This window comes from Kogia breviceps, chromosome 17 (assembly GCF_026419965.1).
Source record: "Kogia breviceps isolate mKogBre1 chromosome 17, mKogBre1 haplotype 1, whole genome shotgun sequence".
NCBI lineage: Eukaryota > Metazoa > Chordata > Mammalia > Artiodactyla > Physeteridae > Kogia > Kogia breviceps.
In genome coordinates this window covers 57,724,834-57,796,922 of record NC_081326.1, presented here as the reverse complement: position 1 = coordinate 57,796,922, position 72,089 = coordinate 57,724,834, and the positions used below count along the sequence as shown (strand labels likewise).

General features: G+C 40.2%; 1 pseudogene; it reads right to left on the bottom strand.

The window, feature by feature from the left end:
* Positions 1 to 41,720: 41,720 nt before the first annotated feature.
* On the bottom strand, positions 41,721 to 68,711 carry LOC131743799 (uncharacterized; annotated as a pseudogene).
* Between the last annotated feature and the right edge of the window lie 3,378 nt (positions 68,712 to 72,089).

Below are 72,089 nucleotides of genomic sequence, written 5' to 3'. Positions count from 1 at the left end.
ACCTATGGGGTTGTACACAGTCAGAGCTCAATAAGTGTCAATTTCAGTAATGATCCAGACACATAGTTCAAGAAGGTATTCTCAATATACGTGCCACAGTCATTTACAAAGCCTCCCTTCAACTGATAGGAGTACTTTTCTTGATATTAGCCGTGACGAATCAGTCACTATTCTATTTTTATAAATCTTAAAAATATAAAACCAATGTGACAAAAAAATCACATAGTGAATAAAAATATCATGTAGTGTGGTTTACCTGTCTCATATATCTAGGACTCATTGTCTATGTAATGTTGACCACACAGCCTAAGTAAGACAAAGAAAATCAGGAAAGTTCTATGAAAAGCAAGTAAATTGATTACACATGCTTGCAGACTCTATGCCCAATGACTCTAGGGTGAAAAACAATAACTTTAGAAGGTACAGATTGGCTTCCTGGTCAACAGTGATGCCCCGAGGGCCATGGAAAAATTGTTCCTCTCTTGCTTCACCCATTCTAACGGGCTGCCATTCTCATTTGTCCAAGGTGTGGACACGAGACCCATGTTGGGTGTCTTAGTTCGGGCTGCTATAACAAAGTGGCATAGATTGGCTGGTTTATAAACAGCAGAAATTTACTTCTCACGGTTCTTGAGAGTGGGAGTCCAAGATCTGTGTACCAGTGTGGCTGGTTCTAGAGCCCTCTACTAGACTACAGAATGGCTGACTTCTCCTATCTTCCCATGGCAAAAAAAAAAAAGGATGAGCGATCTCTCTGGGTACTTTCATAAGGGCACTAATCTCACTTATGAGGGCTCTACCCTCATGACCTAATTACCTCCCAAAGGCCCCACCTTCTAATACCATCACACTGGGGGTTAGAATTTCAACATATGAATTTGGGAGAGACATATACATTCAGTCCATTGCATTGGTCAAGTAAAGACCTCACCTGGGAGTTTCTGAATTGAAACTGCAGATGAAGATTACCCATATCTGTTACAGCCACGACCAGCTTCATGCAGCTGGTGGCTTAGAGAATAAATCCAGCAGGCAGAGAGATGCCTTGATGAGAGATAGTAAAGCAGAGGGATGGAGTCAGAACAGTATTTGAGGCCCTGATCTGAGTTCTTTCAGCCTTACTCCAACCCCATCTTCTCTGTAGTGTAGCATGTGCAGTCACTGCTCTCTCTTTTTTTTTTTTGCTTATGTTACTGTGAATTGGTTTCATGTGAATGTCATGGAGTTCTGACTTGGTAGAGTGGAATTAAGTTTAGAGTTGAGACCCTGTAAAACTTATTCTTCTATTAATATAGCTGTATTAGTATACGTTTCTGGAGTCTAAACAGTGTCACTGTTGGCTCACAGCAAAGTAGGGGTTAACTAAACTGCTGTCTAGTTCTATCTCTACCTTTCTGCAAAGGGCATTTAATTCAGTTGACTAGATGCAAGATTTTAATCTTTATCTTTCTTAAATTCCATCTTGGTGATTTTAAGAGCCCCGTATTCTAACTAACGTAAAGTTCAAACATTGATTTTTGTCAACTATCATATCATCTTTCCCTTCTGAGTTTGTGTCATCTGCAAGTTTGATAAATGTGTGTTTTACATCTTCAAACATGTATATCAGTAATACAAGTTTAAATGTTTAAAAAGTTGAGTGTTTTTGACCTTGCAGTTTCCCTTCTAGGTATGTATCTTCTCACATATGCATAAGGAGACTTGTTGAAGGCTGTCCCATGCAGCATTGTTATAGAGAAAAGTGGGAATAACCACAATATCCAGTAATCGATAAATAAATGTGGTATATTCAAGGAACTATATTACTACAAAAGAAATAAAAAAGTTAAAAGAAGTGAAGTAGAACGCTAAGTATAAACATTGACTGTTCTTAAAACATTGATGACAAAGGCAGTGTGCAGAGTGGTATGTACAATGCAGTATGATATTAAACAAAATGTTATATGACAGAATGTTAAAAATGGTGAATTCTGGCAGTAGGAACATGGGTAATTATGATTGCTATAGATTGAATATTTGTGTCCCCCCAAAGTTTGTATGTTAAATCCTAACCCCCAATGGGATGGTATTTGGAGGTGGGGCCTTTGGGAGGTGTTAGGTCATGAGGACAGAGCCCTCAGGAATGGGACTGGTACCCTTATAAAAGAGACCCCAGAGTTCTCCCTTGCCTCTTTCAACCATGAGAGATTATAGCAAGAAGACAGCCCTTTATGACTCAGGAAGTGGGCTCTCATTAGACACAGAATGTGCTAGCACCTTGATCTCAGATTTCCAGTCTCCAGCATTATAAAAATAAATGTTTGTTCTTTAAGTCACCTAGACTATGGTATTTTGTTGTAGCAGCCCGACTGGACAAAGACAATTTATACTTATATTATACTTGTGATTTTCTGTATTTAAAAATTTCTAAAGTATAGTCTTTGGCACTCCAGTAGCAGCATCCATCAATGTGATTGACCTACTTAATAAACATACCAAGAAAGTAAATGAACGTGGTTTGACATGACAAGTTCAGTGGAGACTGGCTAGTCTGATTCCCAATTTTCTTCTTGGGCATAGAGGGAGATTACATTTACCAATGTCCCCTGAAGTTGGGTCTGGGCCACATGACTGTATTCTGGTCAATGGGATATAGATCTGGCCATCAAACTCCCTGCATGATCCTCTGTGCTCTCTCCTCCCTTCCATAGTGACAGTGAGGCCAAAGGTTGAAAGGGATTACGAATCAGAAGACAGCCATCCAGGGCGGCTGCCCCTCCTGCATCGGCGTATGATGTAAAGGACTGATAAACTTGAGTTGTGTTAAGTCACTGAGAAACAGGGGTTATAATTCAGTGGTTAGTGCTGTTTATCCTTTAGATGCACTAGCTAGTCTTCAAAGATTTATTTGAGAGAGTAATATTAAAACGGTAAAGGAAAATAAAACAGATAACTTTCTACTAACCTAAGTCAGTTTTTAATATTTTTCCCTTTTCACTTTCCATTATAATCTGTAGACACAGTTAAAGAGAGTTGTAATTAACTTGTTGCAAAATAACTTGGAATAATTATTCCTTGGGGACAACATTTTTGAAGAAATCTTTTTTCATTCTTTTGAGAGTTATTTTAATATACATTCTCAAGGTACAGAAATATTTAGTTTTTTCAAAATAATTGTATCAATTTGCAATACCAGCAGCAGTTTTCCTGCGGTATTACAAGTGTTAGCTTTTAGCAATTTTGTTTTTTAAATGAAAGTGGTTGTACCTTTCTGTATATCTCCTTTGGGAACTTCAGACAGTACAGAAAAGTTTGAAGAAAAAAGTAAAAGTCATCCATATGGCCACTATCCAGTACTCTTTGATGACACTTTGATGTAGAATCCCCAGTTATATATGTGTGAACACACACACACAAATGTTAGTTATAAATCTCCATATAACCTACCTTAGCAATATATTATGGACGTTTTTTATGTCAACAAATACAGATCTACATTATCATTTTAAATATGAATTGTACTGTTCAGAAGCCAGTAGCCATTGTGGCTATTTAAATTAAAATTCTTTAAAACTGAATCAAATTAAATAACATGAAATATTCAGTTTTCTGTGACAATGCCACGTGTCAAACACTCAATAACCTCATGCGGCTAGTGACTACTATATTGTACAATACAAATGGAGAACATTTCTATTAATACTGAAAGATCTGCACAGCACAATTATAGATTTATAACGGTTTACATAGGTTTATTGAGCAAATCCTTTATTTTTGATATTGTTATCCCTAGTGTATTCTTTTTTTATGTAAATGTTTCACAGCACATCTTATACTTTAAGTGCAGTGTTTGGTTCTTATAATTTGATGATGTTTATTTTTTATTATTTTGTTCTTCCAGTTTTATTGAGATATAATTGACTGCACCACTGTATAAGTTTAAGGTGGACAGCATAATTATTTGACTTACATACATCATGAAATGATTGTCACAATAAATTTAGTGAACATCCATCATCTCATATAGGTACAAAATTAAAGACATAGAAAAGAATTTTTGTGTGTGTGACGAGAACTGTTAGGATTTACCGTCTTAGCAATATTCATATATAACACACGGCAGTGTTAGTTATCTTTATCATATTGTACATGGCATCCCTAGGATTTATTTCTCTTATAACGGAAAGTGTGTACCTTTTGACCACCTTGATCCAATTTCTTTTCCCCCCAGCCCTCCTGTCTCTGGTAACCACAAATCTGATCTCTTTTTCTATGAATTTATTTTTGAAGTATAATTGATCTACAATACTATGTTAGTTCTTATTACACAACACAGTGATTTGGTATTTCTATACATTTCAAAATGACACTGCAATAAATCTAGGTACACTATGTCACCATATATTATAGTTATTGACTACATTCACCACACTATACATTTCATACTCATGACTCATCTATTTTGCAGCTGGAAGTTCTTTGTATCTATGAGTCTGTTTCTGTTATGTTTGTTCATTTGTTTTGTTTTTTAGATTCCACATATAAGTGAAATCATGCAGTATTTGCTTTTCTCTGTCTGACTTAGCATAATACCCTCTAGGTCCATCCATGTTGTTGCAAATGGCAAGATTTCATTCTTTTTTATGGCTAATAATCTATTGTATAATCTACCACATCTTCTTTATCCTTTCATTATTGATGAGCACTTGAGTTGCTTCTATATCTTGGCTATTGTAATAATGCTGCAGTGAATATATGGATGCATATATCTTTTCAAACTAGTGTTTTTGCTTCCTTTGGATTAATACCCAAGAGTGGAATTGCTGGATCATATGGTAGTTCTGTTTTTAATTTTTTGAGGCATCTCAATGCTGTCTTCCATAGTGGTTATACCAATTTACATTCCCACCAACAGTGCACAAGGGTTCCCTTTTTCCCACATCCTTACCAACACTTATTATCTGTTGTCTTTTGGATAACAGCCATTCTGACACGTGTGAGGTGATATCTCATTGTGGTTTTGATTTGCATTTCCCTGATGATCAGTGATGTAGAGCATCTTTTCAGGTGTCTGTTGGCCATCTGTATGTCTTCTTTGGAAAAATGTCTATTTGCATAGGTTTATTGAACAAATCCTCTATTTTTGATATTAAGTTATCCCTAAATATCCTTTTCTCTATTCTAAACAATATTGCCAGGAACATTTTTATAGCAATCTTTGGGCAGATCTGCGATTACTTTCTGAACTCTGAGATGGCGCCTAACGCCGACAGTGAAGGCACGTGCCAGTTTCATCTCTGACCCAGCCCTTACTACATTTATTTCCTGATTTTCTTTCTTTGACTTTGCTACCTCACTGTAAATCACATCTGGATTCTGTCTTAGTCCGTTTGGACTGCTATACCAAAATACCAGAGACTGGATGGCTTAAACACGAACGTGTATTTCTCACAGTTTTGAAGACTGAGAAGTCTAAGATCAAGGTGCTAGCAGATTCTGTGTCTGATGACGGTCAGCTTCCTGGATCATAAATGGCTGTCTTCTTGCTGTAACCTCACATAGTCAAATGGGGGTAACAGACATTTCTGTGGTCTTTTTTATGAGTACTTATCCCATTCATGAGGGTTCCATCCTCATGACCTAGTCACCTTCCAAAGGCCCCACTTCCAGATACCATCACATTGGGAATTAGGATTTAACGTATCAAAACTGGGGGGGGGGGACACAAATATTCAGTCTAGAGCAGATGCTTCGTCATCTCTTCTTTTAACTGTTGTTTCACAGACCTATTTGACTTTTAATGTCGCTAGGTATAAAAAACAACTATTATCTACTTCCTGCTTTTTTCTGGAGATAAGTTTTCAAAAACATTCCCCTTATTTACTTTTTATTTCTGTATAAGTCAGTAGAGGCTAAGTTGTGCTACAGTAACAAAAACCTCAACTTCTTAGTGGCTTAGTACAAGGTTTTATTTTTCACTCATGCTATACAGCAGGTGGCTGGGGCTCTGCTTCAAGTTATTCTTACAAGGTGATGGGGGAACCACCATCTGGAAAATTCCTGATAGAAGGAGAAAGAAGTTGGCAGATTCACACACTAATTCTTAAGTTTGCCTCCCAGAAGTGGTACATATGACTTCCACTCACATTTCAATGATCAAAACAACTCACACCATCCTGCCTAATGCTAAAGGAGACGGGAAGTGCATGTGCCTGGGAGAACAACCAGAAACACTCAGTAAAAAGCATTAATGATGCATCCAGTATTATTTCTATTTTACTAGTTAAAAAATTTTTGCAAAGGCATAATAAAATAGGGATGACATAATAATACCTAACATTTACCATGTGTGAAACATTTTCATATTTTACATACTTATCTCACTTAATCATCACAATCTTCATTTTCTTCATGACGATTACCCTCATTTTATAAATGAGGCATAGAAAAAGCAAGTGTCTTGTCCAAGATTGCATGGTTAGAAAATGGTTGAGCTAGGATTCTGATTCTAGAACATGCGTGCTTAAATGCTTCCTACTTTGTGTTGTTTTTTAGATTCATAGTGGTGGTTTTCTCCTTACTCATCTTTGAATGGGGGAAGTTCTGTGCAGACCTGCTCTCCCTAAATAATGCACAGGTAAGCTGCCTTTTGTGGTTATTTGGGTGCTACCTGGTTTCTCCCCATAGAAACAAGCAGAAGGCTGGATGAGACAACATCGTACGAACAGGTAAGTCTTTATCAACCTAAAGAGGGAGAAAGGCCCCATGAGCCAAGCACATTGGAAACCTGGGTACTTTGCATAACTTTTCCCTGTTAAAACTACTGCAGAAGTGGTGGCTTCACAGAGCCGGGAGAGAACCTATTTCCTTGGGGAGGATTTTTCCAGTTATGTATTGAGCTCAGGCTTAGGGCAAAGGGACACTATTAGAAATAGTTAAGAGAAGAAAATCTTTGGCCTATAGGTTTTTTGCTTGATGTGGCTACAAATATATTCTCCCAAAGAGCTGCCTTTCTTTGTTATTTATAGTTGATTAATCCCGATCTCTCTCACAGTGTGCCTTTGCTTCTAGACCTTACTCCTTCAAATTGGGAGAATTTTCTCCCTCAAGCCTATAGTCTTCTGACTAGTGTCACTATGAAGTTGCCAAATACGAGATAACTGGCTAGGAGTGCCACGATGATTTCTCTTTCCTTAATTGCCAGTGGAGTTGTGGCCTGGCCCTATAGCTATAGAGAAATTGACTCCAAGTGTGGCCATCTTCCGTTTGCTCTTGACCTGCTCATGAGCATTATCATAATTTCCCTCCTTTCCTTCCTGCAACTGCCTTAGAGGAAAGGTAGTTATTGCTTTCCACAGTTGGTACTGAAGCTGGCAGGCATTCCTCACTTTGTGGTTCAGATGGTGTTGGCACCATTCCCTGGTTCACAGCGGGTGACTCTGTGTTCCTACCCCTGCCCCATCTCCCTCCTCCATGGTCATTTCAGTAATTTTCCTTGGGGAGGGGTGGAGACTGTTTATGTTGTCATCCTTCCTGTAAGTCTGTTTTCTATTTTTTCAAACTTTTTTTTTTTTAAACCTAGCAGATGTTACAAAGTTGCTTAAATTTGCATTTCTTGATTACAAGTTAGCTGGAACATTTTCCCAGACATTTGTTTTCTATTTGTATTTTCTCTTGTGTATATTTTGTTTGTTTGAGCCTTGATCATTTAGCTATTGGAGTCCTACGGGTAGTTTCTAAAAATATATGTATGCATTCTGAGATCATTATGGAATCGTTCCTTTCTGTCGTTTCTGATGGAAATATTTTCTTTTCAATTATGTTTCCTTTTCATTTTATGTACATTTTATAATGGCCTTTGGATCAAAACTCACCAGAATTTTCTTTCCTGATCCATTTACCTGTTTAGTGCCTGGCTCTTCTCCTTAGAATTCAGGCTCCTTGAGGGCATGGGACCTGGGTGGCCTGCTTACCACTGACTCCCTAGTACCTGGAATGGTGCCTGGCAGTATTAAATTAATAAATGTTTATTATATAAAAATATATTTGATTACTTCAAATCTTTTGAAGTAGCCATCTCTTCTTAATGGCATAAATCTTTATAAGCTGCTTTTTCCCAGATTATTTGATTAAATGAAAACATTTAGGTTTTTTAGTTTCCTGGAAGGTATCTATTTTTTTTCCTTCATACTATTGTCTTAACCCCATATATTATGGGTTTTTTTCTTCTTGTTTTAGAAGTATTATAGGGAGTATTTTAATATCATATATTAAACTACTGTGTTCCATGGATTAACTTTTCTAATTTTGAAATATTACCATATGGGTTCCATTATTACTGCTTAAAATAAGCTTTAAAACAAATCTCGTAAATTTCATCCTTTGTCATCCTTCTTTTAAGAATATTCTTTAATGACAGTACTCTTGTTCTTTCTATTTAATTTTAGAACCTTTGGGGGGTTATTACTGATGGCTTCTCATAATTACTACCATCTTTTCTAAATGCCGAGAAACTAGATATTTGTTAATTTGGTTGTGGGTTGGCATCAAACTTATATGTTATTTCCAGTATCCACCTTTCCCCACTTCTAAAACTCTAAATATTTCCCCATCTCTGACTTTTGAAGCCTCTTCCATTTTTCACAATTGACTGAATATTAATAACGGTAGCTTTGAGATTGTACCTATGAGATTCTTTAGCATCCTGTAATGTAGTTCTCCTTGTATTGTTGATTCAAATGTATTAAATGAATGAGGTGCATTTTAAATTGTCTTCATTGATATCTTAAGTTGTAATTTCCACCCCACATGCATTTCTGCCCTTGTACTCTAAAAACTTGAACCATAGTTAAATCAGAAAACTAACTCATTCCTCTTTTATATAATCTATGTAGCCATCTATTCCCTTTCTCCATTCATTCAGTCAAAAAAGTACTTATTTTCCAGGCTTTGGGGGTTATGACCAAAATGGACATTATCCTTGATCTTATGTGAAACATTGAAACTTTTCTTTCCTCAGTCCCAAAAATAACTAGAAGAAGGAATAAAAAGGGATAAAAGAGAGAAAAACCACTGGAGTTTTCTCATCTTCAGATTTCTAACCAGGACCGTAGAATTTTTAGAGACACATTTCAGTTGTTTCCCCCCCCCCCAATTTTGTCATTTATTCCACAGTTAATCATCACAAGTTAGTAGCAATTTGTGGGCTTGATGAGCTTTGCCAGCCCCTCTGCCACATCTTGGATATATGTTCCAAGACCACAAACCTACACTTGGTTGGTCAGGTCTGAGCACCATAGAAGGAAGGGAATTGCCAGCCACCTTGATTAGTCTCTTGCTTTTCTGAGGAACTAGCTGTGTTCTCCCCCAAAGGATGAACCTTTGAATTCTTCGTAGCAGTCGGTACAGGATGGTCTTCATCAGGAGTTTTGAAATTAATCTCCAAGAGAAAACTCTATTGTGTTTTCTCCACTTATCTTTCCTTCAGTCTCTCATTCTTCTACTTTCCTAATCCTTACCATTCATTTCTCTGTTCCTTACTGGTGGGGACTGCTTTATTGCTTTCTGTTTGCGTTCTTGCTACCATTCCATCTTAAGAATCTCTCACCCTCTCCTATAAGGGTAGTGTGGAAGGGTGTTCCCCAGCCCTTTCATTCCTTTTCTTCTCTAACAGATTATATAAATAGCAAATGCAGTTAAGTCTTCAACATGAACTCTGAAGGTTCCTAAAACAGTTTCTTTGGCATTCATAATTTTGCTGCTCAGATTAGTGAATTCTCCCCCTGCCCACTCCACTGTACCCCTCCCCACCACAACACACACACACACACACACACACACACACACACACACACACACATATGTTCCCAGGAGCTCTTTCTGTAAAACCTACAAACAGAATTTAGAAAAATCAAGTTGTTTATCATGGAGGTTATAAAGCTGAGAGAGACAAATACGGACTGGGCTTCTGGTATAAGTAGGAGTTGATAAAGGAAGTTAGAAAGAGGTTTAAGCTGTATAAAAATGATACCATCTAAGGGAGAGGCCAGATGAATTTGATACGCTTAAAAAGCCAAGGAGAGATTTATTTTGATCATCGCCCCAGGGATGACTAAGCCTAAAAAATATTTGTACCAACGAAGTCACTCTGGAATCGGAGGCAGACCCACAACCAGAATAATTACCACCGGCCTGATCAACATGTCTCCTTTCTGTAGTCAAACTGTGTTCATCAATTCGACACTTTTTCATTTAGCATCTATAATGTGCCAGACACTGTGCTGGGTTCTGAGGCTTGGGGAGACAAAAGAAACACCTGACCCCTCATATAGAAATCTTAAGGAGGCATCAAAATACTGAGGAGCAGATGATAATAAACTGGATAAGAAGGGCAATGATAAAAGAAGTGCAGGATGCTATACAAACCTACAAGGGAGGCGTCAAATCTACATTAGGTATGTTGGAGAAAGCCTTCTAGGAGGAAATGACTTCTGATCTAAAACCTGAAGGTGAAAAAGTCCTTAGCTAGTCAAAAGTGAGATGGCGATAAACACACAGTAAACCACCATTTGAGTGGTGGTCCTGGTTGAGGGAGCAGGGGACTATAGATATCATATACCATTCAGCTGTATGATATTTGGGCCTCTATTACATCATAAATAAGTTGAAACTGAGATCCACTTAAAATCTATTGTTTCTTTCCAGCTCCATTTTGGAATTATATTACCCTACAGACTAGAATACTCTGAGTCCAATGGCCAAGACTCTGTTCTCCCCGGACAGTGTTTGTCTGGGCACTGCCAACATTGGTCTTGATGACTTCCTTTTTTGTTTGTTTTCATAATTGGCCAACTTTCCCCCTTTCTGCATCCCCAATCCCAAGATTGACATACTCTCAAAGCTATTGTAGTACATTACAGTAGGTTACCTCAAAGTTCTAGAAGCTCTCCTGCCTCCATCAAGGGTCTCTACATATGTGTGTTCTGACCAAGAGTTCTTATTTTGCAATCTGACTCTCAGAAGATCTATTTTTCTGTTGCTGGGAGTCACCTTATTGTGGCTTTCCATCTTGTACTCCTAACTTATTGTTTACTGTCTTTTCAGTAGACAGAAGAGAGCACAAATTTAATTTGGAATCACAGAGATCTTCTACCCAAAGGACCACTGTCCAGTGATGGATGCTGTGCACCACTGAAAATATTCATTCATATTCAAATATTGTGATTATCTGTAAGAAATGGTACAAATGTGATTCCAGGAGTTGAGAGGAAATTGCTTCTGTTTTATTAAGATCCTTTAAACTTTAGACTCTTGCTTAAAAATAGAAGATAAGTCATCAGAAGATAAATATAAGAGCTCATATAGTTCAATAGCACGTAGTCTCTGAAATGAAGATAAAAATGTCAAGAACAAAAGATTATAAAGGCTATTGCTCTCATTGTATGGAACGGGGAAAACATATCTTTATGAGACTCCTGGCTCACTAATACTGCAGAAAAATTAGGTCATGCTGCACTTTCAAATCTCGTAGATGACCTTTCTGGCCTGTCAGAATTAGTGGAGAAAATTTTAATGATTCTCAGATCTATTGACGTTTTATGTGCTGAACTTTCTTGGAGAAATCAGGGGACAACATGCCATTATAAGTTTCAGTTCTACTTCTCTCTTACTGTCATAACTTTTGATCACACCTATTTTTTTCTTTGCCCTTCTTTTTTTTCTTTTTCTGAAATGAAATGCTTTAGAAAATGTCATCCTTGAGAGTTTTGGTTGATGTTTTCAGGGTTTGTCATTTTTGTTAGTCATCAGATGGCTCTGTGTCATTTATGTCAATATATGATAGTAACTGAGCAAGAAATTTCATTGACTGATAATGTGGATCATTCATACACGAGTGTTTAGACCTCTCTGCCATAACATTTTTTAGAAGTAAGCTTTCCCTAACTTCCTATTTGCAGCCCCTGAGAATTAACTTGTTCCTTTAGAGTTACATGACTTTTGACCTCTCTCCTGAGGGAAACAAAGAGTGTGGGTAACCACGAAATGGTCCTTTGGTTATGAACTCATCCAGAGTTGCCTGGCCAATGTTAGTGTAATAGATACACAGGGCCTCAAACACTGTGGGTGTATTGAGAGGTATCTGGGAAATGTAATGTACTTTAAATTACCAAGAAGTAATTTGCTCTGAATAAGACAACTCCAAAGAGAGCTCATTATGTTTCACCAAAATGCAATTGCAAATTGTAATTGGATTTCTTTTGAAGATGAACAGCAAACCCAGGGAAGTGGTACATTTATCATTTTTGTCAATCTCTTTCTAGAGCTTGAGCACTAGGGATGATGGCACACAGTGTCACCCCCTTACGAACAGAGAGTGTTCTCTAACTCAGGTGGGGTGGGCAGGCATGGCTGTTGCTCCTCCTGTACACAATAGCCGTTAATGTGTTTTGAGCAGAGGAGGAATTATTCAGTGGACATTTTCAGAAGCTTAATCTGAGAGCAGTGTTTAGAGAAAATTGGGGGTAAGAAAAGAAATTGAACATGGTAGAATATGAGACTGTTGTATTGTCCCAAACTTGGAATGTTGGGGGTCTGGACCTGGGAAGAGGTGGTGGGGTTGGAATGGAAGATGTGGGTATGAGGAATAATGTGACTGCACCCAGAGCACTTAATAACTAGTTGCATATTGGAGATAGTGTGTAATGGCAATAACCTTGATCTAAGCATCAGGAAGAATAAAGAGGTTTTCAGAGTAAGGTTGAGGCTTAGGTTTCTATTTTATGAAAGAAAGGAATTGAAGTACAATGATCTCCAATTCCTTTCCAGGCCTAACATTTTAAAATAGGAAGATTTTAAGGCATTACAACTTTGCCCCTCATCTCCATCAGGAGGCTTGACATCAGGAAGAGTAAAAGGTACAGTTGCTGTTTGGTGTATCTCTGAATTCTCACTGGCGCTTGCACCCCTAATAGATCCCTGGCTAAGCAAAATCCTCAGTTTTACAACCATATCACACTTTCTGATCCCTCTCCAGAGTCAAAGATCATCCGTCTTAGATGTACTCACGTTGGTGGATGGCATCTCATTAACTAATTTAGCAGTAAGAAATAAATAGCTTATAATGGTTAAAGCATTTTTTTTTTTGTTAGAGATGATAATATTTAATCTTTGTATAGTTGGCCCAGTTTTCAGAAATACATTTCATTTAGACTTCTAGGAAACACTGTGAGGCACATCGACGTTGGGGGTGTCAGTATGTCTGTGTTACAGATGAGGGAACTGAGATTTGGGGCAATGGAAGGAGGTTGCACAAGATTACCCAGCTACTAAGTGGCAGAGACAGACTGAAATGCAGCCTTTCTTACTTCAAGTCCATTGCACTTTCCATTCCGTTAGCATATTCATGGACATTTTAAGTCCCTGGGCAAGAATATAAAGAAGTATTTTTGGTCCAGGGACATTTGAAACCATCCAATGATCACCATTTGGTCTGTTTTTTCTACTTTCAAATATAATCCCTGCAACTCTCTCATTTGGAATCGTTCCGACAACATTCTATTTAGTAATCCATAGCAATAACGATCATAGTCACACTTTCTCCCTGACCATCCCAAAGAACGTTTAGTGTATTAATGCTGTTAATTAATCTTCATGACATCTTAGCAAATGAAGCAGATTGCAGGTAGGATGTCCCACTTGGCTGACTGGGAAGCTGAGGTAGAAAGCAAGGTTAGAGAGTTGCCTCAAGGTGAGAATAAATCAGCAGAGTTGGTGAGCCAAGAATAGCCTTTTTACAGCTGAAGCTTAAAAGTCTATTGGGAAGGGGCTCGTGCTATTTATTCTTCTTAGAAGATTACTGTCCAGGCACCAGAAAAAATTGCCATTTTAAAGCCAAGCTTTTCTTTGCTTAGTTATTTTTCAGTGCTTTTGAATTCGCTGTTTTCTTCCTTTGGGGTCCCCACCTTTTTGCAACTGAGACGACTTCATCTTTCTCTCTTCTGGGAGAACGTGCCTAGTTGTCCTGCAGATGACAATCTCCTTTACCCCTGCAGTGTCACCTCCCCGTTACCTTCTCTGAGACCGGAGCACTCCGCTTTTCAATGGTTTCCCGGGAATTTGTCCCACGGGTCTCCCTTTCCTCTATTCAGGGACCTGGGATGGAGTCTTATCTTTGCAGCGCCCACGTCTCCATTGGGAGAAAGAGTGTTTGTTTGTTTGTTTGTTTCTTTTTTTTTTTTGCGGTACGTGGGCCTCTCACTGCTGTGGCCTCTCCTGCTGCGGAGCACAGGTTCCGGACGCGCAGGCTCAGCGGCCATGGCTCACGGGTCCAGCCGCTCCACGGCATGTGGGATCTTCCCGGACCGGGGCACGAACCCGCGTCCCCTGCATCGGCAGGCGGACTCTCAACCACTGCGCCACCACGGAAGCCCAGAGTGTTTGTTTCTGATGTTGTATTTCAATATTTTATTTTCATCAGCGAGAAGATTGAGTGACTTTGTGTTAAAAATGATGATTGTGTCCATGACCACGTGCTCCGTCCAAGCTCTGTGTGGTTTCTGTAGTTACTGAAGCACTGGGGATGGGCTGCGGAGCAATGACTGATTGCCATGTGGCAAAGCTAAGGAGGAGAGCATTGTTTCTCTGTGGCGGGGAGTCTGGTTACACTGGGGGAACGGGAATGGGATTGCTGTAGGCTGACAGGAAGACCATAGTTATCTGTGGGAAAACGCATGATTCTGTTGCTCTGTTGTTGGGCAATGTGGTTGCCTTTAACCTTGAGCCAAACAAGAGAATCCTGCTGTGATTTACTTTAACACTGTATTTATACTCCTCACAATAATTAGCCATGTTTCAAACGTCATCAGGACGTGAGTTATCAAAATAATATTACTCTGATGGTAAAAGTGTCTTTAAAAGCCTAAGCCACTTAGCTCAGCAAAGATAAAAAGGCCAAACAAATCCCACGGCAAAACATTACCAAAATATTGGCTGTACGTCTTTTCAAAACCATCGTCTGTGATGTTTTCTTAAAAGCATCACAAGATCCAGACAGGTAGTACAGGCATGGGAAAGAGCCTAAGTAAGCTTTTTTACAAAGTGTTTGCTCAATACTTATGTTCTGTGACTGGAGACGAATGAAATGGTAGAGGAGAAGATTAAAAAGCTGGCAGAGTTCTAGCAGCTTCAAGGCAGGGAAGGGAAATAAATACTATACATGTTGCCACCTGCCATTTTCAAGTTCATGGCAGACATCACCAATGGATCACAGCACTCTTCCCTGTTGAGTCTGTTCTCAGTTAACAGTCTTTCTCATCATGGCACTGAACATAGCCATGATCAAATTTAGGACTTGGTTCCGCAGCTGAAAACCTTTTACCTTCCCCGTTTTAGAGCAAGCTGACTTACCCTGCTTTCCTCCAGAGTAAAACCAAAAGTACAGAGAAACTGGGCATGTGTGGTGGGTGGGGTGGATTGATATTGATATAATTAAGGTATTTTCCAAAAGAGTTAGGCTAATCTGAAGTCTGCAGCTGTGGTCGAATTATCTCCAAATTTAGGACACTTAAAATACTGCATCACTAATGAAAGAAATACAACTTAAAACACCAGTGTTTTACCTTCTGAATTAAAATTTGATAATACAAAAAGTTTGGGGAAGAATTGTGGAAACATGTAACCTCATTCACCTTGGAAAGTATAGATTGATACCATAATTTGGAGGGCAATTTAGAAGTATCTGCCCCCAAATTAAAAGCATATACCATTTGTCCCAGTAATTCAACATCTACAGATGTTTCCACAAGTATTTAAGAATACATATTTAAAGGAGATGCATGATTTTGTAATACACTGATTGCAAAATAATTTAAAAATTAAAAATAAAGGTTACAATCTATATATCTCTCAGCAGAATACAATGCAGGCATTCGGAAGAATGGGATAGGTACAAAGTGGTAAATGGCATTGTTTCTTTAGAATTATTCAGTTCCTTCTCTTCCTAGCTATATTTCCTTGCCCCATTGTCTTCATGCTTGGTCAGATAACATACCTTGCCCATGGGATGTGAATGGGCATGATATTTGCCACATTCTAAAATGTGATTGCCTAGCTTGGCTGGGACTCTTTAGCTCCAACTCTCTATCACATGAGCATAATGTCACATAGTGGCTATTTTATCAGCTTGGGTACCAAAATGAGAAAATTAGTTGAACAGAACTTATTAGAGCAGAGCCAGATGAACCCAACTAAGTCAAGCCAAGCCCAAGAACCACAGCCGATCTACTACTCTCATGTAACGTAAGCAATAAATAAATATTTGTTGTAAGCCACTGAGATCTTGAGGTTGTTTGTTTGTTATATAGCATTACTGAAGCAAAACCTGCCCGATATATCTAATGTAGAAAAAAATGTCAGGAATATGCTAACATTTTGAAAAATCAAAAAATGAAAAGAGTTAATTACATAACAACATAATCAATATGATTGGCATTTAAAATTATCAATCGATCTATCCATCCATCCATCTTTCCTTGTATATATATAAAAAATATCTGAAAAGATATGTAGAGAACTGTCAGCCATAGGTACCTCTGGTTGCAGGCAGGAGGAATAGAGAGAAGAGGAACTTAGTATTTAATTCATGTTTTTACTATTTGAATTTTTTTACCAAAATGGGTTACTTTAATAATAAAAATATCAAGAAAAATTTTCATTTTTAGTATTTTCTATTTCAGGTATTTGTTCTAATTTTGAGCATTGCTTTTATTGTGTCATTATACCTTTAAAATACTGTGAGTTCTGGTGGAGAAAGAAAATCCACAAGAAATGCCCAAGCGCTGATCAACAAAACACAGATGTGTTCTGTAGCCATTCAACAATATGTAACTAACTTGTGACCTAACCTCAGAGGTTAGTCCCCAAAACTGAGGAGGTCAGTGGAGAAGCATGGGGAAAGGTGGCAGTGATGAGTTGCTACATGGGTTTGTGTTCCTTTGTGACCAAGAGAAAGGCAAATACTGAGAAATCTGAAGGCAGAGTGGCAAATGCTTTCTCTCTCTCTCTCTCTCTCAAGGCTAGAATTGACTTTCTCTGTGAAAAACAAGGAATCATATTCATAGCATGTTTAATATTTTTTTCTAACTTAAACAATTATGAAAAAGGCTGATCCCAGATAAAACTGAGAAGTAATCCTTTCCCTGTTCTATCCCAGGCAGGCCAAGAAAACCAGCCTTTCCTTTGTCCTATTCCTTTGTGATTCATTTGTGGGAAAAACAAAGATCTCTTTCCCCTTGAGGCCACTGTCCCACTGTTTCCTCTTAGAATATTCCTCTGGCACCTTTACCTTTCACCTCACTAATTCCTGGTGGCCTTCATGGCTCAGATGCCACCTCATTTAGACACCTGCTGTGTCCCCCAAGGCCAGGAGTTGCCCTCCTGTGTGTCCCAGTATTACTGTGTCTGTAACAGAAGTATGGAACTATCATGTTCTGCTGTTGGTGCCCATTTATTTGTCTTTCTCACCCATTAAGCTCTTTAAGGTCAGGCACTGTGGCTTGTTTATCATCATATCCCTAGTAACCCATCCTGTGCTTGGAGTGTAATAGGTGCTCAATATATATTCGTTGACTTGATTTTTTAAAAAAGTGCTGATTCAGTAAAGTAATCTGTGCCCAGATGTTAATGTCTTGCCCTTAAGGAATGTTTGCCTTTTAATAGAAAAGGGCAGGCAGGAATTTTAGCTTCTTCTATTATCAGGCTGGTAGAGGACCTGTTTTTTCCAGGGGAGACTTCTGATTCCTAGGGTGACCAAGTGCATCTGCATTTGGCTGGAACTGAGGAATTTCTCAGGGTGTGGGACTTTCAGTGCTAATATGGGGATAGTCTCGGGAAAAATTGGGATGACTGATCACTCCACTTTAGATCAGTCACATTAGAATTACCAGGTCTTCTTATACACAGATCAAGGCAAACGGTACCATCCTCCTCTCAGAAAGAATACCACCATTAATATGTTATTGCCAATATTTCCATTTCTCCTACCACTCAGGGATCATTGCATCTTCACTGATAAAACTCATGTGGTTTCTCAATGGACACAAAAGATATAGATGAAAACCTTCCATCCTTTCCTGCTGTGTCCACAGAAGGTTGCCAGTCAGCGTGAGGAATTTATTAAGAGATTAAGTACTTAGAGGGCAGGGACTATGGCTGTTTTTATAGTGACAGGAATAGTACTGAACCAATGTTCGTTTCTTATCAGAGCGTTTTCTTGCCGGTGGTGGTGATGAGAGAGAAAAGGGTCTCAAGATTATTAGGCATACCCTGAGTTACCACAAGTTATTCAGTCGGGCTAAGAGTCAGGACCCTTATGCAAACACATCTCAAGTCATCCTCCAAGGAATGTCTGTATGCTGGAGCTAAACAGACAAGCTCTTGTCTTTGTCGAGTCTGCAAGTTTCTACCGGAAGTCAAACTGCTTTTGCCCCAAAAGTAGAGGGTTGGCTAAGGCAGCTGGTGGGCACAGCTGTGAAATACAGGGATTTCCAAATCCAGACTCTGTCAAGAAATCAGCTCTCTTACTGGCAGCTGTGCTCCAGCTGTGATGAAACACAAAGGGCTCCCCCAGAAGACAGCTGAGACGGAAGCAGATCCCTGCCCCCAACTGCTCAGGCTTCTTCAGAACACTGGAGAAGCATTAGGTTACACCAAGTAGGGATGTTCTCACAGTTGGCCAACTGCGGCTTAGCCAACCTTTGACCTCTCCACAGTCTTTCTCTCTTCTCTGTGTTTTCCTCTGGAACTTCTGTTCTGGACCAGTTAGAGACCTGGGTGAAAAGGGACAGAAAGAGCACATTAGTTCAAAAAGAACAGTGTCTTGACCATCTACTCAGTCAGCAAATATTAGTGAGCACATACTATTAATTGTGGTTCTCTGTGGCAGTGGACACATAACAGGCAGTTCGATCTGTCACTTTCCTCACTTCTATCCACTGAGTGATGCTCTTAAGCATCCTTGGGAAGAACACCAAGGAGGTGTGTTTCTAGGTGGAAGTACATTCTACAAAAGGGATGCATTCAAAACACTGTTTTAAAGATAACACGTTGACAGGATGATTATTAAAACTGTGATAATAAGATGTTAGAAGAAGGAGTATAAATGGAAGATAGTGAAACACAGAGAGCCGGAGGCGAAGGGAAGGACATTAAGGACTGACTGTATAGCCCATCCCTTCCTCCTTTCCCTACCTTATAACCTGGATAAGCCTCTTATTCCAGGGATGCTTATGATGCCTGCCTTTGTTTGCTCCTCCTGTAGCTCTTGGGTAGAGATGACCCCTTAGAATGGGAGTGGTATCTAACCATGGATGGTGTCCTGGCAAGCAACATCTGTCCCCACAGTAAGAGAAAAAGGAATATCTCCTTTGCTAGCTACTATTGCTAAGTAACACGCCACCCCAAAACTTAGTGGCATAAGACAACCTTTCTTTTTTTAAAAAAAAACTTTATTTTATATTGGAGAATAGCCGCTTAACAATGTTGTGATAATTTCAGGGGCACAGCGAAGAGACTTAGCCATACACAAGCAACAACCTTTCTTTTTGCTCGCTGATTCTGTAGGTCAGGAATTAGGACCAGTCAAAGCAGGGGTGGCTTGTTTCTGCTCCATTATGTCTGGTACCTCAGTTGGGGAGACCTGAAGACTGGGAGTGATATAGATGGAGGCTGGAATCATCTGGCAGCACCTTTACTTACATCTTTAGAGGTTGATGCTGGCTGTGGATAAGAGCTCAGCTGAGCTGTTGGCTGGGGGCACTTACATATGATCACTTCTCCACGTGGTCTCCTTGGCATGCAGTAGTTTGGGTCTCCTTGCCACGTGGTGTCCGGTTTCCAAGACTGAGTGTTCCAAGACAGCAGGAGTGCATGACATTTTTTATCTACCCTTGGAGGTCACTTCTGTCCTGTCCTATTGCTTGAGGCAATTACAAAGTTCTATTCAAGCTCTCAAGGTGGAGGATACTTGAAGAGGGAAATTTTTAAGATCACATTGTAAGATGAGCATGTTAGATGATAGGTATTGTTGTCATCTTTGGAAAATATTATCTGCCACATCCTCCTCAGTTAAAAGTTTGAGAAAAGTGGTTAGAAGTTAGGCAAGGTTGGGGGACTGGAAGTCATGATTTTTTTCTTTGAAAATTCTTCTTACTTTCTGAATATGCTCTGCTGATTAAGCCTCCATATTTTCTTCGCCCTTGAAGATCGCCCCACCACGAAGGCAATTTCCCGTCTTTTTTGTCAGACATACTTTGATTTAACCTTCCAGACACAATTCTATTGGTAACTCATTGGTAATCTTCTCCGGTGAACCAAGATATAATTAATCACATTTCTTTGTGCTCCAAACAAGAACTAATATGAGTACTTTTCTATGTACCAGGCACAGTTCCAAGTCACTTAACATGGTTTAAATAACTTATTCTTCACAGCAAGCCTGTAAGGTAAAGAACATTATTATTATTTTAACTTTATGGGTGAAGAAACGGAGGCACAGAGGATTAAATAACTTGGCTTAAAAGTGGTAGAGCCACGATTGAAGGCAGAGCCAGACAGTATGCCACATCTAGAGGGACTTTTGGGAGAAAGACTTCAGAATCATGTTGATAGAAGATGCCTACGAAGTAATTTGCCCAAAGAGTGTAGGTAGGAAGTGGAACAAAATTCCTGACTCGACTTGGTCTTCCCGGTAACCTTAGACACCCACTCCCTCCAATGAATTAAAAAAACCCAATTAAGATCAGACATTGAAGTACTCACAGGAGAAATTTGCCAGCAGTGTAAACCAACTTTTAAAAGAGGGGCCATAGAGGAAGTCTGCAAAGACACAATTTAGAAATCATTATTTCGTAACTGTTTCTGTGAAGTCGGGGAAGGGGTAAGGATGTGGTTGGCTCTTTTCTCCTCACGGAAGAGAAGCAGCATTTTAAACAGCTCCTCTTTCCCAGCTCGGCAGTGCTCTGATTTCAGAGGATACCTCTAATTTCTCAGAAGCACAACCTTCCCTCCTTGAGAAACTGGGGAAAGATTTAGGTGCTTTGTTTTTTCTTTGCAGCCTTCCCGACCCTCCCCCACCACCCTTCCACCCAACACACATCTATCTGTGCGTTCACTAAGCGTGAACGTGGGTTTGCCTGACCTCAGACTCCAGGCACCTTTTTTTGAAGCGTTTCTAAGTGAAAGGAGCAAGGGGCGTTCCAGTGTCATTGGGCCATTCTTAATTTTTCACGAGAGAAAATAATGTTAACTGTATAGTCTGATTACATGGGTAGTTAGCATCACATATGCATATGTCTGGTTTGTTTGGAGAGCGTTAGTCTCAAGATGCCAAGGGTTGCAGAAGCTCCAGGGAGGAGAAAATTCAGACTTCTCAGATGCAGAGATTTCATTCAGAAGTAATCCTAGGCTTTTATTTCTTGTAAGAGGCTTCCCGAAGCCTGCCTCGTCCCATTTTTTTCTGCTGTCCTTACTGGTACCACTGCCTCGGTCCTGGCCTTCCGCTCCGACGTATAAGTGAGGCTACGGGAAGCCACGAATTGTATCTAACTTTGGAAACCCAACACTCACTCTCTGTCTGAGGTCTGTGAAGTGATCCAGTACCCAAGAGGCAGGTAAAATGATCGCCTGCATCCATGCTGGAGGAGAGCATTAAGAGGACGTGCGAGCCAGTTGACACTGGAGCTAGAACCGGGCAAGCAGCCTGAGGCTCCTCACCCACTCCCCTGTTCTTGGAATGTCTGTTCTGCCGGCGGTTCCCACAGTGGGAGCTGTTCCGAGGATGTAACCTTGAGAGAGTGAGGTGTTGTTGAAACCATGTGGACGGTGTATGTGACTGAAGCCAGTTAAGGCCGCTATATAAACTTTTAAGATTCTGCTGGGCAGGCATGAACATCTATTCATCTTGTGGTGCCCGAGACGAGCCTTGGATGTGAGGTCCCTTGCTTATTAAGACTGCCACCTACCAATCTGGACTGGCCTCTTTCTTCAGTCTTTCCTTGCCCTCTGGGTATGGGGCCAGTCTGTGAACCTACACTCCATGTGACCAGTTCACTCTCCTTCCCCTCAAGCCCAAGGCTCCCAGAACGGTGCTCATCTGAATACCACACTAGTATCCTCCCATTCATTTTTTTTATAGCCCCAATTTCTACTCTTTGCCTGTGATTGAACAGTGGAAGTTGGTAGAAATAAGGCTTCTATGCAACTGTGAGGTTTTGAGACAGAATATGTAAGACTTCAAGATTTACAGAATTTTCAGTAAGTATTCCCTGAGGGAACTGATAGCCTTCAACAAACAGTGATGTATAGAGACCAGCATTTTCTTTTCTTTTTTTTTTTTTTTTTTTTTTTTTGCGGTACGCGGGCCTCTCACCGCTGTGGCCTCTCCCGTTGCGGAGCACAGGCTCCGGACGCGCAGGCTCAGCGGCCACGGCTCACGGGCCCAGCCGCTCCGCGGCACGTGGGATCTTCCCGGACCGGGACACGAACCCGCGTCCCCCGCATCGGCAGGCGGACCCTCAACCACTGCGCCACCAGGGAAGCCCAGCATTTTCTTCTTGATGAGTTTCAGTCCAACATAGCTGTCTTAGCCATTTTCGTATGCCCCCTTTCTGGGTCTTTGTGAATTGATTGATTGATTGGAAATTTGTTCTTTGGTCTAAATGTCATCAGTGTACTTTTGTTTCCTGTCTTAATTGTTTTTGCTCTTCTGTTGAACCTCAAGGAGAATTTCAGATGTGTCATGTTGGCTCTGCCTGTGGCTACTTGGTGCTCGACTCAATCCAAAGATCCAGTTTTAGAAAAGGGACCCATGGGGCTTCCCTGGTGGCGCAGTGGTTGAGAATCCACCTGCCGACGCAGGGGACACGGGTTCGTGCCCCGGTCCGGGAGGATCCCACGTGCCGCGGAGCGGCTGGGCCCGTGAGCCATGGTCGTGGAGCCTGCGCGTCTGGAGCCTGTGCTCCGCAACGGGAGAGGCCACAACAGTGAGAGGCCCGCGTACCACCAAAAAAAAAAAAAAAAAAAAAAAGAAAAGGGACCCATGGCAAGAAATGTAAATTGCTCTGCTCCTCAGCCATCAAACATCCTTTGTTAACATTCTAATTTTCCACTAAATGAGCTAGTGTTGCTACAAGTCAGTGGTTCCACTACAGAATTTGTAGGACAATAAACAAAGTGTAAAATATATGTAATGAGGACTGCCTCTAATTTCCCCTTAATTGCACATTGAATTATAGCCAGCACGACCCTGACACCGGCATTACTTCCCCAATACATAGCCTTGATGTAGAGCAAATTTTTCTTGTATGACAGGTTTATTTCTTTGCTGAAGAACTGTTTAAGGGGTATTTCATTGTATGTTGCAAAGATGTAATTGGGCTCTGGCTGGTTTAGTCACTTAATAGGTATGATTATAATGATGTGTCACTTTTTAGTATATGGGCTCCTCATTCCTTTCCAGGTTGATTGCTTTATCTAGGAGACATCAGATGGAGTCCCTACAAAATAATATCTGTGGGAAGATGAGCTGCAGATTTGTATCTCCCTTTAAGTTCAGGGCTTTGGTATGTTCAGAGAAGAATGGCAGCTTCATATCAAATAAGGCTGAAAAAAGAAAGGTAGTGAAATCTGCAAGTAAAATTTTTATCACTTAATATTTAAAGTGTATTTTTCTTGAATGGCAGGGAAAATCTGCAGAGGCATTGGCTACTTACCAACTGACCATTGGACACAAAAGCTGTGAGGTGCTTTGAGATTAAGTTCCCAGAAGAACATTATGGTGCTAGGTGATGTCACCTGCAGCATATCAATTAATCCAAAGTTATTTTTTATTTTACCTTTTGTACCTCCAACCATAATCCTAATTTCTAATCCATTTTGAGTGCTGTTCTTCTTATCCTATTTTCTGTGTTTCCATTTGCTTTCTTAACTGTATGTTGAACCCGAGCTGTATTCATCATAAAATTCAGAAATATCAGCATAAGTATTGAAGATGGGTAGATTCGAGAGAAGGAAAGATGTGGAAGGGACACATGATTCTGGGCACAGCACAGTAGGTCTCAGTGAAGAAATCCCGAGCAGTGATCTGATCTGAAGGGACACTGGCTTAGGTGATGACAAAGTGGCATTGTTTGAACGAGCGTAGCTGTAGTAACATTGGTGGTGACAGGAACATGTCTGGCTGTGGTCATCAGTGGTGGCTGCTTCGGTGACATTGTTGCTCCATATATATATTCAGAGGTAGCAGCAATAGCAGCAGAGCCTTTGTCAGACAAAAGCAGTTGCCATGATGTCTTCAGGGGGTACCAATGACATGATTGGCAGTTTTAGTGTCAGGAGCGACTGAAGATGTCACCATAGCAGCTAAAGAAAGTCGGGGGGCGGGGAGGGAGAGCTGAAACACTACAGTCTCCAATTAAACGAATGTTCCAAGGAAGACACCTGCTGTGGATTTCCAGTGGCTGAGCGTCAGGTATGGGGTGAAGAGGCTATTTTTCCAGGAGAGTTGATAGGAGTAAAGTCAGAGAAGACTAGTATATATCTTGTAAGAATTGTATTAAATGCAATAGTAAGGTGTAAAGCAGCTAAAACAATGCCTGGCATATATTATAGATTAGCTAAGTTTATTAATATAGTACAGTAATAATATTATTATTACAGTTCCCTCTTGTTAAGCACTTATATTAAGTCTAGGGACTGAACTTAGGTCTTTATGTGTATGATATAGACAGCATTTTTATGCCACAACTTTAGTTTATATGCTGTTATAGACTGAGTTGTACCCTCCCCCGCTTCCTCCAAATCCACATGTTGAGACCCTAACTTCCAATAGAACTGTATTTGGAGATGGAGCTTTTAAGGAGGTAATTGGCTGAATGAGGTCCTAAGGGTGAGGCCTTAATCTGATAGGACTGGTGTCCTTACAAGAAGAAGAGACACCAGAGTTCTCTCTCTGCTCACACAGAGAAAAGCCCATGTGAGGACACAGTGAGAAGGCACCGTCTACAAGCCAAGGAGAGAGGTCTCGCTAGAAGCCAACCCTGTTGGTACCTTGATCTTCAGGCCTCCAGAACTGTGAGAAAACCAGCTTCTATTGTTTAAGCCACCTAGTCGATGGTATTCTGTTGTGGCAGCCTGAGCAGACATAAAAACCAACCCTTCCCCCAAATCCTTTATTTTTCCATAATTCAATTTATTTTCTATTACTTTACTTGCTTGCCTACCCTAATGATGGGAAGAACACTTGATCTTGCCAATTAAAGCTTTCTCCACTTTCTGGTTTAAAACAAACTGGAGAGTTACTCTCTCCATTCTGCTTCCCCAAGGTGGCGTCTGGGAGCAGACGGACACTTTTTTTTTTTAAACCTCAGGGTTTTTTTTTTTTTTTTTTTGAAGTAGTGTTGATTTACAGTGTTGTGTTAATTACTGCTGTTCAGCAAAGTGATTCAGTTATACATAGATATACATTCTTTGTTTTTAAATGTTTATTTTGATTTAATCCAGTTTCTAAACTGAGTCATGTGATATGTTGTCATCTTTTTTTTTAAAGATTTTTTTAAAAAATTTATTTATTTTATTTATTTTTGTCTGCATAGGGTCTTTGTTGTGGCACGCGGGATTTTCGCTGAGCTATGTGGGATCTTTCATTGCGGCGCGTGAGGGCTTCTCTCTAGTTGTGGTGGGGGGTTTTCTCTTCTCTAGTTGTGGCGCATGGGTTCCAGAGTGCTTGGGCTCTGTAGTCTGTGTCATGTAGGCTCTCTAGTTGAGGTGCAGGAGCTCAGTAGTTGTGGCATGTGGGCTTAGTTGCCCCGTGGCATGTGGGATCTTATTTCCCTGACTAGGGATCAAACCTGTGTCCCCTGCATTGGAAGGCGGATTCTTTACCACAGGACCACCAGGGAAGTCCCTACACATTCTTTTTTTTAATATTGTTTCCCATTATGGTTTCTCATAGGATACTAAATATAATTCTCTGTGCTATACAATAGGATCTTGTTGTTTATCCATTCTATATATAAAAACTTACTTCTGCTAGCCCCAACCTCCAACTCCATCCCTCCCACCCCCTTGGTAACCACCAGTCTGTTCTCTATGTTTGTGATTCTGTTTCTGTTTCATAGATAGGTTCATTTGTATCATATTTTAGATTCCACATGTAAGTGATATCATATGGTATTTGTCTTTCTCTTTCTGACTTACTTCACTTAGTATGATAATCTCTAGTTGCATCCATGTTGCTGCAAATGGCATTATTTCATTCTTTTTTATGGCTGAGTAGTATTCCATTGTATATATGTACCACATCTTCTTTATCCATTCATCTCTCAATGAACATTTAGCTTGTTTCCATGTCTTGCTAATTGTGAATAGTGCTGCTATGAACATAGGGCTGCATGTATCTTTTTAAATTATAGTCTTGTCTGGGCATATGCCCAGGATTGGGATTGCTGGATCATATAGTAACTCTATTTTTAGTTTTCTGAGGAACCTCCATACTGTTTTCCATATGGCTGCACTAACTTACATTCCCACCAACAGCGACACTTACTTCTTCTTGAGGTGCTGGGGCAAGAGGTCCTTTTGGGACCTCTTTCTCCTGGGAGGGGGTTTGTGCTGTATGCACTGCTGAAGTGTCTGTAGTGGAGTAACTTGTTTGTATGTCACAGTTAGGGCCTGGTGATTCCCCTCCCCCCCATGGTGGACCTGGGTCTCACCTTAGCTATCCCTGGGGCTGCTGGTCCTTAGGGGCTGGCTGAGACTCCTGTCCCATCACTAGGTCCCCTGGGAACGTCAGATCCCCCACAGACCTTGGAAATGGGGTGGGAGCAGGGTTGTGTGCAAAGGCTGGGAGAATGGTCTCTCAAGCACTTTCACCTGGTGCTTTCCTAGGTCATTTCTACTCCAACGTCTAGATGCCATGTTGGTCTTGCTGCCTTATAAACTCAGGCCATCTGTAAAACCATGAGCTCTGGGGAGGCAGGGAATAAGAATGTTACTTTGTATCCCTTGACTCAAACTAAAGACTTTATATTCCCCCCCAACATTAACCTCAGACGGCCAGGGAAATGAGTTCACTTATATCGGTCCTGCAACTTTCCTTCTGCCACTCTCAGGCTCTATCTGCTCATTTTCCACTTCAACTCCAGTGACAGAAACGGCTCTTCAGTCCAGTCCTCTCCCTTTGCCACCTCAAGGCTTACGCTAAAACCCTGGGCTCTGGTCTTTCTAGCTTTGACTCTTGATTTATAAAGCTCAGCTTTTGGAGTTCAAAGTAAACACCTCATCCAGACCCTAAATTCTGAAAAGTAAAGGCACTTGTCTTTAGCCTATTGTCCTACAGTGAGCAACAATAAGAAATTTATATTTTAAAGCTCAAAGCCAAGTAATGACTTATTTGATCTAGGAGAGTCTACCTTCTCCCTGAAATATTGAATGTCTCAAGGGTGACAGGGAAATGAGCAACAATGAAGGGTTTAAAAGAAAAGGCAGTACATTGATTAAATATTTTCAAAATACTCTCGCGGCTGTACTCTTTTGTTAGTAAATCTTTCCACACTCAACCCCTCCCCGCAAAGTATCTTTGCGTTTATCTTGCCCCTCCCTTCAAAGAAAGTGGGAGCTAAGGTCTTTCTAGGTTCTGTTTTGATCCCCCTCTTCTCCACAGAGTTCAAACAGCAATAGCAGGCAGAACTTTTGGGGGTAACAGAGATAAGCCTTGAAATGACTTTGAATTACTAGAGGGTGTTAAGCAAGTTTTTTGGTTAAAAATCTAGAGAAAGTGAAGCGTGCCACTCTAACCCCAATCTCCATCACCTCCCAGCTTCAGTTTCTGTTTTGTCTCTGGTCTCAGGAAGCCAAAAGGCAACACTGCCTGAACAGGGGCCACCAGAGAGTGAGAGAGATCAGCCTCCATGCCATAACCTGAAACTTAACCCAAATTACAGGTTGACTTTCCAGCCAGACTTTGGAATCAGTTTCTTTCCCTAAGACACAGCCTGTCCAATTCACTGAACTAATGATATGGCTTGCAGCTGCTAGCATCACCCTTCGCTTTCCAAGAAAGGTTTTGTTTCTTTCAAAGATTTCGATTTCAAGAAATCAACTTTAAAGTTGCTTCCCCTGCTCATCCTTTTCTGCTTTCTCTTGGTTACCTCTGTACACTGTTCCTCAATAGGTAAAAGAGAGTGGTGTAGGGTTTGTGATTAGTCCAGAGTCCCTACTTCACTGCCTGGGGAGAGATTGCAGAGATTGACATTTTCTCAGGGAAATCTCATTATTGGCAGCATCCAGTGTCCAATATGGGGGAGTAAGGGTGGAGTAGCAGTGACCAAGGGATGAGCATGGTTGGAGAGCAGCAGGTAGCCTCCCAGGGTCTTATATGCTCTAGTATGGTATGAATGAAGGAGCTAAGAGTTCTTTAGACTCTCAAGGAGGCTACAGAATTGAAGAAAGGACTGGTGGACAGGAAAATGTCTGAAGTCAGGAGAAAGAAGCTGAAGAAGGCAAGGATCTTTTGACGGAGGCATTGGCTGAGACTGCCAGCAAGACATCACAAAGATCAGGCAGGACCAGCTCTGTCTGAATGGATGCCGGATCAGGATGCCCAGGGCTTGGTGGATCCAACTTTGCCAGAACAGATGAGCAAGGAAAGAGGCCAGCCGCCAAAGGTCACGCATAATGAGATGCCTCAGCTGCAAACCAGCAAGGGTTAGAAGCTAGGACATGATCTAATACTCCTCTCCACAAACTTATTCACCCTCAGATAGAAGGTGAGGGGCGGTAAGGGGAAGCTTAGAAAGAATTAATTCTTACCCAAAGGGTCTAAGATTTGAATGGGATAAAGACTGAGAAAGTTATACTTTCATTTGGATTTATAAAAATCACTGAATAAGAATGGAGTGTACTAGAATGTGATAAAATATATCTTTTGGGCTTCCCTGGTGGCGCAGTGGTTGAGAGTCCGCCTGCGGATGCAGGGGACACGGGTTCGTGCCCCGGTCCGGGAAGATCCCACATGCTGCGGAGCGGCTGGGCCCGTGAGCCATGGCCGCTGAGCCTGCGCGTCCGGAGCCTGTGCTCCGCAATGGGAGAGGCCACGACACTGAGAGGCCCGCGTACCCCCCTCCCCCCACACATCTTTTGCTATAGACAGACTGGTAGTTTATACATTAAGTTGGATTTGCTGATTCCAAAAAAGGTACTTTTTTTTTCCAAATCTGAGTTTTTATACTCATCCACTGTACTTGTTTAATACTTTAATCAATCCTGTAAGGAAATTAGGCTCAGAGAGATCAAATTATTTGATCAAGAGATTAAATAATTTGGTCATAGTTATTAATTAGCAGAGCCAAGACTTTAATTTATCTGGAATCAGAGTTTGTGTTTCTAACTCCTGTGCCTAAACCTCAGAGTTATATGGCTGTTATTTTTAGCCTCTGTATTGTTTTTCATCCGTAGGAGGGTGTGGCCTTAAAAAATAAATCCTGTTGTAAACGGTCTTTATTTGCTTTTGTCCTTTGTTCTCGTTTTTTCCTCCCTCTACTTCTTTAATCTCTCTGATTTTGTTCCTTTTATCTTATTAGTCCTCTATTTTGTCCTTTTTTTTTTTTAATTTATTTTTATTTTTATTTTTTTTGCGGTATGCTATGCGGGCCTCTCACTGTTGTGGCCTCTCCCGTTTCGGAGCACAGGCTCCGGACGCGCAGGCTCAGCGGCCATGGCTCACGGGCTTAGTTGCTCCGCGGCATGTGGGATCTTCCCGGACCGGGGCACGAACCCGTGTCTCCTGCATCAGCAGGCGGATTCTCAACCACTGCGCCACCAGGGAAGCCCTGTCCTTTTTTAAATCACTCCAATGAGCCCCCATGGCTGATGATCAGTTCCCCTCAAAGCCTTATTTGCCTACACACACCAAGCTGTGTGGCCCTCAGGATACAGACCCTATCACATGGAGCCGCCTGGCCTGGCACCTTCCCAGACCTCAGGAAGCAGGACGTGAAGACAGCATTGCCTTTGGATTTGGAAGCCTACAAATTAAGAGTTCATTGTGTTTGAGAGGTCCAGGAGGATTGAATTTCAGATGAATGGAATAATCATCTTCCAGAGAAGTAAATTTACTTGGCAGGTTTCCACTAAAATGGATTTAAAAAAATGTCAGATGGAACTAAAACATTTAAGACATATGGTGCATTAACTAAATGTTTAAACATTTACCTTTAGCTGCGTGAACATATCACGGATGAGATGAGTTCAGTGAGCTATGTTGAACATCTTTGACGGAATCACTGTCCAGTAGAGAGCTCAATTTCTTGAATTTATTTAATATAAACCATCCCCAGACGCTTACAACAGATACCAAATACATGTTATAATTTCACTGCTGAATGCAAATGCACATAAAGATGAAAGATCCAAATGAGAAAATCTATCTGTAATCTCAGTCATTACCTTTTATTTGAAATTGGTTCTCCATGAGAAGGGTGCAAAGAAGAGAGAGTATTGTTAGTTTCGAAGCAGTGAAAGTCACTGGGATGCCATCAGCCCATTCTACTGTCTTCCAGAAAATCCCTTAATACTTTTTTGCAGGGTCAGCAAACACGTAGCTGGTGTGGGAGTGCTCCCCCTTACCCCTTGTCTGTAGCAGACATTGTTAATCAATCACAACACTTAATTTTCCCGCTGAGCCTGCACTTGGCCTGAGACTTTTTCTGCACCCAGCACTCCAGGCAACCACTGTCGATGGATCCAAGCTGGCACTTAAAACGAAACCTATTTGCAATCTCCGGACATAGAACAATGATAGAGCACTGGGGTGTTTCTAGAACAATGATAGAGCTGTGGGGTGTTTCTATATCTGATGTATCTAAGAGACGTGATAATTGTGGTAGTAGGCCATTGGATGCTGTTAGGATTTTTTCCTTTAATTAAAAGGATAGCTGTGGGGCTCCTTGGGTTCTGGAAGAATCCACTAGGACTTGGATTAGCCTCTATCTAGTTGTATAAAGGGCTAGTATTCTGTCTCCTAGGCAGGCTAATTCCACACATACCTATATCCTTTTCTCTTTCACACTCTGAGTTTCAGATCCTCAAACAGAATTCTAAACCCATTTGAAATAGAATGAGTCAGGAACTAACAGAGACCCTGAAACTAAGGTAATCACTTAAATTCTGGATACCGCAGAGAACTTCCTGGAATAAAGGTGTGTGTATGTTGACGGGGTGGTGGGGGGAGGTGTAGAACTTGTATTTGAGATCTGATCTCATACGTGTTCACATTTCCTATGTGGGCTGTAAATAATAACAGCTACTGTTTATCTACCTGACAAGGTGTTAAGCACCAAAGGACATGCACTTTCTGTTTTTAAAATCAAAATGTGTAAATACGTCAGCCCAGATATTTTCGTGAATGCTCTTTTTTGCCTCCATTCAGAATATCTTTCTTTGAAAAATATTTTAATCAAAAGTTCTTCAATTAAGTTGTCTCTGTGATTCTTTTGAATGTTTCTCCAAACTCAGAGGCTGCAAAATCATAGGCATTGTTACTTTCACTCCATTCCAGTTCAGAATATAAATTTATCCAATAAAAGTAAGCATTCCATCGAGAGTCTCACCACAAGTTGAAACATTCCAAACTACATTATGGAATTTCAAATTTAAATATTATACACAGCAGGAGGATTCATCCTTTTATTTGTTCACTTCTTTCTTCCTTTTTTTTTTTTTTTTTTTGCGGTACGCCGGCCTCTCACTGTTGTGGCCTCTCCCGTTGCGGAGCACAGGCTCCGGACGCGCAGGCTCAGCGGCCACGGCTCACGGGCCCAGCCGCTCTGCGACATGTGGGATCTTCCCGGACCGGGGCACAAACCCCTGTCTCCTGCATCGGCAGGCGGACTCTCAACCACTGCGCCACCAGGGAAGCCCTTTCTTCCATATTTTAAAGATAAGTTTAGTGATGTTTCTTTACATCATTACTTTCTGCAAAACCTACAAAAAGTAACTGTTAGCTTTTGAAATCAATGCTGATGTTTTTCCAGTAGATTAGCACTTTACAGTTTCACATGGTCACAGATATCATTATGGCTCCCAAGTTAGATGTCAAATGCCGGCAAACGTTTTGTGCAAGTGATGTGTTCGTCAACTTTTTTAAGAAATTCAGTACAAATTTTTATTAAACATGTGATTTCTTTCCCCTAGAATTCACTGCCACTAAAGAGTTATCGTAAGTTTTTTAAAAAGTTACCAAAAAATAATATAAATAAAAAGTTGTAGATTTAGAGCATATAATAAATGATAAAACCGCTGTAGTACAATTTATTCTCTACATACGCTATAGAAGGAGTCTCAGTCTCTATTTCCCACACATATTACATAAACCAAACCTACAGTTTCCCAAGTTTCCCCTGCCTCTGTGCCCTGGAACTCCGGTGGCTTCATGCATCTTGCAGCCTGTAGCACTGGCCATGGCACCATTTGCACATGTGCTCGTTAGCTTGGAAGGGGTAGTGGTATTGAACACTTCTGTCACTAATACCACCAAAGACTGAAGGAGTTTGCTTCCCAAAGCGTAGTGTACAAGATCACTCTATTTCCTTCCAAGAGAGGTATTATTATACTGCATCTATAAAGGATCAAGAAAAGAAAGGTCATCTCTGGTTGGTTTCGAATACAACCAAGTATTAAATTGAGAGGTCTTTTTATGGCATGTGCGTTTCACATATAGAGTAGCTGAAACCATGGCAGAAGCTAAAAGTAAAAGTGGAAGACTAGAAAATTCAGAATGTTTTAATACAATTATTAATAATAATACTTTAATAAAAATGAAAAACATGAGGCACATGCTAAAGCAGATGGAGTGCCAGGATACTAGACATAAATAGAGACAGTTCAAGGCAAACCTGGATATATGCTTCCCCTACTTGGCATTTAAGAGGCCAATCTTCAGATCATTCTGGACCCAATTCTGGCTGTATCAGTTAACAGCTGCATGACTATAAGCAGATATCTACCTTCAGCCTTCTTGTTTGCAAACTGAGAGCTAAAATGCCTACCTCACTGGGTCGTTGTAAGCAGAAAAATGTATGGAAAGTGTCCAGAGCAAGGACCAGGTACACAAAGCAACTGCTCACTACTAGAGACAGAGATGTTGTTATTATCACCATGCTCTTCTTACCAATGACTTATTGCGTACAGAGGCCATGGGATGATTGCTACTCAGGCTGATTTTTCCCCTGAAAAATGAAGCAGGATCAGAAAGAATCAGGGAGAACAGAAAAGGGAAGCAAGGAAGGTGGTCAAGTGGTATAACAGCCCTGTGGTATTGGTAAGATGGTTTAGATTTGTGCTGTTATCCCTTCAAAACAAGAGAAGAACTACTATTTATCAAGCCCTTCTTCTAAGTCCAGCCGTGGAGAAAATATTTACTTCTTTTCATAATGGGGCTCTATCATTCACACTGATGCTTTCCTTATAACTGCCACACGGGGCACTATTATTATTACCTCCGTTTTACAGATGAGGAAACTGAGGCTTCGAGAGGTTAGAGAACAAGAGCTAACACGGAATAGTTAGATATAAAACACATGCTCCTAAACCCATGCTTCTTATCTACATTACTTCTCGGAAGTTACAAGTGTCCCTAGTGGACCCACATCTGGAGTGTCCAACATACAGTTCTGTTCATCAACACTGAGTAGCATTTTATGAGAAGATGACGTTGTCCTTTCTTATTAAGAACCTCAAAAAATTAGAAATTCTTAAAAGATGGTTCATTTCTAAATTTATCTAAACAGTTTTCAGAGCCTATTCGTAATTTTTAGCTATTGGTGGTAGCAAGTTCTATAATGTCTTATCCAGTAAGTATAACACTAGCCTATGCTGCAGTAACAACCCCCAAATCTCAGTTGTTTAAGGTAGCAAAAGATTATTTCTTGGTCATGTTACCTGTCTATTGCAAATCCTCAAGGTAGGAGCTCAGGAAATCAGATTGAAAAGATAGTCACCATCACCAGCCAGAGGGAAGACCGCTCTTGAGGCTCTCACACTGCATGATCTAGCTCAGAAGTGATACACTCACATCCCCAGAAAATCCACTGGGCAGAACTAGCTGCATGGCCTCACCCAAGTATGAGGGAGCTAAGAAGTACAATTCTGCCATGTGTATGGGAAGGTAAAAATGAAAATATTTGGCAAACAGCAACAATCATTGATATAAAGTTACTACAAATGTTGTAAATTTTTACTTTCTTTTCATTTTTATAAAATGCTCTATTTGCCCTATTTCAAGTTTCAGGTGGTTCCCTCTACTCAATATATTCTATTATTGGGTAAAGAAATACTTGTTCACATAGTTTAACAGAATTTCCACCTTGTTTCCAATGGAAGAACATCAGATTGAAGAAGAGTCTGTCTTTTCTAAAAAGTTCTTTAAAAAAAAAAATGACATCAACTCCTGGCTAAGGGGGATTCCTTAAGGAAATGTGTCATTTTCTTGTCTAGAAGTCAATGAGCTCAAAGAAAAATAAAGGTAGGGCTGAAAGGATGTGGAATAAAAGACCCAGTTAATACCTAAAAGACGCCAAATTGGAAAGTGTTACTGTTCATTGTATCATCCATCACTGCAAATGGCTCAGCAGGAAAAAGACTATCTCAGGCTGGCAGTCTTGCCATAGAAATAGATCATTGTAATACGGGTGGCAGAATTGCAGAGCTCTACATGGCTAGTGACATTCTATTGACAGTTAAGAACCAAGAAGGGTAAGAACTGAGTGAATGAAAATTCAATCAAGTCCTAATCAAATTAACATTCAATAAACTGGGAAATATTCTTGTGTTGGGTTTGGGGGTTTTTTTGGTCCCTAAATATTAATCAGCTGTAAATTACTTTCAGGTTATCCATTCAGCTTTTAAAAATGGATTGGTCTTTTCACAGAAATCTGTATTCAAAAGTAAAGATAGAATTTAATGTCCTTGGCTTAGATGTACTTCATAGAAGTGAGCAGTCTTCCATGGCTGCATTCTTAGCACATAGTAAAGAATGAGAGTGGAGGAGACATTACAAGTGCATGGGCCTGGAGACATGCAATGTAGAGATTGGGAACAAACTCAGCTTTCAGGGTGTTCAATGCCACCCACAGAAAATTCTTCATTGTGTCTTTATTAAACTCCTATTTGGCAATCAGGAAGAAGTAGGATAATTCAGTTCCAAAAATAATTATTGAGCACCTGCTAATATGCCTAAAAGTGTTTTGCATACTTCAATGAACCATATGAGAGGAGAAGTATTTTTTTTGTTGTTATGGCACTATACTTGAAATTGCACAGACAACACAGGTCAACAAGATCAGGCAATGAAGAGAAAAGTAACAAAATAATCAACTGTTAGATTGAAGTATTGATCAAGGTTTATATTTTGCAGAATAAGTATAAGTCCAAAGTAAGTATTGGTTAAAAATCAGTGGCTTGTGGAGCAACTAAGCCCGTGCACCACAACTACTGAGCCTGTGCTCTAGAGCCCGCGAGCCACAACTATGGAGCCCATATGCCACAACTACTGAAGCCCGCGTGCCTAGAGCCTGTGCTCTGCAACAAGAGAAGCCGCTGCAATGAGAAGCCCACTCACTGAAAGGAAGCATAGCCCCTGCTCGCCGCAACTAGAGAAAGCCTGCACGGAACAACGAAGACCCAACACAGACAAAAATTTTTTTAAAAATTTTTAAATAAATAAAATTAAAAGATTAAAAAATAATCAGTGGCTTAATTTGATGTCTATATCAAAGCACATTTAAAATATTACAAAGAAAACATTTAAACCTAGTTTTATACCTATGTAATTCTAATTTCTAAAATACTTTATCACATCAGCTGATTAGTTAAGAAGGTTCTTTTTGTGATGTTAATTACATCAGCATTCATTTGCAGCAACATGGATGGGCCTAGAGATTATCATACTAAGTGAAGTAAGTCAGACAAAGACAAATATCATGTTATCACTTATATGTGGAATCTAAAATATGATACAACTGAATTTATTTACAAAATGGAAATAGACTCAGAAATAGAAAACAGACTTATGGTTACCAAAAGGGAAAGGGGGTGGGGGAGGGATAAATTACGAGTTGGGATTAGCAGATACAAACTCCTATGTATAAAATAGATGAACAACAAGGTCCTACTGCATAGCACAGGGAACTATATTCAATATCTTGTAATAACCTATAATGGAAAAGACTATGAAAAAGAATATATATGGGGCTTCCCTGGTGGCACAGTGGTTGAGAGTCCGCCTGCCGATGCAGGGGACACGGGTTCGTGCCCCGGTCCGGGAGGATCCCACATGCTGCGGAGCGGCTGGGCCCGTGAGCCATGGCCGCTGAGCCTGGGCGTCCGGAGCTTGTGCTCCGCAACCGGAGAGGCCACAACAGTGAGAGGCCCGCGTACCGCGGGGAAAAAAAAAAAAAAAAAAGAATATATATGTACATACATAAATGAGTCACTTCACTGTACACCTGAAATTAACACAATGTTGTAAATCAACTGGACTTCAATAAAAAATTGTCAGCATATTTAGGTATCATTCAAGACACGAACATGATTGTGTGTTGCTTAGCAATTCATAATTATTAGAGGTTTTTAGAGACTTATAGCAATATCAGATGCTCTTGAATGAAATATTTTAATGAAAAAAATTTTCACCTAATAAAATTTAAAATTCCCCAAATTATTATTATTATTGATATAACAATGGTACATCAAGTGTAAAAGAATCTTAATAAACTTAACAGTATTGGTTGAAAATATATATGATTTCACCTAGTGGTACAATTATATTGATATCTGACAAATTACATTTTAAGAAAAAAGTATTACTGGAGATAAAGATGACCATTAAACAATGATAAATTATTCAATTTACCAGGATGCAATAATTCTAAACTTGTACACACCCAACAGCCTCAAATATATGCAAAAAAATCAATAGGATTACAAGAAGAAAGTGGCAATTTCACAAAGTCTGAAATTTTAATATTTTCTCTCAGTTGTCAGAACAAGCAGATAAAAAAAAATCAGTAAGGGTGTTGAAGACTGAATGAAACCTGATAGAACAGGTATAGAACACTGTATCCAACAACTGCAGAATATGTATTATTTCCAATTAAACATAAAAGATTGATGAAATTTTCCATGGCTAAGTCACAAAATTAGTTTCAACAGATTTCCAAGGATGGGCTTCTGTGGCAAAGATTAGCTAGATGTTCGCTAAGTATGCTTCCTCTTCCTGGGTCCACAGCTAAACTACGTTTTACAGTCTCCTTGTACCTAGATGGGAATATGGAATAAGTTCTGGTCAAAGAAAAGTAGGTGAAAGTGATTATGCTGTTTTCAGCCCTGATCCCTGAACATATCCTGTATGACCTCTACACACTCTCTCTTTATTCATCAGCCAGCTCAGTGTAGCAGGGTGTCCAGTGAGGCCCTGGGTGGCAAAGCTACTAGATGTTGCCTGGATCCCTGAGTTGTTACTTGGAGAGGAGCCACTCAGGAGAGTCCACTGACCAGTAGCTTGATGTGAGAAACTTTTTGTGTGTGTGTCAAGCCATTGAGATTTTAAAGCTTCTCATCCTATCAAGTAGCTGACTAAAATAGCATTGTGCAAACTGCATTCTCTGACAAAATTGCAATTAGGTTAAACATTTAGCATAAGTAGTAATAATGAGAAAAAAGCTATAAGCTCAGAAGTTTAAAAACACATTTGTAAAACAACACAGGTAACAAGAATAAATAATGATGAAAATTAGAATGTACTCAAAACTGCATAATAATTAAAATACTAATTATCAAGATGTGTACTAGAAGCTTAAAACAGTATTTACAGGAAAAAACATCGCCTTAAATATTAACATTAAAAACAATGAGGGATCCAGAAATAAACCCATACAGCTATTGTCAATTAATCTATGAGAAAGGAGGCAAGAATATACAATGGAGAAAAGGCAGTCTCTTCAACAGGTGGTGCTGGGAAAGCCAACAGCTACATGTAAATCAATGAAATTAGAACACTCCCTCACACCATATACAAAAACTCAAAATGGTTTAAAGACCTAAATATAAAACACGACACGATAAAAATCCTAGAAGAGAACATAGGCAAGACATTCTCAGACAAATCATATCAATACTTTCTTAGATCAGTCTCCCAAGGCAAAAGAAATAAAAGCAAAAATAAATGGGACCTAATCAAACTTAAAAGCTTTTGCACAGCAAAGGAAACCAACAAAAATAAAAGACAACTTATGGAATTGGAGAAAATATTTGCAAATGATGTGACCAACAAGGGATTAATATCCAAAATATACAAACAGTTCATACAACTCAATATAAAAACAAACAACCCAATCAAAAAGTGGGCAGAAGATCTAAATAGACATTTCTCCAAAGAAGACATATAGGTGGCCAACAGGCACATGAAAAGATGCTCAACATCACTAATTATTAGAGAAATGCAAATCAAAACCACAGTGAAGTATTATCTCACACTGGTCAGAATGGCCAGCATCAAAAAGTCTACAAATAATACATGCTGGAAAGGGTGTGGAGAAAAAGGAACCCTCCTACACTGTTGGTGGAAATGTAAATTGGTGTGGCCACCATGGAAAACAGTATAGAAGTTACTTAAAAAACTAAAAATAGAGCTACTGTATGATCTGGCAATCCCACCCCTGGGCATATATCTGGAAAAGACAGAATCTAATTCAAAAGATATGTGCACCCCAATGTTCATAGCAGCACTATGTATAATAGCTGGAAATGAAAACAACCCAAGTTCCCATCCACAAATGATTGGCTTAAGAGCCATAAAAAAGAATGAAATATTGCCATTTGCAGCAACATGGATGGACCTAGAGAACATTATACTAAGTGAAGTATAGAGAAAGACAAATATTATGTATCACTTATATGTGGAATCTAAAAGGTAATTCAAATGAATCTATATACACAACAGAAACAGACTCACAGACACAGAAAACAAACACAGTTACCAAAAGAGAAAGGGAGGGGGTGAGGATAAATTTGGAGTATGGGATTAACAGATACATACTACTATACATAAAAGAGATAACTAACAAGGATTTACTGTATAGCACAGGGAACTATATTCGGCATCTTGTAATAAACTATAATGGAAAATAATCTGAAAAATACATATATAACTGAATCACTTTGCTGTTCACTTGAAACTAACACAATATTATAAATCAACTCTAATCCAATAAAAATGTAAATATAAATCAAATCAATAAAATGCTCTGGAAGGAAAAATTATAATGAAGGCTCAGACATAACGAACTAGGTTTCTAACTTAAGGAATTAGAAAAAAAAAAACAGCAGAATGAAGATTGGAGTGGTAATTAATGAAATAGAAAACACACACATAATAGGATCAATAAGTCAAAGGTTGATTTTTAAAATTGAAATATAGGGCTTCCCTGGTGGTGCAGTGGTTGAGAGTCCGCCTGCCGATGCAGGGGATGCGGGTTTGTGCCCCGGTCTGGGAGGATCCTACGTGCTGTGGAGCGTCTGGGCCCATGAGCCGTGGCCGCTGGGCCTGGGCGTCTGGAGCCTGTGCTCCGCAGTGGGAGACGCTGCAGCGGTGGGAGGCCCGCGTACCGCAAAAAACAAAAAACAAAACAAACAACAACAACAAAAAATTGAAATATAATTCACATACCACAAAGTCCACCATTTTAAAGTGGACAATTCACTAAAGTTTTCTTTAGTGTAGTCACAAATATGTGCAACCATCATCACTAATTCCAGAACATTTTCATTACCCCAGAAAGAAACCCTGCAGCTACTGGCAGTGATGCCCCAGGTTTCCCTCCCCTCAGCCCCTGGCAACCACTAACTTACTTTCTCTCACTAAGGGTTCACCTAATCGGGATGTTAGATATAAATGGAATCATACAATATGTGGCCTTTTGAGACTGGTTTTGTTTTGCTTTGCATAATGTTTTCAAGCTTCATCTGTGCTGTAGCAAGTATCAGTCCTTAATCTTTTTCATGTTTAAATAATATTCTATGTATGGCTATACTACCGTTTGTTTTTCATTCATTAGTTGATAGACATTTGGGTTACTTCAACCTTTTGGCTACTATGAATAACGGTTTTATGAACGTTCATAAACAAGTTTCTGTATGGACATATGATTATATCTGTATATATCCAAGGGTGTATAAGGGTGTATTGTGTTTAAACTTACATATACCCAACTATCTTGGGTATGTACCTAGGAGTAGACTTGCTGGGTCTTATGTAATTCCATGTTTAACTTTTTGAGGAATTGCCAAACTGGTTTTCAAAGCAGCTCTACCATTTTACATTCCCACCAGCAATTCATGAGAGTCCCAATTTCGCTATGTTCTCACCAACACCAGAGTGAGTGTGAAGTGGTATCTCATTGTGGTTTTGCATTTCTCCAGTGAGTATTGTGTTGAACATCTTTTCATGTGCCTATTGGCCCATTGTATATCTTGTTATGAAAATATTCAAATCCTTTGCTCATTTTAAAATCTGGTTGTCTTTTTTCTTATTAAGTCGGAAGAGTTCTTTATAATCTGGATACAGACCTATAAGAGATATATGACTTAAAAAGTAATATCTACCATTCTATAGGTTTCCCCTTTGCATTACTGATGGTATCATTTGCAATATAAAAGTTTTTAATTTTGTTGACGTTCAACTTACATTTTTTTTTTTTTGGATGTGCACACTATTTAATGTGAATTGGTGTACCCAGCACCGCCTGCTAGGCCTCTGTCCCTCCTCACAAAGCTGTGATTCTTGGCCCCAACACCCTTAGCCCAGATGTGGTATAAAGACACCGGCTGGGGCTTCCCTGACGCAGTGGTTGAGAGTCCGCCTGCCGATGCATGGGACATGTGTTCGTGCCCCGGTCCGGGAAGATCCCACATGTCGCAGAGCGGCTGGGCCCGTGAGCCATGGCCGCTGAGCCTGTGCGTCTGGAGCCTGTGCTCCGCAACGGGAGAGGCCACAACAGTGAGTGGCCCGCGAACCGGAAAAAATATAAAAATAAAATAAAGACAACGCCTGGAGACCACTTTATGCAGCTAGAGAAACCAGAAGACACTGCCTGCCCCTCCCCCAGGAAAGTACACTTTAAAACCTGAAGACACTGAAAAAAAAAAAAATCTGAAGAGGGAAACTATTACAAAAGGGGAAATGAGCACCCCTAAAACCAAAGTATTGTATATGCTTAAAATAAAGCTTTAAGTAAAAATATTACATCAAAAAATCCCTTAAGCCAAAGGGTACAAATTTCAGGATGCTTCTACATCGTGGGCCATGGGGTCTCCCTGCTTGGCTCTAGTGCCTTGGGGCCTGTGTGGCAGAGAGTGGGTGCACAGCTGGGTCCACCCATCGTGCCAATGGGCCTCTTCTGTCCACGCTCCTCAGACACACAGCCAAGGGGCAGCCTGCCTACTCTAGACTGGAGAGCGGGTGGGCAGTCCTTCAGTCCATCCTGGGGGTGCTCGGGGAGGGAGGACACTGGCAGAGGCATTGCATCTACCCTACAATGACCCCAGCTCTCTGCCCTGTGGTCTCCCCTAAAATTTAGAGCCCCCATCTCCATCCAGTGCCAATGGACAGTCCCGGGGGTGGGGTGAGGGGAGGCCTAGTCACGGTGCACTGGCTGCCCCTCCCCGCAGGCCTCGTTGGAGGAGGGGGTCACGGCGGCAGTTACTTCCGGAACCCGTGCGCAGCATGGCTGCGGCTCAGTCTCACTTATGCACGGCCCCAGGAGGCCCTTGGTGGGCTGCTTGGTCATCCTGTCCTCGGGCACGCCGAAGCTCGGGAGCCAGCCCTTGAGGTCCTCTCACGTCGGGTTGGGTCTCAGCGTGAACTTGTCGTGGCCGTGCTGCCTCTGGCACCAGAGCAACCAGAGCAGACTGACGTCGGCGATGCCACGGGTCTCCATCACCGCCTCCTGCGCCATCAGGCCCTGCACCAGCAGGCTGACCGTGGAGAACGGCAGCTCAGAGGGCGTGGCCATCAGCCGGTGCCAATGCAGGCCCCGCGTGAAGGTCACGTGCTCCAGCAAGCACGGGGGGGCGAGGAGGGCGTCTCACTGTAGATACCGGGGAGCACGCCCGGCTTGCGCGCTAGCTGGGTGCTGGATGCCCTCCCGCCGCGTGCTGCAGGAGCGGAAGAGCAGCTCCGTGGCCCCGAAGTCGAAAGAACTCCCAGCCCTGGCGCCAGGCCGGCGGCCGCCAGGTAAGCCGCGTCCTGCAGCCGTTCCTCGGGGCCTGGCAGCGGGCGTTGAAGAGAGCGTCGTTGGTCAGCTCACCCAGCGGCTCCAGTTCCCCGGAATTCAGGGACAGGGTCGGGCCCCTCCGGTCACACACCCGCGGGATCCAGGTAATCCTGAGCTCCTTCGGGTTCTGCTTGAAGCGCTGCACGATGGCCAGGAGCTCGGTGTGTGTGTGGTAGCGGTCCCTTGCGCCATCTGGGTGGGCGCCAGCGCTCTCGCAGTCCAGGCCGCAGCCACGCCGGGCAGGGAACAGCAGGGAAGCCGGGCGGCGCCCTGCCACAGGAGCAAGAGGGATGGCGGGCCCTTTGACTCCTGAGGAACCACCAGTATGGGTGGTGGGCGCCTCCTCAGCTTGAAGATGTACCCGACCCTCGCTCTCTCCACGGTCCAACCTCTTTAATTTTTATTTTGTTGCCTGTGCTTTTGGCGTCGTATCTAAGAACCGTTGCCTAATCCAAATCTCAAAGATTTATACCTGTTTTTATCCTACGAGTTTTCGAATTTTAGCCTTTATGTTTAGGTATTTCTTTTTTTTAGTTAATTTTTGTATGTGGTATGACATAGTGGTCCAACTTCATTCTTTTCATCCAGTGGTCTTAGCACCATTTATTGCGGAGACTGTTTTCCCCCATTGAATTTTCTTGGTACCTTTGTTGAAAATAAATTGACCGTAAATGGGTCTATATGTCAAAATTCGATTCCATTGTTCAGTTTGTCTTATCCTTTTGCCAGCACCAGTCTTGAGAATGGGAAGTGAGAGTCCTTTAACTTTGTTCTTCTTTTTCAAGATTATTTTGCCTTTGCTTAGTCATTTTCATTTCTATGGGAATATTAGGGTAAGTTTGTTACTTTCTGTAGGAAAGCGTGGCTGAAATTTTGATAGAGTCCATTGAACTGGTGGATAATTTGGGAGGAATTGCTGTCTTAAAATATTAAGTCTTTCATGAACACAGGTGTCTTCCTCTGTATTTAGGTATTCTTTAAATTCTTTTGATGAAGTTTTATAGTTTTTAGTGTACAAATCTTGTACTTATTTGTTAATTTTATTTCTAAGAATGTTATTTTCATGCTATTGTAAATGAAATTGCATTCTTAATTTCATTTTTGGCTTGTTTATTGCTAGTGTAAAGAATGCAGTTGATTTTTGTATGTTGATCTTGTATCCTGCAATCTCGCTGAACTAGTTTCATTAACTCTAATAGCTTTTTTTAGTGAATTAGGATTTTCTGCATGTAAGATGATGTCATCCTTAAAAACTTTTCTTTCCTAACTTTCCTTGCTAGAACCTTTAGTATTATGTTGAATAGGCATCTTTGTCTTGTTCCTGATCTTAGAGTGAAAGTAATCGCTGTTTCACTGTTAAATATAATGTTAGCTGTGGGATTTTCATAGATGCCCTTTATCACGTTGAGGAAGTTGCCTTCTGTTACTGTTGGGTGTCTTTATCCTAGATGATAATAATATTGAATTTTGTCAAATGCTTTTTCTACATGTATGGAGATGATTTTTTTTTGGTCTTTTATTCTATTAATTTGGTGTATTCCTTTGATTGATTTTTATTTGTTGAACCAACTATGCATTCCTGGGATAAATCCTTTTTAATGTTGCTGGATTCAGTTTGCCACTATTTTGTTGATACTTTTTGCATCTATATTCATAAGATATGTTGATTTATAGTTTTCTTTTTTAGTGATTTCTTTGTCTGGTTTTGGCATCAGGGTAATACTGGCCTCAGGTGATGACTCGAGAAGTGTTCCTTTCCTCCTATTTTTTGGAAAAATTTGTGAGGGATTGTTAATAATTCTGCTGTAAACATTTGGTAGTATTCACCAGCAAAATCATCTTGGCCCTGGGCTTTTCTTTTTGGATATTTTTTGATTACTAATTCAATCCTTTTACTTCTTTTAGCTCTATTAGACTTTTTCTTTTGAGTCAATTTTGATAGTTTGTGTCTTTCTAGGCCTTTATTTTATCTAGGTTATCTAATTTGTTGGCACACAATTATTCACAGAATTTCCTTATAATTCTTATAATTTTGAAAGATTGGTAGTGATGTCCTTTCTTTCTTGATTTTAGTAGTGTTACTTTTTTCTTTAGTCAGTCTAGCTAAAATTTTGTCAGTTTTGTGGATCTTTTCAAAGATCCAACTTTTGTTTTATTGATTTTTCTCTATTCTTTTTAATTTTTGGTTTCATTTATTTCCACTCTATTCTTTATTATTATCATCATCATTATTATTATTTTCCTTTTACTAACTTTGGGTTAGTTGGCTTTATTGTTTTATATTTTTAAGGTGGAAGGTTAGGTTATTAATTTGAGGTCTTTCTTCTTTTTAAATATAGGTATTTATAGTTGTAAGTTTCACTTTAATCACTGTTTTATCTGCATCCCATAAATTTTAGTATGTTTTGTTCTCACTTTTATTAATCTCTTTCTAATCTCTCTTGTGATTTGTTTTTATTTGATCCGTTGGTTATTTAGTTTTGTACTATTTAATTTCCACATTTATGTGAATTTCCCCAAATTGCTTCTGTTATTTATTTTTACTTTTATTCCATTGTGGTCTAAGAATGTATCATATGATTTTAGTACTTTTAAATTTACTGAGACTTGTTTTATGGCCTAACATATGGTCTGTCCTGGAGAATGTTCCATGTGCAGTTGATAAGAATGTATTTTGCTTTGTTGCATCGAGTGTTCTATAGATGTCTGTAAGACCACCCAGAATGGTGGTCACCTCTGGACGGGAGAAAGGAAAATATGATTGGGGTGGGTTCACAGGGAACTGAGGGGGTTGTAATGCGAGATATCTCAAGTCTTTGGTGAGTACATGAACATTTTATTATTTCTCTTTAAGATGTACATATATTTTTTTATTCATGCTTCAATACACAGATTTTACTGTGAAATATATCCAGCTAGCCATGAGACTATATTGTGTCAGTCCCATGTTCTGCTTACAGAGAATACTGCTTAAGGATCAGGATAGGCTGCAGTCATTCTGGATTTTCAAGGGTGTCAGGAAGAAAAATAAATGTTTGCAATGAGCACAAAAGTGGCTTTTGCACCTGCTTTCTCACAGCTAAATGAGACGGTGTTTTTAAAAGTTAGCTTTAAGAAAAGAAGGGCATGTTAAAGGAGATACTCAATGAATTCTTGCAGTAGGATTAGAATCTGAGCAGACCTTACTGTCCCCAGGAGGATTTGGTGTCAGGTAACTTATATAAGGCTGTGTCACTCTACAAGTCCCTCTGCCGGTGCAGAATAATAACCAGTGTTTGGTGTTAGAATTTTGTATTTAGATTAGTGACCCCACTTTCCAAGTGTCTACACACAAGTGGCATGGACACATTACAGGTTTAGAGAATGATTTCAGAAGCAACCGGAACGTTATAGACAGAGGCAAGACATGTTTGCCGTGTGGCCAAGAGAGTATGGACTTTTACATCCTAGACCAATCAAGAACTTGATCCTGTGAAAATTGATATCATAAGGAAAGATGATTTCCTGAAGTGACTTTTGCAGGGTGAAAAGAATTGAAATAACATAGGACATTAAATGAAAATTTCTGAATAAATATCTAAATGGACCAGAGATGCCCTTGCATGTCATTTCTAGGAGCAGTCTCCGCTCACAGTTCGTTTCACTGCCAGGATCAAAGGAAAGATCCTTCGACAAGCCAAGAAAAGTTTGATGCAGGCACAGCTTAAGAAATGTTAATGAGTTACTGGACATGCAGATGTGAAAATAAAGGCTACAGTTGGATGTCAGCACAGAGCTGGAAATGTTGCTTACAAATTACACAGACAGAAAAAAATTCTCTGTGAAAAAATTGTGAATCAGGAAAAGAGTAACTAATATGGAGGTTGGTTTCTAATTACGGCGCCACAAATTAAACGAGAAATCTTTATTTACAGCAATGTCTAGGGCAAGTCAGTCAACTCTATTGGATGGAAAGTTTGGCAAAATTAATGCTAAATGGCAGAAATTTTAAGTATTATATTGTATTAATATTTAAATGTGGATTTTTCCAGGATTCTGGGGGAAAGCACAGACAAATCATACGAAAACATTTTATGTACTCAGCACTATAGTAAGTAGTGTGACAAACCAGATGAACAATGCAATATGTTTCCTGCCCTTATGGACTGTATATAATCTACTTAAAGGGACACCATCAGGGTGAAATAATGAGATAAAAATATGAGGCAGAATCAAGAGTACTTGCTCTTGTGGACAGTTCTCAGCAACCTCACTCTCTGGGTCCTGGTAAAGAAGCAGGCAGTTGGAGCATCTACTTCTTGACCAGCCAGGGATCCTCATTCATTCTTACTGATTCCTAATTGTGCCCCCTTTTAGCTTACATGCATAAATTGCAATGACCCCTAGCAGGGCTTTGTTATGGAGCTTTCTACAAATTAAAAACAGGAATTTAAGGGAATGAAAATTGCTTGGAGCAAGAACATTGAAGATGATAAAAGGGTAACGAATAGTGAGAAAGGAAATATAAAGCCTTTCATACACATGACTTTGAAAGCAGAACCAGCTGAGGACATTTAACAGAGGAGCAAGCAAGCCTTCCCCTCCCAGGCCTCCATCTGACTGTGATGTTGTGCAGTGTGATGGCTGATTTCCACGTGCTGACTTCATCATTAACAATATGTATATGTTTGGTTAAGCCAGAAATTGTGTAATACATATGGGAAATCGTTCCATCAAAAATTAGTTCAAACACAACCTTTTGATGTAAAAAAGGAATAAGCCTCAGTTCTCAGGACAAATCACAGTGGACTACCTCATTACCTGACCATCCTGGATAACTGAGGCATTACTCTGTATTACTGAGTCTGCCATTGTGTGGTATAGAACATATTTTCTATATTATTATAAAATAAAATTATAATATTATTTTTGCCATATCACAACTTTTGTAGTGGTTCCTAAGGCAGCAAGTTAGCCAAATTTCAGACACTGTAACGGAAGCATCTTCTGGATCAAATGGCTTATTAAATAGATAAATGAAAATAAGAATATATTTCAAGTAGGTCTTCTGTTTTGATATTTGCATGTGTAGTTTTTCAGTGGTCTGGGATAGTGTGCAGCACAGTAAAAGGCAATGGTAATGAATATCCCTACGCACACCTATTTGTATTATAAAAGGAAAACTGTGCACCTAGATTTGTGATCAGAACAGAATCTGAGGGATGTGTATCATGATGGCAACACTGATTTTGGAAAGACAAAAAAAGATGGAAGGAGCAGTAACCCAGGCTTAAGCAACAGCAGATTTTTCTTTTTTTGATTATTCATTTATTTTATGGGATTTCAACAGTGAAAGAGACCGGAGGAGCCGTAAAATCAGTCCTTCAAATTGAAGTTGAAAAAAGTGAATCATCTCTTGCACCTACCGATTGGTAGTAATTAACTTGAGGGCATCTCAGTTACTCTTCTATTAAGCAGTTCTAGGGAATCAAGTTTTAGTTTACTTTTTGGATTCATCCTAAGCACTCAAGGTGCCTTTGAAGCATATGATGCAAATTGTTAGCATAATTTAACATTTTTTGAATGATAGCATCGCATGCCTTAGAGCAGACACTAGACTTAATGAGAAGAGCAAGACGTTCCCACTTTATAGAGAGAGTAACCAAGACAGGTGGGTAGGGGAAAGACTTGCTCAAAGTCAGACAGAAAATACTGAAAGGAGATGAGGTAGGACCCAGTTAGGTAATCCTTGGTAGATTGCCATTTTCACTTGTACATAAGCTGAATTTGCTGGGGAAATATATATCAGGAAGAAGTAAAATGTATTGAGAAAAAGAAGAGTTAATTTTTGAACTCTGGAATGGTAGTTGGAATTCTTAAGCATAAACGCTTGGAGGGGTGGTGGTTAAACTCCTGTATTTATTACTTAGCTATCATTCTATTTGCATTTCTCAATCCGTCTCTGCCAATTGGTATCTGTCACTAGCCAACTAGAGAAGGGAGAGACAGGAAAGGGAAATAGTAAGCCCAGATTATCTTTTATAAGTGTATAAATTAATGGATATGGTAGATGTTTTCAATGTGGAAACTCAAAGTTCTGTGCCTAGTTCTATATTTTGGTTGTGTCAGTAAACCCAGAGCCAATGGGTTTATTTGCAATCTTCTTTTCTGATTGGAATGAATAAAAGGGAATCCTAGATCACAGAGGATTTTAGTCTCCCCGTTGGGATGCTCCACACCCCTAACATACGTAGACAGAGACGACTCTGAGCTCTTTCTATGCTGTTTCCATGGTCATGGCTGCCCACTGCTCTGTTCCAACCCAAACTCTGCTGTGATTTTAACCCTATGTCTCTGGCTGAAGCAGGCTGCTTAGAGTTCTGGGTTGAGATTTGTGTGTGTGGAGGGCAGGGGCATACTTTCTTTCTTCAGACTTGGCCCTGCCAATCAGTCTATAAATAGGATTCTAATCCTCTGCACTTCTTCCTGTGAAATTCCAGCTTTGGCTGGAATTTTGATTTTAGAATTTTCTGTCCATGGAATTAAGTCTTTCTGGCCTCCTGTTCTCTACCCCCAACATCTTGTTTTATCCTTTTATTTCCAATAAAGGCATTTCTACTGAAGGAGGAAGAAAGTGGGAATAAGGAATGATGAATACTGGAGGTCGATTACTGTATTAAAGCCCAAAATGATTATTTTTGATTCATGACTTCTGAAAATATATGTGATACTTCTTCAACATTAGGAGAAAGATGAACAAAGAGCAAGAGAAAATCTTTGTTGTTTTATTGATCTTCCTTAATTATATTCTTTTATCTCAGGAATAAGCTTGCACAGAAGCTTCTGCTTGTACCTGCTGGATAGATGGATGCTTCTGAATCTACATTATTCCTATTGCTTTTGCCATTCCCCAGCCCTTGTTAAAGGCAGCCTCTTCTAATACAAACAAAATCATACAAAAAAATCTAAATTTCTCTTGGTTTCTAAATGGATAAGAATTTGTTTCTGAACTGAAAGGAGCTTTTTTTTTTCCTGACAAAAATCTGATCATTTCAGGATAAAGCATATGACAGGTCAATATTTCTTTCCTGGTGATAGCCCAGAGTGGGGTAACCCAGCAAAAACATCCAGAGACAAATTAAAGACGAGAGTAAAAACGGTTACTGTGCTCAAGCACGGGAAGGGTGATAAACATACCAGTAGTGATTATTTATATTCCAAGTACGATTCATATCATAACAGATTGACATGTATTTGCCTTGGAGACATGATTGGAGGAGAAAATCTGAATGTTTGGTGAATCAAGGAGACTTCATGGAAGAGACAGCTTTAGAGAAGTGTGTAAAAAGTGTCTGAGAAGGAAATAGAGGTTGGTAGTTCCAAATACAGAGGTGGTCAAGGTGAGTGTGTCTGGGAAAAACAAGTTGTCTGACTGTGGGATACATGAGAGAGTGAGAGATGAGGCCAGGAAAAAAGAGCCTTATGGTGGATGCCTGAAATGTTTATACTCGAATTGGTAGGCAATGGTTTTTAAGCATGAATGTTAATAGGTTTGAAGTTTAAGAAAATTAAATTGTGGACCAGAAAGACTGGAAAGGAAGTAGAATTAGCAATCAGGAGAGTTTTGTAGTAGCGAAAGTGAGAAATCTTGAGAATCTAAGCTAAAGGAAATGCTAAAATTTCATTGGCTGTGTCTTCATGAAGCTAACATATCAAGTGATTGAATAAGCCATAGATCCTTTAGTAAATTTGATAAAAATCTCTGGAAATCCTCCAGAAAAATATCATATTTGAACATACTCATAAAAATGTTGCTTATAATTTCAGGGAATTGCTAATAATTTCCTGGGAACCAGAGAGCATTTAGGAACCTATGGGCTACAAGTTAAGCATCTTTGAGTCTGACTGATTTGATTGCATTTAAAAAATGAACCAGTCATTTATATAACAAATATTGTTTACCATTTTGACATATTATAGATTGGCATTTCACACTTTTTTTTTTTTATCACTTAGTACAGAGGTTGTGGTAAAACAATTTTGGCCATTACTACATACTCTTATCATCCTCTGGAAGATGAATATTACATATCGTCATGTTAAATGTTCTATCGTAAAGAACACTGGCTTAACTCTGTTTACCCCAGTTCTTCCAGCCATTTATCCAAGGGTTGTCAGAACCTGTCTCTGCAGTCTTCACCCAGAGACCCCTGCTAAATTGTTTCACAGTCTTCAGATATAAATGGAACTTAGGCTCCAAGGACATAAAGTCCCTTTGCATCTGCCTTCACCTCTCCCAGCCCTGCTTCCTGTGAACCAGGAGGTAGATGTTCTAGTCTTTACTAACCAGTAGTGTGATCTTGGAAAAATTATGGCCTCAGCATTCGTTTCTGGAGAAGAAAGGTGTGAACATCTATGCCCTGTATTGGTGGTTCTCAAACCCTAGCGTTCATCAGAATCATCATGAAGCCTTCTTAAAGCCCCACACCAGAGTTTCTGCGTGTGAAGGCTGGGCTGGGGCCTGAGAGTTTGCATTACTGTGGAGTTAGTTCCCAGGTGAAGCCGATGCTGATAGACAACAGACCAAACTTTGAGAACTGCTGCTCTAGCATTTTTAAGATCCTGTAAATACTTAAGACTCTTTCCCATTTAAGTCATTTCCTCTCCCGAGCTGGCAACTCACTGCCTACCTGCTCCTGTTTTGGGTCTGCAGGGCCACAAATTCTCCAGGCATTATTTTGTGTGATGGTTGCTATTGGTGTTTTCTGAGCAAGACTGTATCATCATTGCTGTTGCTCTTGCCATTCCCCAGCCCTTGTGAAAGGCAGCTTGTCTAGTACAAGCAAAGTCATACAGAACATATAAATGCTTTTTAAAATTTCAAATGTGTATAGAGGGCACGAATGAAATATGTCACTATGTTGCTGACATGGCTTAAAGCAAACTTTTTTGGATACTACATATTTGATGAATCAAGCCAACATGCAGTTAGAATTGGTTGTACAAAGGACTTATTTACATGGCATTTCTTTTAGGGGAACACTGCTCTGTTTAATGTGTATGTTAGTGTAGGTGCTGCTTAAACATGGAAAGGATTCCCTCTATTCAAAATGCATGGGAGCAACTTCTGCAGAGGTAGTGCTGGGACAAAAGGATGACATTGATAAAATTTGACTTTGGGATTCCTTCACTCTGTGTTCAGTCATTTAATAAATATTTACTGATCATTGGCATATAAGGCATTAAGCTCGATGCTTTGGGGAGTACAAAAATAAATCAGATCAAATCCTTGCCTGCAATGGCATTTATAACCTAGTGTAAGACTTAAGATGTGTACATTCATGAAGACAGTGAGCAGGGCTGCTGCTTTATTGGCTGGGCTCAAATGACAGCAAATCTATTACTAGTTATGTGACCTTGGACAGTTTGTGTAACCCTTTGAGCCTCAGCTTCGTAACAGTAGGTAAAGTAATGCTGCATAGGATCACTTATGGCTTCATTGTAAAAACGCATATAAAATGCTTTCTACCATGTTCAGAATATCTTATGTATTCAATAAACGTAGCAGTTTTAAAAACTATCATCATAAAAGTAGAGTGATAAATATAATAGATAATTTTGAATGCTTACTATGTGTTGGACATTGAACTAAGAGTTTTTCATGTATTACTTCTTTAGTCCTACACCAACCCTTAATAAACTGATAGTATAGTTTCCTTCATTTTGTAGATGAGAAGCAGAACTCAGGGACCTTAAGTCATTTTCCTAAAAGTACTATAGCTTGTAAATTCCTGAGCTTCTATTTAAACAACAGCATTCTGGTTCCAGGGCTTGCACCCTGAACCACTATGTGTACTGCTACTTAATAAATGCTTCAAGAGGGATAAACAAGATACTTGAGGAGGTCAGAGGTAGGAGCGAAAACTTCTGTCTAGGAGGAAGTGCTACTATGATAAAGGCTTAAAATTTGAGCTAAGGCTTGAAAGATAGGGGGATTTTGGCTTTGCACAGTCTCACCTGCCCTGTTCTTATTCAACATATTTATTTATCGCATAAATATTTACCCGGCACTTCTTTTGCACCAGGCATTGTGGTGGGTGCTAGAGATGCAGCAGGAAGTAAGAAGGGCACAGCATGACTGGTTCAGTATCCATGCCTTCATGCAACTTGTGATCTGGAGCTGGAGGTGGCAACCCAACAGGCACTGAATGAGTAATTATGAGGGGGAAGTTTAGACTGCTGTTTAATTCAGGAACTATGAGCTGAGGGCTTACTCCATCCTGGGCTGTGCTGCATGCCACGGGGGACACAAAAGTGAAGATGTGGCTCTGTTCTGCTCAGTAGTTAGACTCCCTGGGAAAAACTCTGTTTTCTTCTTCATGTTTCTTGCTGCTGTATATATTCTGTCCTGCAGTGGACATCTCTGATCCAAAATCCATTCATTCATAGTTATTTGTGATCTCTTAATTTTTTAAAAATAAATACATTTATTTATTTATTTATTTATTTATTTTTGGCTGTGTTGGGTCTTCATTGCTGCGCGCAGGCTTTCTCTAGTTGCGGCGAGCGGGGCCTACTCTTCGTTCTGGTGCACGGGCTTCTCATTGTGGTGGCTTCTCTTGTTGCGGAGCACGGGCTCTAGGCATGCGGGCTTCAGTAGTTGTAGCACGTGAGCTCAGTAGTTGGGGCTCGCGGGCTCTAGAGCGCAGGTTCAGTAGCTGTGGCGTACGGGCTGAGTTGCTCCGCGGCATGTGGGATCTTCCCGGACCAGGGATTGAACCCGTGTCCCCTGCATTGGTAGGCAGATTCTTAACCACTGTGCCACCAGGGAAGCCCGATCTCTTAATTTTTAAAAAAATTTTATTTTAATTTAATTTTATAGTGGAGTCTAGTGGATTTACAATGTTGTGTTAGTTTCAGGTGCACAGCAAAGGGATTCAGTTATACATATACATATATCCTTTCTTTTTTAGATTCTTTCCCCATATAGGTTATTATAGATTATTGAGTAGCATTACCTGTGATATATAGTAGGTCCTTGTTGATTATTTTATATATAGTAGTATGTGTATGTTAATCCCAAACTCTTAATTTATGTGATCTCTTAATTTTGAAATAAACTAATGTGATTGGATAACATTTTAAAACTAAACTATTGTCCCATGTCTGCCCCTCCCTCGCTTTTGTTTTTTATCCCTCTCTTCTGCCACATACCTCCATTCATGCAGCTAAAGTTTGGTCCACACATTGCCTAAGGTGAAGGATATTACAGGGCAGAAAATTGAGGGAAGGGTCAGTCTTTCTGGCTCTAGTTTCTAAAAGCCTGTGCCCTGAAAGGAAGGAATAGGACTCCTGACATAACCCACTCCAGTCGGAAGAGGCTTCCTGGGTGGGGAATGCCTTTAGCAATGTTGGGAAATGACTGTGATTAAATTTCTGCCACCTCAGCTGTGAATGAGGAATTTTTTTTAAAATTCAGTTAAATTATAGAAAAATAATTGGAATCCACTGCACTGATTCATGCTAAGATATATAATCCTTTCCAGATAATTTTGGATTTCAGTGGGGACTTTTAATATCATATTCACTCATTCAACAAATATTTACCGGGCTTCCCTGGTGGCGCAGTGGTTGAGAGTCCGCCTGCCGATGCAGGGGACGCGGGTTCGTGCCCCGGTCCGGGAAGATCCCACGTGCCGCCGAGCGGCTGGGCCCGTGAGCCATGGCCGCTGAGCCTGCGCGTCCGGAGCCTGCGCTCCGCAATGGGAGAGGCCACAACAGTGAGAGGCCCGCGTACCGCAAAAAAAAAAAAAAAAAAAAAAAAAAAACCAAATATTTACCGAGCATCTCTCTACCATGTGCCAGGGAAGTCAGAGGCTAGTATTAGAGTGTAGAGTAAGAACAGACACAGTTCTTGCTGAATATTACCTTCAGGCAGAAAGTCATTAATCAACTAATTACACAAATAGATGCAAAATTACAAGTGTGGAAATTGCCACCGAGGAAGAAGATACAGGGAGTATTCACAAGGGGGTCTGACCTCTTCTGGGGGGATCTGAGAAGTCTCTCTGGGGAGTGACATTTTAATTGAGACCTGAAAATGAACAGGAACTAATTAGGTAAAGAGGAAAGGAGAGAGTCAGTATTCCGGGCAGACAGGATTTCAACTCCTCCGTGTGGTGGCAGAGCCACTAGAAAAAAATCTTTATTGAAGGGAAGGGAGGGAGAGACTGTTGATAACAAAATGAGGGCAGCTACTGACATGAAGTGCTTTCCTGAGTGTGAAGGCATATTCTGTGCATGGGGGCTGCTTGTGTGTGTCTCCCATTATCTTTGTGCATGACTCCCTGAAGCCTCAGAGCTCAGAGTGTCGAAGGCTAAACTCTTCATCTTTCCCCAGATCTGCCCCTGCTCCTGAGCGTCCCATCTCGACAAATGATGGCTCTGTCTTTGCATTTTGTATAAGCCAGAACCCTCAACATCATCCTTTCCTCATCCTTCTTCTTCATCCCCTGTGTCTGATCAATCTCCAGGTTCCGTCAAATCTGTCTCATTAATTTCTCTCACAACTAATTCACCTCACTCCACTCCCATTGCCTTAGTGGGGGTCAGCACCCTTCCCACGGGCTCTGTTCATACTGAGCCACTTTACGTTCTTTGAGGAAGCTGCACCTTTCCCTGTCTCCAGGTTTTTATGCATACCTTTCCTCTGTCCAGAATCCTCCTTCCCTCCTCCTCCCTGTCTTCAACTAAGGAGCTCCCGGTATGCCTGTCCTTTGACAAACCCTGCCCGGCCATCAGCCACAACCGCTATGGAGATGAGGTTGGCTCTTCCTCCTTCTTGTTAGGGTTAACAAGTACTAAGTACCTCGTGCTTATCCCTATCAACTGCCTGTTTATTCATCTGTCTAGACCTGGCTATCCAACATGGTGGTCGCTAATTACCCCTGGTATGAAACACTTGAAATGTAGCTAGGATGAATTGAGATACACCATGTGTGTAAAATACCATATTTTAAAGACATAGTAGTACAAAAAATGCGAAATATTTAATTACTAATTTTTAACGCTGGTTGCATGCTGAAATAATATTTTGGATATATCAAGTCAAATAAATACATTAGTAAAGTGAAATTCACCTGATACTTTTTACTTTTTAAAACGTGCCTAGTAGAAAATTTAAAAGTATATATATATGACTCACATTTGTGCCTTGCATCTTTTTCCTATTGGATGCTACTGGTCTAGACGCTATAAACAACTAGAGCAGGGGTCAGCAGACTATGGCCCATGGGCCAAATCTGGTCTGCCACCTGTTTTTGTCAACAAAGTTTTATTGGAACACAGCCAGATTCATTCATTTACATATTTCAATGGCTCTTTCCCACTACAGCAGCAAAGTTGAGCAGTTATGATAGGAACTATATGGCCCACAAGCCTAAAATATTTACTCTTGGCCCTTTTCAGGAAAAGTTTGCTGACCTCTGTTCTAGAAGGCTGATATTGTATTTTATTCATCGTTGTATCTCATATCATTGCACAATACCTGGCACTCAATAAATGTCTGCTGAGCAAATAAATGTCTAACCAGTAGATGTTTGTTGAACGAATACAAGTTTGAGAATTATATTGGCATATATCATCACTAGCATCATTTTATAACCCACAGCTGTGGTGACCATATGACTAAAACTAAAAATTGAAATATGACCTGATAAGTAGTTATGTAACTGGACAGAAGTCATATACAATATTTAAAATTGGAACATCCTGTAAAAGCCCAGAACACATGTTCCCCACTTCCATCATCATGAAATATCTTGATTTTGGAGTAGACAGAGATATTTTAATTATGCCTGAAATAGGATGGAGTGTTGTATAAGTGAGAAAGAGAACTGTCTCAAAGGTTGGATATTTGGGATTAAGGGTTTAGGTCATAACTACCTTTTTTTTTTTTTTTTTTTTTTTCGGTATGCGGGCCTCACACTGTTGTGGCCTCTCCCGTTGCAGAGCGCAGGCTCCGGAAGCACAGGCTCAGTGGCCACGGCTCACGGGCCCAGCCGCTCCGCAGCATGTGGGATCTTCCCGGACCGGGGCATGAACCCGCGTCCCCTGCATTGGCAGGCAGACTCTCAACCACTGCACCACCAGGGAAGCCCCATAACTACCTTTACTGTTCTGTGTGTGCTCTGTTGATATTGTAGAAAGGAATCTGAAAACTAGAGGACAGAGTGATGATGGAGGCTAAAGACCAACAAAGAAGAGACTCCTGGGAAGGCAATATTTCAGTCTTTTTGCAAGAGATCCTGATCTTCCAGAAAGGATTCCTACATTCACCTTTCCTGTAGTTTCCTCCCATACAGGCTTCCTACAGGCAGTTTTTGCCTGGAAATGTAAAGCAGTAAATCACATGGAAATCTGAATTGGTTTGCGTCCATGGGAATTAATTCTTATATCTTAAAAATGGCGCTGAGAATGAGTGTTGGAAGAGAGTTAAGTACATCTTCACACTTTGATCCAAATATACTCCTGTCATTTACTCCCTGCTCACAAATCTACAGCTGTTAGAAGGCACAAAATCATTTTCTTTTGCTTTTCTCTGTCAAATTGTTGATGAAAATGATTTTACAAAATTGAAACATCCAGAGTTACCATAGATGAGAATCAAATTTCAGGTCTTGGTTATGCAACATAATCTCATCTCATTAAGAACCAGTCATTTTTTAAAAATCATAACATTTCTCAGTGTTGAATTGAATCTTTTCCTTTTGAGTAATTAAAGTTGTAAAAGCAGCTTGATATATTCATTGGAGCAGGTAGATTCCACAGGGCTTTTCTGAAGGGAGACAGAGAGTTTTCTTTTATTAGAGCATATTTTGGAAGCAAACAAAAGAAGAATGAGAATAATATTCATTAGTAACATATGTGATCAGTATAGAAAGAGAATATTAAATATTTGATAATTTTTACTTTAGCTGGTTCAGAGAAATGAGGGATTATAAAGTTGATAAGATCATAGAGCTGAATCTGTCCATCCATCCATCCACCCACCCACCCACTCGTTTATCAATCTACCAGCAGCTGCTTATTATATTTATTGAATTACATTTATTAAAGTACTGTTTGTCCAGCTCTGTAGTAGGTGTTATGGGAGATACAAGGGAAACAAAAGACAATTCTGTGACTCTAAGAAGATTCATAGAATGCTAGGTGTGAAGATGACGTTATTGTAATTCAACATTGTCTCTTTAGCATTAAGAAATAATTGTTAGGTGATTTGTGTGATGTAATACTCAAATAATTGTATGGTGAGCCACAGAACCCTAGTTCCTAGTCTAATAATTTTTCTACTGATACCAGTTGGGTAAGGCAGATATAGGTATCTACCTAAAAGGCTAGAGAGTAAATAATTCCAGGTCATCATGTAAGCAAGTGTGGGATCACTGGATGAATCTGAGCTGTAGGGCTTTGGAGAATATCCAACATTGATCAAGGTGAAAGGAAGGTTGAAAGGTAGAGTGGGGTGTGGAGCTGGACTTAAAGGAAATACAGAGCTTGGAACAGTAGAGAGAAGACATTCCAGAAGACAAACAAAAGAGACAAATGCAAGGGGAGAGGAACTAAGCAGAAGAGAAGGGAAAGAGAAACAGCTAGGTTAGACAGGTTGGGTCAGTGAGGTGAGAGCATCGATGTTAGAAGGTTGAATGCCTTCTGGAGAAAATTTTTTCTATTAATAAGAGGCTAAAGTGTAAGCCAGGTTTTGGGAAGATTTATACACTGCACTCCCACTCTAGAGAAAGACAGAGTATTCCTCAAGGGCCCAGCAAGAAACCCAAAAGGAAAGAAAATCATTCTGGCAAATTAAATAAATATGGCAGTAAGTGTATCATGTTTCCTTTCTCATATCTTTATGTTGCATACCACTTCCTGATGTTTGATCAAAATTTACAGTTTGGTGGGAAAATCTAAAAGAGAATATTTAGAAAACCCACAGGAAACTAATAACATTAAGGATATGCACACATTTATTTTCAGAAATAGTCAATTTGTACTCCACTTGGGTTGGATTTTTTTAAGGTTTTGATATACTACTCAAATTATGGTTTAGGTAGGATGAAATGCATCCTTAAACATTACATTTTCACAGTGATATCTACAAATCACTCAGAACACCATCGCTGGCAGATAGTAAATATTTTATATCTTATTGAAAAATAATATTTTTTCTTATAAAGCATTGGAATCATATTCCTTTTAGGCTCTTCCCAAAAGTTTCCCTTGGAAAGCTTAAAAAATAACCATGCCTAAATCTTCGTCATACAAATTTGCCAGTGTACGTTTAGGGCCAGAGTTCTTGGTTTGGATTTTAACTGCCATGGATTCGGCAAAGCAGATTGTGTTCTGTGTCATCACTGTGCGTTGCCACTGCATGTACATGTGGAATTGGTGCGGAAAAACAATCTATAGCTCTTTACTTCTTTTTCTTTCTTGTTTCTTATAATGTGAGTAGAAAATTTATATCTACATAAATAATGCCAACCTCAGCTTTTTATCCAACTCTTTTTATGAGTTTGCAAAAGATGACCAGTGACTAGGCTCTTTCAACTGCACAACAGTTGCTGCCTTTATCTGCATAAATAACTTGCCTTTCAGTGAAGTGGAATGATAGGAACAGAGGAAAAAGATGGGCATTCATTGCCTATTGTTACTGAGAAAGTGAAGTTGGAGAGTATAAGCGTGGATGTGATTTACGCTTTATCTCCTGAAGGCTTGGCTTGAGTAAGTAATTGGCTACCTTAATACTTCCTTAAACATTGTTCCTTGTTCTTTATCAAGGACTTGATCATCTAATGAGGGAAACAGACATGAGTAGACAGCTTGTAGGATGGAAGGAGTGCCATAAAGTGGACTAAACAAAGCACATGTGAGACTTGCCCCTTTTCCAGGTTGATAGAGAAGGTTGACTGCTCATTTTAGTTTCTGATGCACACTCTTCTGAAAATAAGCATATTTTTAGACCGTGACAAGAGGTTGCTATCATTCTTCTCATCTTCAAATAGGGGCAGGACATTCTGAGTAGATATTATGGATGGTAATAGGATGCTTCTGTGCTCATCCTCAGTGTGGCTAAGGGTGTGGGAAAGTGAGCACTCATGCTTTGTTGGCAGTAGGGTGTATTGGAGGATATCAGTTGACTCTCTCTGGAAGCAGTTGGGTAATATGCTCCGTGAAGGTGCTGTGTATCTTTTTTTTTTTTTTTTTTCTGTGTATCTTGATTGCTACTCAATCCGTAATGCCCAAAATTCAACTCGAATAATTGGATAAATTAATAAATCCTAAAATATTTAAAATTTTGCATATGCTTTGATGCCCAAATTTTAATTATAATAATTAAAAATCATATGAATCTACTATTAAGATTTAGCTATAAGAATATACATTATATTGTTATTTGTCATACTAAAAACTCAAAACAGCTCAGTTAAGTTTAACACTGGGATTTAGTAAAAATTACATAACATCCCTACTATGGACTATTGCACACCCACAAGTGATAATGTTGCAAAGTATGTATATAAATGATACAGAAGAATGCATGAGACTTTTATAAGTAGGTCATAAAACACTGCATAGAGTATTACTCCATTGTTATAAAATGATAAACTAAGAATTTTTAAAAGGATGTCAAAGAAGGGAGTTTACTGGAGGCTTAGGTATTGCCTTATAAACTCCAAAATTTTAGTGGCTTGAAACAATAACTATGTAGCCACTTGGCTTTTGTGAATCAGCAGGGAATCTCTGCTTATCATAGCTGCTCAGGTTCTCAAAATGAAGCAAGCATCACAATCAGTGCTGATCACTGTGCCATATGGAAGAGACCTCTGGAAAGTTTCACACTAGGAAATAAATGCTATAACATGGAAGTAAAAGATGACAGTTCTGCTCACAGCTCATTGGCCAGATCTAGTCACATGTCCCACCCACCCAAAAGGGAGCAAGGAATTATAATCCTCCCATGTAATTGGGGTGAGAGAATTAGCAATGTTTGGTGAGCAGCACTAAGGATACCACTATGGTATCAATATTCAGCTCACTTTGTCTGTCTCTGAGGAGACAATCAAAAAGTCCTATCCAATCAGGGCATCAAAGTCCAGGCTTGTGATGTCTGGGTGGTGCCTGATGGTCTGGATATGGCTCCTTTTGATCTTCAAACCAATTGAAAAAATAGAATATCTCTTCCCCGAAACACATAGTACAGGATGGTAGAATAGTGGCAGGGTGTCTACAGCACTCCCATTTGGAAAGGGGAAATCGCTGGTCCATATCAATCCTGAAATCTAACTGCAGGTCCCAATCCCCTGGAGATAAGGAATGCTTCATGATTAGGTTCTGACTGGGCTCCTGGGAAAGGGTTTTCCAATCCATTGTTCCATGTAGCCCTTGGATCTGCCCTTTAGAGGTCTTTCTTTTTCTATTGTTTGCCTTTGCTCCATCTGAAACGAGCACTACAGAATGTGCCCCCCCTTCAAGGATGAGAAGCTTAGCCTGAAAATGCTCTCAGAAGCTCACAAGCCCAACTGTTGTTAAAGTTTCTGTCTTTAGACTACAAAAAACTGTCACAAACATTTTTGGAAGGCTCATAGTTTTCTCTGGCTGTACAACTTTCTAAAAAATTTAATCAACTTTTTTTTTTTTTTTTATAGTTGATTCTGGTTAGTTCCTCGTGCTAATAACCACATACACAGACAGCTCTTTGTTGAGACATCCCTCTCTCTGTTTCATCTTTACTGCGGTTATCTTAAACCAACCAAGTTTCATTGGAAGAGCCACAACTTCAGGCTCTTTTCGTTTGGGATATTTTGTCCAAATGAAAGACTAAGTGCCATCTTAACTCATTCAGAAGTTTAACAGTGGGTGTGAAAACCATACCCTTGATTTATTCTTTGACACAAGGCTGTGTTTTAATCTTCCAGTCTTTCACCAATTGCTGATAAGAAACAATTGCCTCTTCTATATCTGCTTTCCAAATTCTCTGGATCGTCTCTGTTACCTTCCATACTTGCTTACAAATCAGTTAATTGTGTCCTTAGCCCATTCTTTTTATTGTAGTACCTTTTCAAAGGCAGCCAACAACAGTCGACATCTGCTAGAAAAGTTCTGTTTCCCAATCACTTCCTGTAAAGCTACAAGTTCACAAAGTTTATCACCTTCCTTTCAAATTACCACAGGTGACATTTTCACAAAATACATTATCTGTGCATAAATTGTTATCTTTCTAGCTGCAAACTAAAGACTCTTTGCTGCCTGTCACCTGACCACTCATCCTATGCCACGTACCTTAGTTTTCTGATATGCTGTTACTCCAATTCTAGGCACTTGTTTTGTATTGACCAGAATAAGAGAGATCTGGTCCTCAGTTTTGTAGGTCCCTGAAATTTTATTGTCATCAAATGATTTTGTCCCATTTTGAATGGAAAACACATTCAAATTGATAAAAGATGATGGGTAAAAGCATTGATTTGTTAATTTAAAATTGCAAGTCTATTTGAGTAGCTAAAATATCTGTGTTCTCTAACCGCAGCATATTATTCTGAGTCAAGAAATTCTAGAAACCATTACTTTAATCTGAATATTTCTTGGTTACTAAGTGTTAATGGATTGCTTGATCATGAGTGGATATCATTGTGGAATAATTCATCCAGTCTCTATAGAAGCTTGACCTCCCTTGTATCACAAGAGAGCTCAGCACTTCATTGAGAGGGACACATTCAGACAGGGATCTCATCTTGTAGCTTATATTCTAGGAGGTAGAGACAAACAACACATGGTGAACACAAAATAATACTTATGACATAATGCAAGTGCATTTTAAATAATAAACCTGGGTGATGGGATGTAATGTAACTTGGAGGAGTGAATGGAGGAAGATATTGCAATATTTTAGCTAAAATGGCCAGTGAAAATCATTCTAAGGCGGTGACATTAGAGCCAAGACTCAAATGAGGAGAAAGGGGTAATCATAGAAGATCTGATGAAAGAACATTCTATGTAGAAGGAACAGCATGTTCAAAAGGCCAGTGGTGTGAATGGGCTCAGTGTGTTGGAAGGATAGAAAGAAGGCCTGGGAATGAGGAGAATGGTGAGGAGAGAGGTATGTGGTCATGTCTGAAAGATTGGCCAGGGATGTATCATGTACACCTTTGTTAGGCATGTTGAGGAGTTGGTGTTTTCCTCTAAGCCCAGTGGAACCACTGGAGACTTCTAAGCAGTAGATCAGTTTGCTCTGTTTTATGCTTTAAGATCACGCTGGCTGGCTGTTTGGAGAATGAACTCTGGCAAGAAACGAGTGGAAACAGCCCACTGCAGTCAAGGTGTGAGGCACTGGTGACTTGGATTAGAGCTGTAGCGATGGAGATGGCGTTAAGTGGTGGGATCTTGAAAATGTTTTGAAGATAAGGGTTGGCGAGATTTGCAGATAGATTGAGAAGCATGAGAGAAAGTAGGAAAATGAACGTTGTTTCAAGTTTTTTGGCCTAAGAAATTTGGTGGTAGTGATATCATTAACTGTGATAAGGAAGACAGCTAGGGGTATATCAAGAATTTTATTTTGGACATACTAAATTTGAGATGTCTATCAGACAGCTAAGAGGCGATGTCAGGTAGGCAGAGTGGGATATATAAAACTAGAGCCCAGGGGGTGTTAAGAGCTAGGGGTAGAGATTTATGAGTCATCAGTACAGAAGTGTTATTTTAAGCCATAGAAGAGGACGAGATCGCCTAGAAAAGGAATTCGGAGAGAAAAGAGGGTGGACGACAGAGTTAAGGGTTAGCAGAGGAGGAGGGACCAGAAATGGAAATTAAGAAGGAGCAAAGTTGCGGTTGGAGGAAAATCAGGAGTGAGTGGTGTTGTGAAAACCAAGCAGAGATATTTCTGCGAGAAGAAAGTCAAGTGCTGCAAGTTGATGAAATGCCCTAATCCAGCTTCCTGATTAATATTTCTCCCAAGCACCCACAATACCATGCCCCTCTTTCTAGCATTTGATCCTACTGGAAAGGAGGCTAATTATGGAATAGTAATTGTTTGTAGTATTATTCCCTTTTGGTCAATTATATTAAGAAGTGAGTGAAGTGGTATCTTGGTTAACGAGGAGGAGCTTGGGTCTCTGCTCCAACATTGACATCACTGGTGGTAATTCCTTACTTGCTGTGGAAAGGTACCTTAACTTCTCAGAGCCTCGGTTTCCACTTGTTTTCTGGGGATGACAGTACTCATATCAGAGTCTTGTTGTGGGAATTAATTAATATAATGTATACAAGGCACTAAGCTCAGTGCCTGGCAAAATGTAATTAGATCACAAATGGTAGCTTTTATTACTTTTTTACCCAGATACCGATTGACTTTTTTACCCAGAAATGGGTCACTATTGAGTAATCCTGCGAAGATGAGCTGGTGGTTGTTTTTAGGATGATGCTGGAGAGGTAGTGTCTACATTACGGTTGCAATAGGATAGAAGCCAGTCACTCAGACTGTATAATTAAATGCCTCCTGCTGCTCCAGCCCCCGCTCCCACGTACTCGTCCTTACATGTGAAACTCAGATAAATGATGTTTTAAGAGATGGAATGATAGCAACGTACCTCTGTGCTTCTCTGCGAAGAATTATCCAGGCCTGGCGGTGTATCAAGCTGCCAGTGAGCAGATAAAGTAGGGATAGGGGCCTGTGCAGAGCTGAGAGTGGGTCATGAACCTTGTTTAAAATAAGCAGGCATTTCCCCACCTTCGGGCAGCTCACAAGCCTATCTTATCCTCTGAAGCCCAAGAGAGTGGGTCAGGGATATAATTGAGCAAGTGTCTCAGATTCATTTTCCAGAAAATGAGGCCATTAGCCCTAGCTGCTCTCTGAGAGGTTTTTGTTAACCGTAACAATTCCTCTGAAACTGTTACAGTTGCCCTCATGGTCCTTCTGTGCCAGCCCCTGTCATCTGTGGAGGCGGTGGGGTGGCAGTGGCCACCCTGGAGTCGGGTAGGCAGTCAGCGCTGGTGGAGGTGGAGCAGCGCCCTTCCTCCAAACTGACACCTTCTCGCCTCTCTGAGGGCATCTCATCTCGCGTTTTGAAATAATACCTCCACCATACCCATCCTTCAACACAGACACCGATTTTTCAGTCCAAATTGACCTGTTAAACTAATTTTCCCTCAGGGGGAGTCATCACTTTGGCTTAATTGTCAAAAAGATCGTAAGCCAGCTGTGGAGCCGGACCACCTCGGTTTGAATCTTGATTCCATTGTTTAAGATCTCTGTGATCTTGATGAAATTGATTAATCTCTCTAATCCTGGATCCTCATCTACAAAATGAGACTGATTACTGTTGTGTAGCCTATTGTGTAGATTAATGAATTAAGTCATACAAAGGACTTACTTAGCATTATTTACTAACTTAGTACTATTAAGTCTTTAATAAACGTTGATGGGATATTTTGTCTCTGTTATGCAAGAACACTGAGAAGAGCGTTTTTTTTTTTTTGCGGTACACGGGCCTCTCACTGCTGTGGCCTCTCCCGTTGCGGAGCACAGGCTCTGGACGCGCAGGCTCAGCGGCCATGGCTCACGGGCCCAGCTGCTCCACGGCATGTGGGATCTTCCCGGACCGGGGCACGAACCCGTGTGCCCTGCATCGGCAGGCGGATTCTCAACCACTGCGCCACCAGGGAAGCCCGAGAAGAGCGTTTTGAGAGGCTTCTTCACGTTGTTATTTTCTCCAGTGGTGTTTTGCATATCGTTGGTGGTTTCAACATTTTATTCCACCCTCTCTGGTCCTCTGAAGAAAGAGATACCATGTTGGAAGCATCTAGGAAACTAGCTTTATGATATAGCAGAGGATAATGACACCTCCTCTAGTTTTATATTTATGAGAACAGCTAACCCATCAAACAAAATGTCAACGCGGAGCTGGAGTCATTTAACTGAGTATGTTTATCTTTAGGGTGTTTTCAGCTGCATGTAATAGAAAACTGACAGAAACTTGCTTAAGTAATAAGAAAATGTATCTCACAAAGCTAAAAGTCCAGAGGTAGGATAAACTCAGCCATGTTCTGAAGGATCCACTGTTTCTTCATCTATGCCATGGCATCCTCAGAGCCTTGTCCTTCCTTTCAGACTTGTCCCTCTCTGGTCACAAAAGGGGCTGGTAGAGTCCCAGGCATTACATGTCTAGAGAAAGAAGGGCCATTTTTCCTCGTGTCTTTTTCTCATAGGATCCTACTGATAACTGTAAGAAATCACTAGCTTGCAACCTTTGCAACGATTCCTGTGCTTTCCATTCACACCACAGCCTCTTCAGGCATGTAGATGGTCTCAAGAGCTCAGCGTAAATAGCTCAACAGCTTACCAGCCCAGCGGCCCAGGTCCTCTCTTCCTTCTGCCTCTGCCCTGTCCCACACGGGCAGTTGCGCATTTTAAAGTCTATTACTTGTAGAACCTCATTCCTGGTTCCAAGTGTTTTTATCAATTTGGGTTATCTGTCGCAAGCAGCAGAAGACAACTCTGGCTGATTTAGGCAGGAGGCAAATTTATTTAAAATGTACTGAATAGTTCCAGAATGATCCTGAATTTTCTTCTGCTATAAAGGACATCATGGAGACATTTGGCAGATGCTGAATAAAGTCTGCAAATTAGGTAATAGTATTGTTGTTGTATTCATTTGATGGTTTTGAAAATTGTGCTGTGATTATGTAAGAGATTTTCTTTTTATTAAATACACAATGACATTTTAGGGAAAAGATATCACGTCTACAACTTACTATTAAACAATTTAGGAAAAATACACACACACAAAAGGATAAAGCAGTGTCTAATAATATTAACATAGGGAAACTGGCTGAAGGGTATTCAGGAATATTTTGAACTACTCTTGTGACTTTTGTGTAGGTTTTTTTTTCTTTTTTTTTGTGGTACACGGGCCTCTCACTGCTGTGGCCTCTCCCGTTGCGGAGCACAGGCTCCGGACGCGCAGGCTCAGCGGCCATGGCTCACGGGCCCAGCCGCTCCGCGGCACGTGGGATCTTCCCGGACCGGGGCACGAACCCGTGTTCCCTGTATCGGCAGGCGGATTCTCAACCACTGCGCCACCAGGGAAGCCCTGTGTAGGTTTTTATATCCAATTAAAAAATTGTCTTTTAATGATGCAAAAAGATACAAGGTAAGGTTGCAGTGCTGTATCAAGTCCAGCAACTTGCTTTAATAAATCGCTAAAGACAATGAGGAGGATATTTAGTGACTAGCTCGAGAGTGGCCTAGATTGCAAGAGATTCGGGCCAGAAGACTTAAGAGCCAGTAACAATGGTCCAGATCACTCCATGGAGCTCAGCCCTTGTGGACAGAACTGCCACCTCCATGATGTGTCGCTGGACACCGTAGTTTGCACTGCTGCTGCGGCTGGTGCGTGACGCTCTCACCACCATCAGCACAGTTGCTGCCGCTCCTGCCCCCAGATAGTCTTTTTACCACGGCCGACACTGCCAGGGACTTGTCTCCAGGACCCTTGCGTTTTAGCTTCACTTTCAATTTTAGAGTCCGGGCTGCAGGAACCAGACTGAGAAAGCCCAAGTCATGGGCTTGTACGTAGGCACCAGTTAGGCTCGTAAAAATGAGTATCAGGAATTTTCAGTCTCTAGAGTGACACACAAGTCCTGCTTTGCCACAGAGGGAGGGATTCTTCAAGAAGCAGTGGATTTCAGACACCACACAACCCACAAAAATGACAGATGTCCATTGCAAGGTGGTGTTGGCAATTCTTTCTCTTAGGATGTCAAAATACAGTCTGGGTGTTGTTCTGTTGAAGGGTAGGAGCAAAAGAAAATGTATTTCTTTCAACGTGGAAGGAGTAAAATACTCACAGATGTTGGGTCCTAACTCACACGTACACTCATAGTGTGGGTTAATATGGAAAATTATCCTCAATGAGATTCAACCACCTTCTGACATTACATGGAAAAGTTGGACCCTTTGTTTTCAGTTGGATTGCTTTTATTCTCCGTAGTCTTTATTCTGAACATGGATTTTTTTTTTTTTTTCGTTCTCACACGCTTTTTAAAAATTTCCCCTCTTCTATTTCTTTTTGTAAAAATGATTGGGTTATTTTATATAAGGTTGCCATTTTTGCTTCAGAAGATATTCAGTTCCTGTCTCTCAAAAGGAAAACCCAGTCCTCAGCTCTGGTCCCGCATCTAGTGCAAAGCGGAGACTCAACATACTTTTGTTTCTCACTCAAACCTTGTTTTAGTATGTGATATAAATGTAATTATATGACATAATAGAATATTGAGGTGTTACTTCTGCCTAGTAGTGTGTTAAGTGCTGTTTGTGCATTGAGTAATTTTTTTGTTCCTAATATCTAATTGGAAAAGAAAGATATGCTTTGCTTAAGGAAAAAACAGCAGTGTCATATAATTCTTAAGAGCATAATATTTTATTTTTATAAATGTTCCCCAGAAAAAATGATTAGAGGAAAGTAAAAAGATGTTAGATATTGTAATTCTAAAAGTATTTGACATTTGGTTGGAATTTTTATGTTATTTGTTGTCCAAAGTTTCTTTGGAGGGGTCGAGGGAATTTTAACGTTTCATTTGGCAGTCAGATCTGGAGATGAATTTAACTGGCCATCAGTAGTGCTGACCTGTTCCTGAGAGAGAGAGATGACTGCGAGGGAGGGGTGGAGAGGGAGAAGAAGCCTTTACTTATACTCCTTGAGGGATGACTCCGGTGCACAGCCTGAATTATGGGACTTACTGGCCGCAAGCAAGTATTGCCAGAGTGGATTACTGCAACATGCTTCAGCTGGGGATGCTTTTGAAAACCACGCATCAATTACAGATGGTACCTGGCATAGTAGCATGAGTACCCTTGAGGGCTTTTGTCCAGGAAATTGGAAGAAGCCTGTTATCTCTGACCTCCTCAAATCGCCTCTTCCTTCACGGGTGACCCTTCTTACCTATATACTCACCTGTTTCTCACAGGCCTACAACTCCAAACTGTATATCAATTATTAAACAATGTCCAGTGTAGGGCAGTGACTTTCACTAGTTTTGGAAATGGTCAAGACCAACATTAGTCTTTGTTAAATCACTGAGTGATTTGGTGGTCTCTAGTCACAAGCGAAAGGATCAAATTTAGCATTTCTAGATAGCAGAATCACACTAGGGTTAAGCAAATGTCCGGATTTTCCCAGAGTTAATTGGGTTCTAGTTGTTGCTTATTTGAGACAGGAAGTAAGATGAAATGTCCTCACATGGTTAAACTTGGTGGGCAAATGAACTCACCTGGGGCAGCAGGTTATAAAAACCGTCCCCATTTGGGTTCATGTAGTGACCCATGGTAACTTGGGTCCATGGATAGATACCTGGAAGGTCCATGGAAAGACTTCAGGATATTCCTGAGTCTATTTAAAGTATAAGCAAAATTTTATTTGTATTTCCTTATTGCATTTATTTTTTCTGGGGAGTGTTCGTACTTTCTATTGGCTTCTCAAAGGGATACAGGGTATGGAAAACGTTGAATATACTGCCCCATAGCGAATGGCACAATTCTCTCTCAATCCAGAATGTCTCTAGCCCTGGGCAAAGGTAGCTTAAAGGGTAGAACAGAGTCAGCTTCCTGGAGTGCCCTCTACAAGGAATACTAAGACATTACTGAATTAAGTTGAAAAAATGTGAATTTATCTCACTCCTAGACATTGACCTTAAGTGAAATTAAAACCGGAAACTTTTTAATTTGTCTTATGAGCATTTTTGCAAAGCACCCATGCAGTCATAGCCCAAATTCTGGAATTAAATGATGTTCCGAATGCTAAATATCCTGGAGACCTAAGCGGCTGTTTCTTCCAGGAGTCAGAGTTACGAACTCCAGCTGAGTAATCACAAATAAGAAAAAAACCTGTTTTTAACTCATATGTCTCATAAAAGTGAAAGAATATCCATGTCATATCTTATTTCTCATAGCTTCCAATTCCTTCATCCCACAGCTGTTCCTTCACAGGGCAGCTCTCCATTAATCTCCATCCCAGTCCAGGCTGCGTATTATTTTCCTCTTTGTGGCCTTCTCCCTTTAGCCTTGCTCTTTGTTGTGCAGATCAGTTTAGTTGCTTTGGCTTAATCCTTCCTCCTGCCGTCTCTTTCTGGGCCTGCCCCTCTTCAGCCAAATCCCAGATTCTGCATCACAAATGTCCTAGTACCTGGGCTGGAAAAGACGCCCTTTGTGAGTGGGAGAGGTGGAATAGTGGGGAAAACAGGAAACACACTCCTAAAGCTTGTTGTGGTTGCACATGGCAGAGTGTTGATTACAAGAAATGAGTAATGTTTCTCATTTCTTAACTTTAAAATCATTTAATATGCCTCCCAGATAGTTTTCTGATTTGGAAAACCACAAAAGAAAAAAAAAAAGTTTAATGCTTCCCAGAATTCTTTTTTTCAGAATTCTGCTTCAAATTGTGGAAATAAAGTTGTCAGTGAATCTCATTCTGGATGTAGTTTTCATTAATAGAAAATCTGTTTCTTCTGTCTCCACTCAAGAGTTGTTGGGCCTCATATGAGTCTTTCCACATGTGCCAGACAGCATGCCAGACACTGGTGAAATGGAGATGAAAAGGCTCATGCTGCCTTTAAGGACTGATGGACAGACAGAAAGAGGGGTGATGATTACAGTATGTGAAGATAGATGTACCTTAGGGCTGTGACTGGAAGCATCTACATTTGCCTATAGGAAGTGAGCCTTAAACGAACTCCTGAAACATGAATAAGCTTTAGGTGAAGGTGAGAGTATAACTGCAGGGGGTACACAGTGCACACAGAAGGAAGGCACGAGAGGACATGAGAGGCTTGAAGAGGTGGAGCTGGAAGAAAAAAATTGAAGCCAAATGTGACTGGTCAGGTTCCCTTTAGTCTACACAGTAAGGGATCTTGGTTTTCCTCATGGGGAATTCAGAGCTTTTGAATCACCTCTGTAGCCACCATGGCAGTGGTTCTCAGTATGGCATGGTAGCTAACTGGGTAGGCTTAGAGATCAGACTGCCTAGGTTCCCTGTTCTTGCTGGTAGAGTGCCACTGGACAGTGCATCTGGCTTCCCTGTGCATCAGTTTTCTCATCTATAGACTGAGGATGTCTCTCTCCCAGGATTGTAGTGAAGATTTAATTCATCCACCTAAGATGTTTAGAATTGTATCAATATCTAGCATAGGTATCAGAGTGCAAAAAAAAAAAAAAAAGACAAAACAAAACCCATGAACTGTTTTGTGCACTCCCTTTCAAATATCAATAAATTGAATGAATGTTCTGCAGCATTCCAAAGTTTGATCTTCTAACAAGGTTGGCCTTAGGATTAATTAGGTGAATCAGACACCTCTCTGTATGTTGCAAGAAGGATAGTGGCACCTATTCTCTGTTCTACCATATTTCTCCTACTTGGGAAAGTCTTGATACCCAGTGATTAAACATTACTAGTGTCTGAAGATAGTTGATAATTAAACTGTTATTAAGCACGAATATCTGGATGTAATACCGTTATCAGAGATGAGAGGATGGATCACAAACCTGGTAAGTTGAAGGCCCAAAATGAAAAATAAAGGAATAAAAATTAATTTTTATCTGTAGCATAATATATGATTTAAACTTTGTTCTCAATATAAATACTGTTTATTGTTTATGAAACACTTTAACTTGTTATCTCATTGGATAGTTAAAATTATCCCAAGAGATGCAGGTAGAGCATCTTTTACTATTAAGAATGTATCCAAAATAAGGAAACAAAGGCACAGGTGAATACAAGTGTGGCAACTTTTGTTCTACTGACCCTATATGTAGAGCTATATGTAGCTCTACAGTGTTTTTGTTGAGAAGGAAGAAAGGTCTAAAATCCACTTTGGAGAGTTGTATGATTTCTGGTGGCGCACTTGATGTATTTATCAAGAAGTTGTAGTCACTGGTAGTATCTGCTGCCTAGGGTGGAGAACTTGCTTGGGACATGTGTATTATTCATGGTTGCTAGACTAACATGGCTAAACTGTTATATCAAGGCTTTAGGTTTGCTATTTCATGTTTATAGACACATAGCAACAACAACGAACAAAGAAATGGACTGGGAATTTATTCCATAAATATTTTTATAGCCTATACTGTATGTAGAGTCACCATGGAGTGACTCAAGGACCTTACAGACAGGTTGAGGAGGTGTGAACTGCACATATAAAAGGTTAAATAAAAATAAACGAAGATGAAAAGAAATAAAACAAGTGAAAATATCTTTAGGTAACATGTTTTCTGTAGCTACTATCAAATAAGTGGTAATGAGTGGCTTATAAACTCAATTCCCACTTAAAAATATGCACCTTAATCTCATGAGCCTACAGATCTCTTATGACTGAACAAAACGCTTATAGAATAAACATGTAGAGAGGAAAGAGAAAATAGAGACCTAGATGGAGACACCAGTGCATAAGCTCCATGAGTTCAGGGACAAAGCTTGAATTATCTGCTGAATCTCTAGGGCTTAGAATAATACATGAATAGATGCTCAAAAAATATTTGCTCATTTAATGAATGAGTGGCTACATGGATAAATGCCAGAGAAAATCATAGAACTGAAAGAGTATATTTAAGGAACTCCAGGGTGGGTGCAGTGTATTTTCATATTTTTATATTTGGCATGTAGCACATAATAGGTGTTCAATAAATGTAGTGGAAGGAAGGAAGGAAGGGAG